Here is a 72,089-nt window from a genome sequence, read left to right on the forward strand (position 1 = left end):
CGCATCATGTTCTATGTACAGACGTAAATGGCTCACGCATTGATGCAAGACGTAGCTTCAAATATCTCTTTTATTGGGCTAGCTTTCGGCCAGAATTAGGGCCTTCATCAGGCCTATAATGCATTGAAACAAAGTGGAACAAAACCATACAAATAAAATCGTAATACCAACAAAGTAAATAATGGGTAATCAAGGGTACAGAACAGAATGATTACACTAAGATAACTAAATAACAAAAATAACAACAGAGGGGGTTGAGTACAGAACAAAAGGATTACAATAAGATAACAAAAAATAACAACAGAGGGGGTAATGCCGGTAAATACCTTGTCCTCCACACACTTAAGTTTCCCAATCATTTCTATTGTATTCCACCGTCTCGTTTAAGCCATTACCCCCTCTGTTGTTATTTTTTGTTATCTTATTGTAATCCACACATACATACATACATACACATATATATATATATATATACATGTATATATATATATATATATGTATATATATATATATATATATATATATATATATATATATATATATATATGTATATATATATCCTATGTGTTCATATTTTATTTGTGATAATGTAAGTAAAGATGTCTAATGTGTAATGAAAACATTGAGGTTTCACAATTTCATTCTGAAGTAATGAAGGTCATAGAGAATGTATTTAGGGGTCAGAGGTCTATGAAACTTTTTTCCAAAATATCAGTAGAAACTAAGTTAAAGTTGATGACCGAGTAACACTTCTTCACATACTGCGATGCATTGCCAATGAAAAAAAATGTAATCGGGTATACAATTTGAAATGATTTTTTTTATCTTAAATAGCAGCATTTGATCCATCATAATTTTTAAATCAAGGCTGTTGTGTCTTTTTTTCTCTCCAAAGATAGTCCACTTATTTCATTGTCTAACTCTCATGTCACAGCTAGCATCATCTGAGAGCATTTCCGAATAGCAGAGGGATGACGATGAATAGTGCCGGACCGTGACCCGGAGGAGACAAAGCATGGGGGTTACAGCACTGTTCACATACAATACAGTGCCCATGTCTCCTCCGGGTCACGGTCTGCTACTGACGATGAAGATGAAATGAAGGCCATCATTCGAGCTGCAGCTTTTGTCATAGTAATGACAAGTATCTCAACTTCAACAAAGATGTCTTCCCGTATTAATTACCTCTCATTGCGAGCTTCCAGTATCTCTTGAGATGCTAATGCTGCAGGACAAAACTTCATATCTGCTCTCTAGCTTCCGCACGTCACCCATGATGCTATTTCTACTCGGTATCAGTTTGTACAAGGATCATATATTCGGTCCGGAACAACTGATTGTTATCATGCACAAATTATGCATACAATAATGAAATTCAAAAGGAGATAACAGCTTACAAGTACACATCCATCAACCTAACAAAACTCCTACAGCACCACTTTCAGTTCTTGAGGATCAAGCTGTGCAACATATCAGTGTAATATAGATCCTGGTCTGATATCCCTTTATTAGGTTTTCATTGAATGGCCAGATCAAAGTTCTGAAAATGTCAGAAGATTTTCAAGAGTTTGATTACTCTTTGCTGAAGTTGAGACACTTAAATTCATTTACTATGGCAGAAGTTGCAGATCTAATGATTGCCTTATTTTGATTATTGATCATTGTCCTTGGCTATATGAAAATGTTCTTGGATGATGCCTATCCTTTCCATTTAAAGATTAAGTTATAGTATGATTTACATTTACATGTATAAAATGCATATACAAATGCTGCTACTTTAGACAACTTCACCATTTCAAATTATATCATCCATAATTTTTTTACACTTTGGCTATGAATTACTACAATATATATTAAAGTGCTATTTGATTTAAATTTCATCTCGAACTTATATGTTGACATCATCATTGGTCAAGAAGTCAACTATTAAATTTCTGTTCATTTTTCACGCAGGTCAGTCTTTTTTCCATCAGAATTACTATATACCTACATGCTACAACCAAGTTATCGACCCATTAACTTAAATTCCCCACCGTTATTGACATAGTTGAATGACCTCTCACCCCTAAATATATTTTCCATGGCCATTATTTATCCTTATTTCAGAGTGAAATTATTAAACATCCAAGTTTTCATTACCAAAAGCATTATTTCTTTCTCTTATTCACGAATAAAATGTGAATATAATGGATTAATTTCTTTTTGGGTGGAGTCATGAATGGATATATAAATATTTATTAACGTTTGACCTTTGAATTTGGATACCAAAGGTGAATGATAAATCTTTATTACTTTGCGCCTGTTTATCTTCTTGCAAAAATTATTCGTGCCAAAAAATATGTTTTGACACCAAAATCACCAACATGCAGCGTTTTATCTCAAATATACCATTATACGATATATATAGCCTATGTAAAAAGGTCATTGACATTTTACATTGAACTTTATGGATTAATGTGCATTCTGGGTACTCAATATCATTTATTTGATCTTCCTGCAAGAACCTCTGCATTTTGACACCAAGATCCCTAACCTGCGCCTTTTTATCTCAGAGATACCATGATACCGTATATGGTATATCATGTAAAAAGGGTCATTGACCTTTGAAAAAGGCTTTGACCTTGAATTTCATTGGTGAATGAGCATTGTATGTACTTTACTTGACTTTATTTGATCTTGTTGTAAGAATTTGTGATATTTGACACCAAGATCAACAACCTGCGCCTTTTCATCTCAGAGATACCATTATGCCATATATGGTATATAATGTAAAAAAGGTCATTGACCCCTCAAAGGCTTTGACCTTGAAATTTTTTGTTTAATGTAAAATCTGGGTAGTTAATTTAATTTTATATTCTGGTAAGAATTTGTGCATCTTGACACCAATATTACCAACCTGCACCTTTCCATCTCAGAGATACCATTGTACAGTATATTTGAAAAGGTCATTGCCCTTTGACCTTGGAAAAAAAAAAAACACTTTCCCCAACCTGTATTACTTTTTTGGTAAATGCTAAAACCCATTCCTACTCAAATCAGTTAAAAAACATTTCCAATAATTTTATTCCAGATGGTTACTAATTATGGGATACTATTTGAACAAGTTAGATGGCTCAAGGGCCGCAGGACCAGATAGCATACCAAACCGTGTTCTTAAACTTACAGCTGAAGAAAAAGCCCCAGTTCGGCAATTCATGTTTAAACAGTCATATGACCAAGGGATCCTCCCCGAGGATTGGCGTAAAGCGAACATTGCTGCTATTTACAAGAAGATCCTAAAAAATGAACCAGCTAATTATCGTCCTATATCCTTGACCAGTGTATGCTGCAAACTTATGGAACATCATCGCACGCACCCCGAACTGTCCTCTCTGCGCACTTTGATGCGAAAGTTAGTTTTGCAGAGAATGCATTAAAAAAAGTTTTTTTTCAACCAGCAATATGTGCACCTACAAGGAAAGCAAATTATTTACCGGTGCCTTTGTTCTATAGTTCAGGTTCCAAAGTTTCAGCCCGTATCTTTAAATTTTCTTGAAGTGAATTATTTACGCCACAGTGGGCATCGTAACAGAGATGACGGTTCGCGGTGAAATAGCGAGGCGCGATAGCGCACTGTATCTGCGCAGAGAGGACGGTTCGTTGTGCGTGCGACGATATAGTAGACAGCCATCTAATGACACACCTTACTACAAACTCAGTCCTCTCCGACTACCAGCATGCTTTCAGACGGGGTAGATCATGTGACACACAATTAGTTGCCACAATCCGTGATCTTGCTACCCATCACAACAACAAGGAGACATGTGACATCGCAATACTCGACTTCAGCAAAGTGTTCGATGTCGTCCCCCATAAGAAATTGTTGCAGAAACTTCACTCGTATGGCATCCGTAGCAAGACCCTTGAATGGATAAGATCCTTCCAGACCCAGAGATATCATAGAACAGTAGTGAATAGTAAAACATCAAACTGGCTACCAGTCCTAAGCGGTATTCCGCAGGGAACAGTCCTCGAACCCCACCTCTTCATTTTGTACATAAATGAAATCTCGGAAGCAGTTTACCGAGCAATATCCAACCCCTCCGATGAAGAATTGCAACAAAAAGACTTGGATAACTTGGTCACATGGGGAAAAACATGGTGGATGAAATTTAACGCGTCCAAATGCACTGTCATGAGGATATCCAGAAAGCGAGTACCCGGACATACCAATTACTTACTGCTTGGTCAACAACTCCAGGAAGTAAATAGCCATCGATACCCAGGAATACATGAAGAAAACAACCTAAAATGGGATAAGCAGTCACAACAGGCAACTGCCAATGGTACAAAGGTTTTAAACTTCATCAGAAGGAACTTCTATCACTGCTCTAAAACAGTGTAAGAACGTCTATACCACACACTTGCTGGACCCTACCTAGAATATGATTCGATAGCATGGCACCCAGGGACATTCAAGAACACCAAGTTATTGGAAATGGTTCAGAGACGAGCCTCCCGGTTCGTCACAGGGAACTACACGCGGGGATCCAGTGTTACAAACATAATGACAAAACTTGGCTGGATGTCTCTTGAAGAAAGGAGGCGAAATCATTGAATCATCAACTTATATAAGATTTTCTCTGGAGAAACTCAATTTGACTTAAATAAATATGCCACTAGAAAAATAACGAGATTAAGAAGATCCCTTGATGAACTGTATGACGTCACTTCAAAGTTCATCACAACTACCCAGCTGGCTAATTCCTTCTTCCCTGAAGCAGTCTCCCACTGGAATAATCTCACAGCGGATATGGTATCCTCCAAAAGCACTGACATACTTAAAGCAAAACTAAACATGCAAAACCTGCAACAAAGCAAAACAGAGCAATAATAGTCCCACTCTCGTCAGCCCTGAGTTACCCTTCCTGGTGGAGGACTTCAAGGAATGGAACTACAAGGTACAAGGTATTATTTTGTGGGATTTTATACCGTGAACTTGTTAGTATTGAATCTGTCCGATCCCTCTTTATCTATATGTTAATATATCATCTTCGATTTTATATTTTGTCTCTTTCTGACTGGCAATAACTGTGTTTGTTGGGTCTTATTTTGAAGACTACACAAATGAAAGGGTACGGTTGGCCATACTTTGCAGATACAGGTTTCTATATTATTGTGTGTTCACGTGGGGGATCGCAGTTGTGCTGTGATTGGTCACTTGATCGAGGACAATGCCCTTTTGGAATGGGTCGCTTTCAATTGCGTGTGTGTTATTCAGATCAAGCAACTTAAATAGCAAATTAGTATTTCATTTAAAAGAGCTTTTTTTTATTTCGGACTGTTCGATTTCATTGATATCTTCGTCATTTAAAAGGGTAAACATTTAATTTTCATTTATCTTCTAAATTTCTTGATATCTTTTCAATTCCTCAGAGTATTTGCTCTTTGAAATGTTCATGAAATCATAATTTCTAGGTTTTCATTAGGAAAAAAAGATATTGCATAGTTTTTCATTTTTTTTCAAACGCGAATAAGAAAGATAATAACACGATCATTGAATCTAATAACCATGCATCATTTCATGTGTAGACTGTACAACGTATATGTATACTCCCTGTATACCTTATAGGGAGAACGTGTAAGGTAGTAAATAAGAAACCAATAAAATGTGTGTGCGTCAAAAGTTTAGCTGGAAGAAGATTGGGTAATACTTTCTTAAGAAAGTTTGAGTCGGTAAACTTATGATTTCTTGTTATACTTCCTGTTAAAGTATTGATTATGCATTGACATATAATTGAATATGTGAAATATTTCTTATCACATAACAATAGCTTACAAGTATTTCCCTCTTTCGGACGGAGGATTTTTATTTTAGGAGGGAGAGGTGACTGTGCCATTCTACAGTAGGCCTTATATACGCCTTATACCCACGAAATAATGACCATTTCTGCATTTACATGTAGACCACAAGATCCCTGGAGGGATTTCTGGGTATGGCACATTGTTTCTTTGATTGATTAAGAACTGGCTATATCTTATCTGAGTTATCAAGTATCTTCTCACTGGCCACTGGTAGCAGTTCCCCGGAGAGGCTGATTGCCACTGTGTACTAAACTCCGAAAATAAGCCGCATTATTTTTACGAGCGCCCGTCCTGAAAAAGGCGGATAATCGCCATGACAACTGGACACGACCCCTCCGATGCGGTTGTGTTGGAAAAGGGTGACCTTGTGACCGCACCATGGCAATTATCCGCATTACTTAGAAATGCGTTCAAAAACTCAAAATCTTATCCCGATGCCGCTATTATGCGGATAATAGCAGCATCAGAGTAATGGGGATAACTTTTGTCCTCCTCCTATTTTACGACCAAATTATGCTGATATTAGCCGCATAATTCATAGTAATTGGGTTTATGAAAGGGGTATTAGATTTGGAGCGTGATAAATGATTTTTGGAATATTGTGAAGACCCTGTATCGGAACAGCAAGTTTTGTGTGTGATAGTCTTCATTTGCATGGAGACACACTTGTTGAATAAAGTTCCAATCAGGGTCTGTGCCTGCGGACTGGGCTTGCGCCTGCGCAGGAGAAACGTTACAAAATGGGAATTACACGTCGATACAGGGTTGATAGCGCTTGGTAAAAAAATTATCTTGGTTCCTGCTGACATACTTAACCGCCCCAAAATTAAAACCCTCTTCATAGGCCCTTTCGCGGTAGGTCACCAGCAATCGTTCGGTTGTGAGCATTGTCTTGCTCACTCTCCAAATGTTTGCGATATTAAAATCCTAAAAACAAATGTAATCGTTAAAATTTCACGTCAGTACATGATTGTCATTTACATTGACTATTGGTGTACAGCATAATAATGAATTCAATTGCAAGTGTGAGTAAGATTTCGAATTGCCAGTCATTTTGATGAGTGATACCATTCGACAAAAGTTATGAAAATATAGCGTACATTTCATAGAACATTTCAAAGTCCTTATTTACAATATTTCCACATTTTTTATTGTAAAAAAAGATGTTATTTAATTTTATTATCATCAATATTACTATAATTTTCCGGAACTGATGAGGTGGGTAGATTATTTTTTTTTCAATGTTTATAAGGAATTCACTCATTCAACATGGTTTATTTAGATGAAAACTTTCATCACATACCGAATCGAATTGACTAAAAGCTTTTATAATATAAAAGATCGAACTCATAAGAAATAAGCATAGTGTGGACTTTGACAACAAAAACATAATACAATAAAGCAACAAATATGGTAAACAACATAAGATAAAAAAAAATTATCAGAAGACCAATTGTGTTCAATATGACATTAACGTCAATTACAAGAACCAAAGAACTAAAACCATAGGTACTGAGTGAGAGAATCAATATGAGAAAAACATGAGACATGAATTATGCAAAAAATACCAGAACATGTATACCATTAAATATATGAATATAACAGATACGAAGGATTAAGAAAGAAGATTAAGAAACGAAACAGCAATTAAAATTGAAGGCGAAAGGGGAAAAAACAGCATATTAAACGAGATGAGGTAACTGAGCAAGAGCGAGAACAACTTAACTAGGAGTATACAACGTAAATGTACAACAAAACAAATGAAAGACAGGAAATAAAGGTAATGAGACTATTAGAGAAAAACCTGTTTAAGTTATAAATAATTCAAATCCAACATAGTAAGCTGTTAAGAAAAAAAAGAGGAAATTGTCTATATTTTACAAAATTGCATCGTAATAAAAAAATGCACAGTATTTGGATTGAAAAATAAAATGGTAAGAAACAAGAAAGAAGGGAAAATGGAGAAGAATACAGAAAAGAAAAGAGAAGGTGATATTGAGAAGGAACACTAATGAATAGTCAAAGAGGTACAAGGTGAAAAAGAAGAAGTAAGGGTAAAAGAAAATGAAGAGATAGAATATGGAGAATAAGATAAAGAAAAAAAGGAAAAAAGTCCGGGGGGGGGGGGTTGCACTCACAAATGTAATAACGCCCACAAATGTAATAACACTTTACCCACAAATGTAATAATTTCTCCCACAAATGTAATAATGAACTTTACCCACAAATGTAATAATTTTTGATCGCCCACAGATGTAATAATGTTGCATCTCTTGATGAAGTTATTTATGTTACGCCCGATGTTCCCTGCATGGTTGTTGGAGCTCCTGCTGCTGTTGATGTTGCCAATGTAATTGTTGCATTTCTGCTGTAATACATGTAGGTATTTTTGCTGTTGCTCTTGATGTTGTCGGTGCGGTTGCTGCATCTCTTATTGCAGTTGAGGTTTCGGCTGCTGATGCTGTTGTTGCTCCTGCTGCTGTTCATGTTTATTGAAGTAACTGAAATGGAATTATTTTATAGAGCATGTGATATTTTATTAATAAAGATATTAATTTCCATGATTATTGAAACCAAAGTCATTTATTCCTAATTTAATTATCGTTGTTAAAACTTACATTTTTAAAAACTTTTTTACAAATAATTTTTATGTCTGAAATAGTAACTTCAAGTTCTAAATGGTTAAAATATTGTCACCAAAGCCTTATTAAACCTAGATATTTAGATGCCTAAGAAGACTGGGAAGGGGGGGGGGGCGATTCACCCCCCCCCCCTTATGATCTCGGCCATCGATCGTGCAATTGCAATGAAATTGGCACGCGCCTTACCCATGGCAGAATTTACAAAACTATAATATCAAATTCTACGAAAAATCTCACTGCTCATTAATTATGAAAATGTATGCGTAAAATCATAAGTTTGCTCTAATTAATAAAATAACGCCCCTAAATGCTCTTTTTGTTCACATACTCTAGATAGGCATCTGATCAAATTTATTTTTCAAAAATGTACACATCACATTTATTTTTTAATGTATTCTACTGTTTTATAAATTTCTTATGTATTTCTTTGTTTTATGACTTTTTGCTTTTTATTGTGCTTTCAATGGAAATTTTCGGGGACTTTATTTTTACCAAAGACAAGATAAAATCAAATGGTTTTAAGCAGTAAAGGGAAAAATAATGATACATTTTATGAATTTTGGCTAAAAACACTATTTGCATTGGATTTGTACACAAATTCATGCTTTTGAGCAATTTCGGGTTTGCATGCACTTACGAAATGTTGCGTAATTTCGGAACCGCGTACCTTGGGGTCACAATTTTGGTCTCAAAAGTTGCGCAAGAGATTTGAAAGTAAAAATTCAGCAAGCGACACATTTTAAAAAACTTTGAGCAGCGGATTTATCACGAAAATGTCGAGCCCCCCCCCCCCTCTTCTTAGGGTTTAACAACCAAAACAAAAAAATGCATAAGAAAGAAATTAAAATGTACATGTATACACAATTGATTTTAATGACTTGAGATTTTCTCTTTGGTTTACCAATTAAAGGGAGTCAAAATCCAAATTATCGCTTTTTTTTTGTATTTCTTGATTCAGAGCCAACCTGCTGATTTCTGAAGTGAGTGCACAATCAACAGGCAAGATCCTGAGCCACCCCCCCCCCCCTACCAAGATCATTTGAATAAGTGAGGTTTAATGACTGCTTTTGTAGTCATTAAATTTATCTGATTTATACAGGCCTACAAGAGATATAAAAAATTGTGTTCTTTTTGGGGTAATTTTCCAGTGTTCCTAGCTGACAAAGCAGATGGTGATGGTGTGTGGGGGGTCTAATAGGAATGCAGAACAATGGAACATTTATTTACTTCTTTGGCAATAGAAAGCAAGTCACAGCATCTAGCATTGATTGATATTGGCTTTTTTACAACTGTCCACGAAATATCACCATTAATCATTTAAGCATCTAAGCACTTATAGACTTATAGATGTCACTGTTTTCAAATATTGACTGGTAGAAGACCAAATAAAGAAGAGAACAGTGCTGGTAATTTATTTTTTTGTTAATGTGACTACTTTTTTCGCCAAAGTGAGGCAGTCATAATTAAGAGTGTTTTAACTTACAAGTGACATCACATTTCCTGCCTTCTTGTCTGGCTTTCCAAAACCTTCAACCATTTATACTTGCGTAACTTTGTATCTCGCATCCGTCTGAAAAGCTTGGGTGAAGCCTCCACCTGAAGGAAAAAGAGTATTGAACTAATTAAAATATTTGCCACAATCTTGTATTTCTTCTCACATGTCTAAAAACAGGAAATAAACATCTTTTGATTACCAGAATTCATATAGAAGGGGGTAAATAAAGGGTTCAAGCTTTTATTATGTTAATCAAAAATAAAAATAGTAAATGACATATGCTCTGGCTGAGAAACTTAGAGAAATTATTCCTCGTAATGTAGCTTGTATTACATACACATGAGCAAGTAGTGAAAAATTGATTGAGGGGTGTGAGTAGGGGCTACGCAAACGGAAGGGGGGGGGGCTGGGGTCGCATGTGAACTGTGAAGTTTTCAAAGTGAGCGAGCTGACCATGCAAAAAATCATGATCAAATGGTAATTTTTATGTTTTTCAGCTCCCGCACTGTTTTCCAAAAGCATGTACAAAAATGACCATCTGGATGATTTTTTGCATGGTCATGGTCTTTCATGTCTATGTAATGTCTACATTACAAACTGACTTTAAAATCTGGTACAGTGCGATTTCATTAGCATTGATGTGGGTTTTAATAATCTAACATTCTGCAACCTAAACAATATCCTTCATTTTTTGTCATCATTATAGCATTTTACTAGTCTACATGTTACCTGTGGTTGCATTTCAATCTCAGTGTTTCTTCACCCATTGCCAAATCTTCTGCCACATGTTCATCAGATTGGCCCTGGCAAATTCCTAGCTGTAGTAGACCAGTCAGAGCCTAGCTCTGTAGTTCCAGTCTGAAATTAGAACATTAATATTACATTGATATAACAAAGAAATATGTAGATTGACACAGTGATCATTGAAAAATATTGCACTTTCAATGAATATTGTTGACATTTTATAAAGGGGAATGATTCAAATATACCAATCATTTTTCTTACTTGTTTTATTATCCTGAAATTTCTAGAATCGACCAACAATCGGTCAACAAGTAATTCTTGTTAATTCATGTAATTTCCACTTGATTATAAGCAAGACAGTCATTAACATATTAATCATACAAATAATAAAACATTTTTGTCACTAATATTTTTTTTTAATTAAAATAAAAGTTTTTTCTAACCCAATAGCACATGGATACCTTGCTGGTTTAATTTACTGGACTTAGTTCAATAGTACTTTATTATGAGATTCAAAGGCAAAAAAATACTCGGGCTTCATGAGATCCATTGCATATTCCCCTTTATTTTTGTTCTAATGAATGGACCTTTAAGTACCTTTACGTGCTATTTAAGGTTAGGTTTGACTACATCTAGACTCTAACTCTATGTGGTACGATAAAAATGAAAAATAAAATTGAAAAATTGAAGAGCCCCGACTGGGGGATTTCGCATTGTAAGTCCCATAATGGTGGCTGCACGATAGCTAGACAGCTGGCAACTGTCTGTTTCGAGGAGTTTTTTAACATTTTTTTTTAATTTCTCCTCGTACACAGACGGCTCGCTATTGTGCAGCCACCATTAGGGGACTTACAACGCAAAATCCCCCCCGTCGGGGCTCTTCAATTTTGTCTTTAATGAATAACAATTTTGAAAATTAACGCGACCAAAATGCGAATTTATATTCCATCTTGGCAATAATTGCCCCAAAATGGAGAAAACTGAAGTTAAAAGGAACAAAAACAGTGACTTACCTCGGCTGTCGCGCAAATTCACTTCCCCTTTTTATCCGATCTTAAGTACGTAAACATATGGCCATTGAGTCCCCTGTACAGATCGCGCTAGAACTTTGGTCTCTGTATTTGGTGAGTGAAGCCAACGGAGCTCAGCTGAACAACCAGCAAAACAGAGACCGAAGCTTTTGGTCTACTGCCACGGGTGCACCATTTAAAACTTATAATATCTAGATTTTGATTGGGTGTGAACGCACCTCTGCCACATAACCTCCCCCCTGAATCACTCATTCAATGAACAAGTTATAATATAACCTTGTTCTCCATCTTATATCTCTTATATCTTATATCTCCATGTGTGGCAAAAAAGGGTGGCAATGTTTTGCTTATTTTCTCTTTTTGTTTGGGGCAAATGCTTGATTTTTTTACACTGACAGTTTCCATTACACCTATTATTCATACAACTTGGCTCTTATATAAATTTGACACTTTGAATATTTTTTTTCTTAATTGAAAATAAAGATAAAAAATGAAAAATTTCTTGCCATATTACTTTCCACCAATAGAGGGCGTACAGAAAAATATGCCCAAAATTCAAGTTCTTGAGCGCTTTGGTGAATACAATTTTTTTTTCCAAAATTACTAATGTAAAATAAATTGCAACTGTAAGGAAATTAGTAATTTTGGTCACAAAAGTGATATTTTAATGATTTTTTAAAGTGTGTGCTTTGTACAACATTGGCATACCATAGTCCTACCTGAAGATTCCCCACAGGCAGGGTGGTAGCAGTGAACAAATGCCCTGAATCCTCGCCTGCTGTCGAGTGCCTCCACTTCATTTTACTTGTGTTCGCTAAGCCTATATGCTAAATAAGTTGAGAATATCCAATTTATCACTCACACTATCAATATGTGATTTAGCTACTTTCCAATTCCAATGACTGTAACACAGAATTGGGATGGCCACATTGGATTCGTGTACATTAATTGCACACGCTGGTAATCGAGGATATCCCCGACCACACCGAGCAACAAAATTAATACAAAACCAAAGGAAAAGAAAAATTATGATTTTTAATATAGAATGTCATAAAGGTAAAACAATATAAAGAATTCTCTTATCAAAATTACAGCCCTGTGTGGATCATAAAAACGTGTATGGACAGGGTTGCGATGGGTCGTTGTCTGGACCACTCATTCAATGAACAAGGTTATGATATAACCTTGTTCTCAGTTTTATCTCCATGTGTGGCAAAGTAAGGGTGGCAATGTTTGGCTTATTTTTCCTTTTCCTTTTGGGCAAATGCTTGATTTTTTTACACTGACAGTTTTCATTACACCTATTATTCATAAAACTTGGCTCTTATTTAAATTTGATTCTTTAAATAATTTTTTCTTAATTAAAAATAGAGATCAAAAAATGAAAATTTTCTTGCCATATTACTTTCCACCAATAAAGGGCGTACACAAAAATATTCCCAAGTTACTAATAAAAAATAAATTGCAACTGTATGGAAATTAGTAATTTTGGTCACAAAAACGATATATTATTGATTTTTTAAATGTGTGTGCTCTGTACAACATTGGCATACCATAGTCCTACCTGTAGATTCCCCACAGGCAGGGTGGTAGCAGTGAACAAGTGGTCTGGACCTCAGTCAGATACTTAATTCTGCAGACACAGAAACACGGGTATGGGACTAGACTGGATCATGTACTGTCAAGTTTGTCGATCGTATCGACAGGTGTCCTGCCAGAAGATTCTCTTTTCTTGTAATTCAATTGATAATTACGCACCACAAATAATTAATCACCTTACATATAATATGAACGACATTTTGAATGGTTTTACTTACGGTAAAATCCTCATTCACCTCTCCGGTGACCTTCACTTCTGCTAATTTCTTCGTTTCATTTCGAATCGTCGCGGCGAAAACATCAAACAAACTTTTCATTTTTATCATGACTTTGGGAGTTGGTGTGGCCTTATTAGTCAGCGAACCTCGTTCAAGACGATTTGTGAAATAAAAATCCTCTGACAATAGTCAAAGGAGCTCCGTGAGTTTCGTGAAATGCAATTTTTGATGATGAGCCGATCGTGACATCGCCCTGCCGTACTGTACTAGGCCGTACGCCTTCACAATTAGCCGCTGAGTGTACTGAACTCGAAGGTTCGGGAAAAGCCCCCCCCCCCCCCCCGGTTGTGCCATTTGGGGGCGTTGTCGACACTGACGCGCCCTAACGCCCAACGCACCCTTTCGGCCGAATCGGGGGGGGGGGGGGGCTTTGGACGAATCTTCGCGTTCGCGTTGACGCACCCTAACGCGACAGCACCCACCCTTTCGTCATAAGCCCTTTATGACACAGATCTACCCAACTAGAGATAAATTTCTAGCGCCAACAGTTTAAAGTACTTTCAATGGATTTAAGTTTCACCTTATGATTACGATCATATAATTGTTTTGTGTTCAATGAAAATGTATACCCAAAGTTTTAAAAGAAAATTTATTCCATTTCAAACCATTCTCAGAAAATGGAGCTAAATGTGAACCCTTTTTAGATCCGATCAATATTGCTTCTGATTTGGAAATATTGAGTTTACACCCAGAACTTTCAGAAAAATTATCAATTGTTTCAAATAATGATTTAAAGGATTTTTCAGAGCCATCAATAAAACAGGTAGAATCATCAGCTAGCAAAGAAATTTTCTGTTCAGTACATGTACTTTCAATTGGAATTCCAATGATGTTTTTATTTTGTCTAATAGCGAGAGCGTTATCATTATTGTTATTGTAATTATTATTATCATTATTCTTCTCCTTCTTATAATTATCAAGGGGATTGTCTGGGATGAAAGTATATATAGATAAAAATAGAGCATAATTCACTGAGCAAAATACGGAAAATTTTTATCAAAATCGGAAAGCAAAATAGCAAAGTTATTGAATTTTTAAGTTTAGCAATGTTTTGTGAAACAGTCGTAATGAATATTCATTAGGTGGGCTGATGATGTCACATCTCCATTTGTTCTTTTGTATTTTGTTACATGAAATTAGGTTTATTTAATCTTTTTTCCTCAAACTACTAGAAAAAAAATGAATTGACAACTGAGTTGATGCATTAAATATTTATTGCTGCAACTTATTTCATTATAAGGGAGACATATTATTCACAATTATTCACACAAGTATGAAATAATGAAATAATTAGGATTTTATGAAATAACATAAGAAAATGGAAAGTGGTTATGTGACGTTATATTACTGAATTTGAAATTTTAATAACTTGTTATGCGATTTTGATAAAATTTTCGGCATTTTGCTCAATGAACTCTACTCTACGTACAAAGATATGAATATTTTCCTTTATTCCCTTTAATGTTATTGCCATCAGAGTCATCCTCATTATGATTATCATTCAAAAATAAATGTTGTGATCATATCAATTGCATTTCTTCTGCAGCCGAACTCTCTCTTCATAAACTTAAGATCAGGTAAATAACGGGTCATATTCGTTGTCTTTTTATAACCCAAACCATTTTTTAAAGAAATGATTGACATTGTTATTTTTATCAGTATCATATTGAAACTTCTCACAAAGATATGAATCGTTCAGTATTCTCCTTGAATAAAATAGGAAGATGCAAAAAATATGATAATTAAAACTACCGATAATAACGATTTATTCCTCTAAAGACATATCTCTTTTTTTCAAAGTGGATATTTTTCCTTTACTAAATCCAACCATTGGTAATATAAATGTAAACAGAGTATGCACAGTAATATCAGATGTTTTGAGAAAAAGAAAGGGATAGGGCGGTACAGCTGCCAGTTACATTAACAAAACCGATCAGACCGACCTGTTAGTTGCTGCATTGACTTCACTGTCAAGGAGATTTTAAAACGACTTTAGAGAGTATAAATTAAAATGATGACGATAACGGGTTGAATATTACATTTTTTATATATTGCACATTATGTTATCTGAACAAATTATCGTTTCTTTTACCACAGATAGTGCTATGAGCTGGGGAGAACCTGGGTGGATGCCTGATTTTTCTATAGGGGGCCTAATTGTTTTTCTTTTACCTGGGTCACTCATAAATAAGTAAAATGTGAAAAAAATAGGGGAACCTTTGAAAGTATAGTCACATCAAAAGTCGATTTCTAAGAACCTCCTGTGCTGAATTGCTCTCATAGATAATAGGTCAGGATGGAGCGCGGATTACAGATTCCTCATGAAAGAGAGTCTGGGCTTCTATTGTTCATGACTTGGTGACATGAACAGAAGAATGTAGTCGCGGAGAATGTTAACAGGTGGCTAAATTGGTCAGAACAGTAATACAGAACAAATAACCTTATTTTCTTTTTTTTTTGAAAATTTGTATTATTTTTTGGCTTATAACTGATTTGCATTTCCTCTTCTTTGATTCACGAAAAATAAAGGGTTTTTTTCTTGGTTTTTTGTACTTTGCCAAGAACGCCCATATCATTTTTTGGATTTTATACCCAAAACTTGTTAGTAGTGAATCTGCCAGATCCCTCTATCTATATTTGGATATATCATCTTTAATTTTATAGTTTGTCTCCTTCTTGCAATAACTTTATTTATTACACTACGAATAAAAAGGGTCTATTTTTAAAGACTACACGAATGAAAAAATACGGTTGGCCACACTTAAAACATACAGGGTTCTGATATATTATTGTGTGTGTTCGCGTGGGGATCGCATCTGTTCTGTGATTGGTCACTTGATCGAATAAAATGCCCTTTTCTGGAATAGGATGCTTTCAATTGTGTGTGTTCTTCAGAGGAAGCAACTTAAATAGGAAAATAGTATTTCCTTCATAGGAGCATTATTTATTTTTTTATTCATTCAATTACATCAATATCTACGTCATTTAAAAGGACAACATTGAATTTTCATTTTATCTTCTTAATTTCTGGGTATCTCTACCATTCATCAAATTATTTGCTCGTTTAAATGTTCATGAAATTATACCTTCCAGGTTTTACCTATTGAAAAAAATGTAAAATATTAAATTTTACTATTTTTTACGCGAATAAGAAAGATAATGACACGATCATAAAGTCCATGAACGATGCATCATTCCATGTGTCGAAGGTTTCATTATACAATATACGGGTAAATAATTATGACCGTTTTAAAATCAGTCTCTGCTTACGTTTCTTTCAATTTAGGATTCCCTCGAATACCCCTGCCAGTCATGGGGTATTTGTATTGGCACAGTAAGAGTTAAGGAACGAATCATATAAAAATATTAAATGAAACAATAAGTAAGTTTTAATAAGTTGCATGGCTACATAAATGTATACAAGTATACAAATTGTATACAAGTCTATTTTCGAATTCTTTTCCTTCTTAACACTATTTCAAGTAAAACATGAAGTATACAGATGTGATAATTGTTGTTGGATTGGTACTAGGTAATGCATGAATTACAAAGAATGAGAGCTACTTGTGAACATACAAGACTAATTAGGCTCTACTTTTACCACAGACTAAGCAACACTTTGTTGTTAATGTAATTGGGAAATAATCCACTCATTTCGCGCAGTGTAGATGGCGCGAAGCAACAACAATTTTTGTTGTTTTAGCTGTAGGATAAATCAGAAAATGATTGGTGACGAGAGTGCACGTTAGGGCTACATGTTCGTTCTTCCAAGCTACGCTCGAAAAGGAGGCATGTGAGTTTTAATATAATATCGTTTTTCAGTTTAACAGCAAAAATTGTGACAACGTTGATATCATTGTCAAAATAGATATTTAAAATCAAATCTGAAATCGATCTCAGATCAATTTAAGATCAGTTTTATTATAAGTTTTAAAAGGCCATTCATATTTTCACTGATGCTGACGAGAAGTTAATTTGGTTGTCAGAGCATTATTTGTCCTGCGTCTAAATAGCTGTCTCCAATCGACGGACTGCTTTGATTTCAGAAAGGTAGGAAACATCAACGCATACGTTTTGACTGATCGATCAAAGTACATCACCAATTCTCAAAAATTTAGATAGGGAAATTGTTAGGTCTCCAGTTACCTAAAACACGATAAGGCCCTTATCTATAAGATAAGACAAATTTTATGAGAAATGGACAATAATTAAGAGCAAAATTTTAAAACGCCGATCAAAAGGATCGTTCTCACAGCTCAATACGTATTAGACAGCGTCTGTTTAGAGGAGTTTTTAAACAATTTTATTTCTCCTCGTACACAGACGGGTCGCGATCATGGAGCCACCAATAGGGGGTTAACAATGCAAAATCCCCCAAACAGGGCTCATCGATTTCTGTCTTTATTTCATAAAGATATATAAAAAGAACTGTATCAACATAAAGATTTTTATTCCGTTTTGTCCTAAAATGTACAAAAAACGGGGGGGGGGGGGGGCTGGGGGGATAAACTTAAAGGGAAAAAACAGTGACTAAATGTGTGGCTGTGGTGCATGTGGGGCGCATGCAACTTTACTAACCTGTTTGATTGGAACTTAATACATAAACATATGGGCATTGAAGCCCTGTACAGATCGAGTTAGAACTTCGGTCTCTGTATTTGGGGAGTGGTGCCAACGGAGTCAAGCGGAACTCCGCTGAATAAAATACTTTCGGACGAGCTGCCGACTGACTGTGCAGGCATGTCCGCATATGGGGATGGCGATATAATATTGATGTGGCAGATATGGCAAGTTCCGACTCGGAGTCCTCATATAAGGCATAGTAGAATTCCGGATGTATTCTAAGATAGTTGAGCCACATGGCTGATTTGCTTGTTTATTATGTTAAAACAGTAGTCGGGTATATTTTATTCAAGGCACTTGCCGGCTTAAACCGAAACTCGAATTTCAATTTTCATTTTATTTTTCCAGGGTGTTTGTCCCATTGACGACACCGTTAAAAATCACATCGAATGAAGAAGAAAAAAATCCTAGCGATTTCGAACACGACCCCAGTGATCATAATAAGCCCATGGTATTGGGCGTTGTGCTCAAATACCGCACGCGAGTATCAGTTTCATAATCCCAAATATCCTCAAAGAAAAAAAAGAAAACAGAGCAGGACACATAATATTTTTTTATTTTGCTATTAAACAATCAATCATTAGTAGAACAAAATTACAATAACAGTCTGTAGCTACTACAATCATGCAATTTAATTGATTGATGACAATTTTCAAGAACGTTTGCAATTGTTATTGAAATACAAATGTGATCCAAATCATGTAAGTATACCTCCCTTTTTGTGGACATTACTAGAGTACACAATTCTAAAGATAAAGGGACATTCATTTCCTAAAGAGTAAATTTGCAATTAAACACGAATAAAACTTACACTCTGAGAGTTAGATAAGGCAATAAATGAGGAGAGAAGGAAAGTGTAATAAAAAATAAAATATGAATGTATAAATATTCAACCCCCCATCTTCCTCGACAAGAGACATCAGGATCGTACATTATAACCACCCATTCTTATGGTAAAGAGCATGAAGATCGTGAATATAAAATGACACCAAAAAAACTAAGATGATCACAAAAAAGGGGAGGAGAGAAATGTGAGATAAGAATAAAATGGTTATCCCACTTTTTTTTTATTTTCCTCCTTTTTCTTTATCTTTTCTACTTAATTTGATTTCATTTTCCCCTTTCCATTTTTGCCTATTTTTTCGTCTTTCCATTTGTCTTTCTCTCCCCTTTTCCTTTGTTCCCCTCTCCTTCCCCCTTACATTTCCCCTTTTGATTTGATGAAGTTTCCCGCTGACATCAATCGGGATGGGGGGTCATTCTGAACTCTGACCCCCCCCCCTTGCCTGTCACGCCACTGGGTAGATTCAGTCCATATCGAAACCACAACAAGGTGAAGTCTAAGTAATGGTAAGAATTCGATCAAGGAAGGACTTCAAGATCGAACTTCAAAGCCAATAAAAGTCTACAGCCATTCCCGAAGCACGAAGTGGCTGAAATTCTGGTTGTAGATCGATTAGACATTTCAGAATAGATGTGGAATAAAAAATAGCGAAACTTAAAGTAAAATTAGTTTTCTAACATCGCCAAATGGCCGGCACTAATCCAGGTCGCCAAAGAGCACTTACCTGCCCTCGCGGAAATTAAAAGCGGGTCAAAATTTTCTGGTCACAAAATGGCTGCACGACGCAATTTCCCATCAAGGCTTGATATCTTATACACTGTTACGATACTGCAACAAATAACAAGTAAAATTCAAATTTAATTTCCTCTTTTTTATTACAGGAAATAATTAAGTTTACGCAAACAAATCATAAATAATAATAGTCTTACGTCTCTTGAAATCAGTTCTGGTGTTATTCCAAATTTAAGGTCCAAATGATAAAATCCCAGTTGACTGGCGAAAATTCACAATGATGGCGATGATGAAACAGATGTTGAAGCACGATGAATAACAAGAGTCACTGTAACGAGTTGAAATGTCCGTTAAGACAATGTTGACGATGATTAACCGTCAATTTCAGCAATCCATGGGTTGAAGAGTGTTCATTGAACATGCTGATGATGTTGATGATCTCGATGAGAACTGAAAATTCCTCTCTCAAAAATAACTGCAAACAGTTCATTGATGGTGTGCAGATAATTCCACAGAAGATATTTAATCCAGGTATCTGTTCTGACATAAGGTCTGGCGTGAAACTCTTAGCTCCGATCTGATCTGATGAAGTGATCTGGTATGAGGCGATGATTTCCTTGAAGAAACTGCAGCTTTTACATGCACATTTCAACTACTCTAGAACATTCTAGTATTCACTATTCTAGAGGCTTCTATAAAGAGTATTCACTATTATGGAAGGTTCTAGTATTCTCTCTGAAAAACATTCTCCTTTCAGGAGCAGTCAAATTCCAGAAGACTCTTGAATGACCTCATTGAAATTAACATGTGTCACCAAAATAGCTTAGCCTATTCATTTCCACTACTAATACAATTCTATTGTAAAGTAATCTCTATTCAAAAATTACAATAATCCTTGGCCTTTAGATAGGCAGAGGCCTGCTTAACAAAAGCTTATGTTGTGGAATGTTCTTGATCACTCCCAAATATCCTTAAAGGGGAAATTACTAAATAAATGAATGTAATTCCTTTTACAATTCTTCTTATATATATATATATATATATATATAAAACACCTCCCCCACCGGGGAAAAAAAAGCTTTACCGTAGTAAAGGTTTCTTTAAGATTACTTTTTTTCCTTTAACTTTTTTAAGTCATCTTGATAAATCATTTACAGTTATCGTGTACAAAGATATAGTACCTAACGAACATGTTTAAATAAATGAACATCAAACACATTTTCTTCAAATGACACACTTGGTCAAAAGCATGAATAATTTCACATTTTATACTCTTGAAAGAGCATCAGCAATTACGTTATTCTGTCCCTTTATGTGTACAATTTTTAATTGGAATGGTTGGAGCATTAGGCTCCATCTGTACAGTCTTTGGTTCTTTGTTTTGAATTTCTCCATAAACACAAGAGGATTGTGGTCTGTATAGACTGTGATCTCTCCATTGGTTAGATACACCTCAAACTGCTAAAGGGCTTGTACTAGACTCAGGTCCTATTTTTCAATAGTTGAATACTTCTTTGAAACCGATTGAGTTTCTTAGAGAAGTAGCACACTGGTTTTTCGATGCCTTCTTCATGTTTTTGGAGCAATACTGCTCCTACTCCAACATCACATGCATCAATAGCTACCTTGAATGGCTTTGTGAAGTTTGGAGCTGCCAAAACAGACTCATTCACCAAAATGGCCTTTAATTTCTCAAACGATTTTTGACATTCGTCAGACCAAACATACTTCACTTTTGCCTTCAGCAGGTTTGTCAGAGGGCTAACCACTGTACTATAGTTTGGAACAAATTTTCTTGTAGAAGCCACTCATACCTAAGAATCTGAGCAATTCTTTTTTTTTAGTTGTGGGAATTGGAAGTCCAAGATAGCTTGTATCTTGGCTTGTCTTGGTAGCACTTGCCCTTGACCAACCACATGCATGACCAAGATATGTGACCTTTGCCTTGGCAAATTCACTCTTCATCAGATTCACTACTGGGTTGGCTTTGTCCAGCCTGTCAAACCGTGCGCTCAGATGATCCAGATGATCATTCCAAGCATCACTGTACACTAGGATGTCGTCTATGTATACGACAAAATTGCAAAGTCCGGCAATCAGTTGATTTGTTAACCTTTGGAAGGTTGCAGGTGCATTTTTCATTCCAAAAGGCATGACTTTGTATTGAAACAAGCCTTCAGGTGTATCAAAGGCTGATATATCTTTGGCTCAGTCAATCAGTGGCACTTGACAATATCCTTTAAGCAAGTCTATCTTTGTGATATAGGCAGAATTTCCAACTCTATCAATACAATCTTCTAACCTAAGAATTGGATACGAGTCAGTCTTAGTTACTGCATTTACCTTCCGGTAATCAATGCAAAATCTCTGAGAGCCGTCTGGCTTTGGAACCATTACAATAGGAGAACTCCAGCTACTCTGACTCGGTTCGATAATGTCATTATCTAACATAAACGGTATTCCCTTATTCACCATCTCCAACTTGCTTGGATTGAGCCTATAAGGATTCTGTTTGATAGGTCTTACATCACCTACGTCTACATAATGTACAGTTAACTCTTCATGCGTTACGTTGGCATTATTGCACATCCGTAGGCGTGTTTCGTTCGCATTTTTGCACAACCACACATTTCCCATAGACGTCCCCTGTCCCATTGTTTTTCGAACACTGTGCCTAACTACAATGTATAGCCTGACGCTTTTGTATACCGTACATGTGTACCGATCGATCGCGCGTGCGACATTACTTTAGCGTTCGACGGATTATCCGGGGGATTATCGCAGTTTACAAATTACAGAATCGTTGAGTTTTCCCTAAAAATCAATACATCCTGATCACAGCCAGGAAGTTCATTGAAAAAAGAGAGGATAAAATCAATAAACCCTCCTCACAAACAATACCATGGCCAGGTTTATTGTTAGGAGTCTGTGACTCATGGCACGAATGTGAATGAGACCCTAACATTATTCAACACACAGGGGGTTTACAGGTGAACGCATGAAGAGTTAAAGGTGTACGACCTGGTTTGTCTTTACACACATTCTCATATTCTCTTAACAGGCCAGATATCATTTATCTGATCTTCAGGCAGGTGTTTTAATGCCTCATCCATGTATCCTAACATCTCTGAGTTAGACAACTTTACACCACATGGTTCGTTCTTAGATACATCTGTATAAGACAATTCATTATCTGTCTTTTCATAGCATTCTTCTTCATGTACATCTACATGCTTTTCTTCTTCTTTGACCTGTGTTATACATGTACCTATTGGCTGACTAGCCTCTCGCTCAAAGTATTCTTTCAACATGTTTACATGACAAACTCTTTGAGACTTTCTTCGATCAGGGGTACTGATCACATAGTTGACATCATTCAATTTCTTTTTGACTATGTAGTGACCACTAAACCTAGCTTTCAAGGGCTCACCTGGCAAAGGCAACATCACTAATACTTTGTCTCCAGGCTTGAAACTTCGCTCTTTTGTATTTTTGTCAGCGTGAGCTTTCATTTTTCCCTGCGAATCTTTCAAGTGTTCCTTAGCCACATCACAAGCTTTTGAGAGCCTTTCTCTAAACGTTGACACATAGTCTAGAAGGTTTACATCATCATCCTGAACCATAAACCTCTCTTTGATAAGCTTTAGGGGACCCCTAACCTCATGACCATAGACCAATTCAAATGGACTGAAACCTGTGGACTAATTAGGGGAATTCCTAGTTGCAAACAATAGGAATGAGATCCCTTTATCCCAGTCATCGGGATAGTCTTCACAACAAGCCCTAATCACTGTCCTCAGGGTCTGACGATAGCGTTCTAACGCTCCTTGGGACTGTGGGTGATAAGCAGATGATTTGATCTGCTTTATTCCCAAGTCCTTCATAACTTGCTGAAATATTCCTGACATGAAATTTGACCCTTGGTCAGACTTGGTCAATTTCCTTAGCCAGACCATACCGAGTGAAAAACTGGACTAACGCCTGTACCACTGTCTTGGCAGTGATACTCCTCAAGGGTGTCGCCTCTGGAAAACGTGTAGACAAGTCCATAATCGTCAGGAGAAATATGTGACCCGACCACGTTCTGGGTAATGGTCCAACACAATCAACAAGAACCCTGGTAAAAGGTTCATGAAATGCAGGAATGGGTATCAATGGAGCACGCTTGATAGAAGGCTGTTCCTTGCCAATAATCTGACATGTATGACATGTCTTACAGAAATGCACAACATCTTTGTGCAACTTAGGCCAATAGTAATGCCTCATAATTCTAGCTTCTGTCTTCCGAATACCAACATGACCTGCCATAGGTAACTCATAAGCCATTTTCAGAATATCTGTGCGGTAACAAGGAGGAACTACGACCTGGTGAATTATACACCAATCTTCATCAGCTGGTTTCCGGGGAGGTCTCCACTTCCTCATCAAAATATCATCTTTCACATAAAAGCACTCAGGAACTTTATCAGCCTCAGAACATGCTTTCTGTGACCAGTTTTTCAATTCTGGGTCTGCCTGTTGTGCCTGTACAAGGGAGGATTTACTAAACAAACTATCATTGTTAGCAACAGAGCCTTGAACACTATACCCATTCGAATCCTTGGAAAGGTTTCAGCTAACCAGACATCAGTACTCTCCTCTACATCAGCAGATTGCGCATCATCCTTTTCAGCTCTACGAGTCTGAGACCTAGTAACAACACAATCCGGGAAAATCCCTGGAAAATCTTCCTGCAACAATTCAGTTTCAGACACCTCAACGGGCTTCTCCGAAACCACTGGAGATGCAACAACTCTATCTCCAGGCAAGTCGTTACCTAACAAAAAATCAACACCTTCCATGGGTAATTCTGGAACGACACCAACAGTCACAGGACCACTAACTAGGTCACACTTTAATTCGACCTTATGCAAAGGAACCGACATGAAATTTGGGCCAATACATTGAATTAACACTTTTGCATTCTCTGAACTCTCCGGAGAAAGAGCCAAATCCACTGGCACCATCAGGGACTGTGCAGCCCCTGTATCCCTAAGGATCACCACTGACCTACCAGCAGCACCAGTCGAACAAGGGGATACTTCACCATCATAGTAAAAACTTCTAAAGGTTTCATCAACCTGCTTGACTTTATCAGCAAATACCAGAGAAACACTCTCAACATCTCGATTGGGCTCTGATGGGACAGACTCCATCGAGGGAACACTTGTTTGTTTGACAAAACCCATGTCTTTCTTAGTTTTGGTTGGCATACCAACCAACTTCCAACATGATTCTTTCAAAAGTCCCGATTTTTGACAATGAGAACAGATTTTGGAACTACGACTCTCAGATCTTTTGGTTGATTCTATGCCCTCACTAGCCTGATTCTTGTTACAGCCACAAAAAAGTGAGTCACCTTGACTCACTTAGGCGAGTCACCAGTTTGTCCGTATAGCGAAGCACTTTTACGAATATGTGAGTCACCATGACTCATTAAAGATGAGTCTGATCATAGAAGACTCATTTTTAATGCATCATAGTGACTCATCTTTGCCTTGCAGACTCATTTGTAATGAGTCATGGTGACTCACATAATCTAAAGACTGACTTCAAATGAGTCACCCGACTCATTTAAAGTGAGTCATTAAGACGCAGACTCATTTTTAATGAGTCGTGGTGACTCATATAATCTCAAGACTCACTTTAAATGAGTCACATTGACTCGTTTGAAGTGAGTCAGTAAGACTCAGACTCGTTTGGAATGAGTCACGGTGACTCATGTGATCCTTCTAGTGTGTCGTTATACGGACAAACCAGTGACTCATCAATGATGAGTCAGGGTGACTCACCTTTTGCCTATGTGAGTCACATGCCTCAGACTGTTTTACTTGAATGAGTCATTACTTCTGTTCCTAGATCAAGCCTCTTGACTCACTTCATGTATGAAGAAGTGAGTCAGGCGACTCAACTGAAAATGAGTCAAATACATATGTGATAATTAAACCAAAAGAGAAGGGTGTAAAATGATGCCAAATAAAATAAATGTCTGTTGTCATTATAGGGGCTTTTCCAAAAATGATTAATAACATTTTCCAAGTAAACATAGATCATCAGCAAAATTGAATGGATCAGGAAGTCTCTTTGCATGCTTTAGAAGTGCCGATTATGATGGACCTACAACCAACAGATCAATAGCCTAATGCTAACTTAACAGACACATCACAATCAGTTAAAGCAAAAGAACTAGAATGTATAAATGCATTGTACATGCCATCTGATTTATTTCCTCTCAACAATAAATCTCCGGAGTCACCACCAATATTACCAAAACAAAAGTGACCATTATGCATCAGTGATGTAACCACATCAGACAGAAATGTGTTTCATGGGATAAATGTTTAAGAGTTTACTTGAAAAATAATTATGGTTGCTGTGCATTTCTTCTATAATAAAATCTATTCTCAAGCATAGAATCTAGTCACCAAACATGTAAATAAGTGCAGTGCTACCTCTCATCAAATAAAAAATAAAACTATCAAGAGAGAGTGATAGATTTTATAACTGATTGGCAACATGGTTTAACCGACTAAACAAAGATAAAGCTGTCACAAAACATCTATGAAATTGGAGAGTGTGATAATGATAGTCCATTATTTCTCACAGTAATTATCCTTAATAACTTTTCTTTTTACCCTGATATAACAATGTTTCGACCTCGTTATAATGAGATTCCACTGTAATTCAAATATCGTACTTCACAAAAATCTCTTCCCAAATCGTACATTTTTTACAGTAACATTTCTTCACTGAAATTGAAACAATTCATAATTCATTGAAATTCATAATTCACTGAAATTCATAATTCACTGGAATTGAAACAATTCAATGAAATCATAATTTTTTTATAGTATCATTTCTTCACTGAAATTGAAACAATTCATAATTCACTGAAATTCATAATTTACTGAATTTGAAACAATTCACTATAAGTGAAACCTTCAAACATGAATTCCTAAGACTCTGCTTACAACACAATACCATTGTTTTGGTACTTCAAAACCAATAACAGCTTTCCAGAAACCTTCTAAAATTCAGAAATTTTTCAAACTTAAGCATACGTACAAACACAATTTAAATTTAAGAATCCCCATGCATGACACGGGAATCCCCCAAATGTCAATTTTTGCTGTAGGAAAACCCACAAAAATATTTTACTACTAATAGTACAAAAGACAATTTCAAAATGTGCAATTTGGATTCTCAATTAATTTTTTTCAAAGCACTTCGCAGAATCCCCCATTCTTAATACCATTTCTCTCACTGTGAAGCCCTGGTATTTTCTGCAAAATCTGCCTCCTATAGCAGCTGTATCTTCAAGCAGATACTGACCTTTTCTATTTAAATATTTTTGTGCAATTTTTTTTTAAAGGCAATGATAATTGTGGTGATTGGGCTATTAAGCAATACCTTTGACATGCTTGGAAGTGTGCAGATTGGCTTAAAATTAATGACAGTGCTTTGTCAAATTTATAAAATTAGTTTCAAATCAGTTGCATGTGCTTACCATCTCAATAAATGTAAACATTGAGAATTGTTTCCATCATGTACTGATGTTGGAAGCCATAATCTTGAAAAGTGCCTTTGTATAATTCTTGGAATTAAATACTAAGTTGCTTGAAACTTACAAACTAACTAAAATTCTATAGAGAACCTTTAAAATGTAATTCTTCAAATTTGTGGTGTTAAACTTATTTACATGTACAGTAACAAAATGTGTACAAAAATCAAACAGTAGAATATTAATAGCTAAGTCTTCAATTCCCCCCCCCCAAAAAAAAAATTGTTGACCATCTGATCTGTAAAAATTTTGGGTCCAAATATCTTTCTTTTTTGTGTGTGCAAAATCCTATTTTATCTGTGACAAAAATTTCATTAAGCATTTATACGTAATTCTTGGGATATGAAAAGATTTCCAATTCAAGGGCCACTGAAATTTGTACTGAAGCAAAGCGAAATAATGCACATACTTGATGTCTAAATTCACGGTCAAATCTGTCGTATCTATTTCAATCTATTTTGCACATAAAAGACAGATACAACACCTAAGGTGATTGCACGTAGAGAAAGTGTGATCAGATGTGTTGCAGTAGCATCACCCAAGTAATTAATTTCTCTTAAACTGAAGAACTACTGGCATCAGCATTTCGGACAGCATTTAAGTCATACAAGCTTCTTACGACCTTGGATGAGGGTTGAGATGTGGAATCTATGTTCATCAGAATCTTCTGAATGAATGTGAGGGTGTTACCCATCTTGGGGGTGTATGATCAGTTGAATACATAATGGGCCGACATAAGCAGAGAGACTGCTGACATGAGGTAGGTGGTTTTCTCGCAGATGACTTCATTCTCTGCTGTAATATAGGATGATTGCAGAATTTCCGTGAATTTTTCATGATCACTGCTCAGAGTCAGACCTGCACTGTCGGGCTTACTTTTGTAGATGATTTTGGCGATTGTTCAGTTTTTTATCCTAAAAAAGGGAAACATAAGTGAGAAATGCTGATTAGTTTATTTCTGGTAATGTACACAAGGCAAATTGGTTGATCCTAGTGAAAATGATAACTTCAAGGTTATGCTAATACATATACTGCTAACTGTACTGTAGTCCAAGATGTATGATATTAAATGAAACACTATAGTATTTATTTTGATACTTTACAAATTGTAGCCTAAAGAACCGCAAGACTTACAAATTTGTAACTGTAATAAAGAATTTCTTAGCCATGGTTGAGTAAGTGTTCACTATGAATTATCATCCAAGCTCTATCAAATTACATGGATGGAAATGAATAATAAATTGGACTCAGAGTTGAGAAATGTACTACTTTCTTGGAAACACCAAAACATCAAGTTGAACAGTTTGTATAGCCATCAAATCATTTATATACAAGTGGAACGCCTCTGGCAGTCTCGCCTGCATTACTCAGTTCAATATAGCAGCAGTGCTGACTTTGATGGTCAAAGTTCATTAAAGGACAAGTCCACCCCAACAAAAATACTGACATGGCAACACAACTGGCTCATGACATACTCCATTGAAAGTGCTTTTGTTGTTTTTTGGAAGTCCCCCAGTTATGGCCGCCACAAGTTACAGTGAGGTGAAGTCGAATTCACCTATACTTTTCTTAAGCCACTTTAAAAATTTCTAAGTGCCTTTTAAATCTGAAGTACTATTATTGCAACTTTTAATTAGAATAATATTAGCAATTAATTAATTTTTTTTTTTGGGGGGGGGTGAAAATTAAGATATAGGACCTACTCTTCACTTTAAGCCCCTATGAATTAAACCCTGGTGAGATATTGGTTTATAGGCTTCAGGAGGATGTTCTGAATTTATGTATCAACTCTGGAGATAATTTGAGATTCAATCAATTTTCACGAAAATTATACTGATGTGTAATCTTCTTTACATTGATGCTAAACAAAAGTTAGCAATCAAAATACTTAATCAAATGGGCAAAATCTAATCCCTTATTCTCATAAGTAGAATTCTATGGTAGGCAATGTTCTTTTCTTAATCTTTCGAAGGTTAGGATCTTACTGTGATATCTATTTCTTCTGACTTTTTTAAGAGTTTTGTGGTGCCAGGTCTCATATGGCCTGTTAGTTGAGCTATCTAAATGGACATGCCTGCGACAGCTTCACTCAATCACTCAAAATTCTGCTGATATTTGTATAAACCTTAAATGAATTTTAAGCATCAAACTTACCTGGCTATGCTGACAAAGCAATGCCTTCTCTCCAAAAATAGTAGGAATCAACAGAAGTGCTCCACATGATTTGATCACTGCAAAGAAAAAAAATGAAGACTGAACTCAAGCAATGTAAATCGAACTCCAGAATATCAGTATTTTTGTGGTTGTCCATTCAGAAATATCAAACATATACAGTATCCAATATACATTTTGACCAACTGGCCTGGGTCATCCTTCTTTAACCATTTGAATTGCACATCAGGTATAAATAGAAGAGTACACTTTGGAGCCATGTAATTACTGTCTTTCTCTCTCTTGAAATTAAAATGGGGTATATGGATTTGGGGCTGGTAAAACTCGGGGGGAGGGGGGGGGGGGCAAGTACAGTAACTCTTTAACCATTTTCAAAGTTTTCCTCCCAAGAATGAAATTATTGCAAACCCACTCCTTATCAAACATCTCAATAACATACTTTTCCTGGTGTCTTCATTTTCTGCTGCTGCAGCCAAGATTAGGTTTTTGAGCTCCAAACCTTGCTTGGGAGTCTTACATATCTCTAGTAATGGATCAGCATATTCAAATGTCCTGCTTCCAACTTCTGCTTAATTGGGTCCTCTGACAGTCTCTCAATCTCTTTCAACATCAAATGAAAAGAATAAACAGGGAATTTAAACAGGGCAGTCTTATGTTTCTCTGCGTGAACAAAAAGGAAAACGAATAGGTGTGTAAAAAAATGGCTCAATCAAGAATAATTTTGAAGACCATGTGCAAATCTCTACACTCTTGATAAAATGACCCAACTGACTCCAGTCTTTCTTTGTCTCCACGAGTTGGAATCACTTTCATTCTATATATACAATGCTCAATGTATTGAATTCATATGGAAATTTATTGGTGAACAAGTACATACAGTTCTTGAAATGGGCCTATCACTTAACCCATTCACAAAGATAAGTTTTTGCATGAGATGCTCAGTGAAATTGTCCCTTACTTGTCAGCAAGAACAAAAATTCTAGTAAGAACGAAGAGTAAATATTTTGCTCTTGTAAATTTTAGCACTTTGCATTGAGTGTGAATGGTAGGACCTTTAGATTCTTCTCGATCAACAGACATGATATGATTGAGATCAGATAAAGATTAAAATTTCAAACTTTCTAAATAGTATGTTTTCACACAATTTCTTGATTATTTCAAAGATGGATACTAATAAACTAGGTTAAAATACAGAATGTGATTGCATGATCTTAGAAATGTGAACATACTCATTTCTATAAAACTTATAGCTCCAATTCTAGTTAACCCTAACTAGGCAGGTTTTTTTTGGCTGTTCTGTGGCCGGGGGGGGGGGGTTGATTCAACCCCCCGGCTTGTTTAGGGTTAAGCATGGACTTGCTTATTGCAAGAATAGACCCTTGTTACACGTAAATCTAATGATAGATTCTTGTTCATAAATGAAGTTTCTTGATCTGTATTAACGCTGATTTGAACTTACCTCATCTTCATGGAAAAGGTAAGGGTACATATCCTTCAAGTAGGATTCAGTCCAGTTGCTGTTGATGATACCCTTGCGCCTATGGGCTAAAGTTAGTAGGTTGTCTATCATCAAGCTGTCCTGTCTTGTTTTTCTGGATTCATTCTGAAGCATCTTGATGTGAGCATTGATCGTTTCTTCATCCTCACCTTCTGGGGATGCAGGAAGGTACTTTCTTTATGCCATACGTGTGTTTGCCTGCAGCTTTGTCTGGTTTGGGTGTAGTCCCCTTTTTTTGCTTCCATTTGTCCTAATGGATTATCACGTTCATGACACTTCCTGCAATTCCTGAATCTGTTGCGTAGTGACTTCTTCCAGTAGCCCTGTAAAAAAAAATAATAAAATTATAAAAAACAAATAAAATGTGCAAAAAAGAAAAAAATGAATTGGAAATATTCTTAATGTTATTTTGATGGGATAAATGTGACACATGCTTCAGATAGTGACTGCATTTCCAAGTTAATAAAGACAAAAACCACATCCATTCAAGATGGGGGCTCACATCTCAACATTATCTAATAAAAATATTCATCTTAATTATTGTTGGGAAAGGGGCACTTATCAAATTAAAAACACCTCAGTAGACCAGGAATAGGTCCTACAGTACACCTCTACATTTTTCTGTGAGAAGGAAATGCATGTACATGTAGTCTAGACTCACCCAAGGGTTCATTACATGCCTGCATGTGGGGGAATCTAGGACTATATGGTATGCCAATGCTGTACACAGCACACAATTTAAAAAATCATTAAAATATCACTTTTGTGACCATGATACTAATTTCTGTTGCAATTTATTTTTCATTAGTAGCTTGGGGGTAATTTTTAAGTTCACCAGAGCACTTGAAAACTTAAATTTTGGGCATATTTTTGTGTACGCCCTCTATTAGTGGAAAAATAAAGGCAAGACAATTGTAGTTTTTCAATCTCTATTTTCAATTAAGAAAAATTAATTTAAAGAATCAAATTTAATTAAGAGACAAGTTACATGTATATGATAAATAGCTGTAATGGAACCTAACATTGTCAAAAAATTAAAAATTTGTCCCAAAGAAAAGGAGAAAATAGGCCAAACATTGCCAACCTTATTTCACCACACAGGGGGCAGTAACACTAACAGAGAACAAGGTTATATCATAACCTTGTTCATAGAATGAGTGGTCTAGATTTGATCTACCTGACAAAAAACATAGGGATATGTGAGAGTCATTTTGAACTCAGATTATATCGATAGGCAAGTGACAAATAATAGTAAGTGCCAGACCTATCATCCAATAACAGCAAGAATTGAAAAATACAGGAACTTGTTCTTCTCAGTACCGGTACCATCATCAATCATATGGAACCACCTGATTGACATCGAATAAACTCGCCATCGACAAACTCATTCAAGAATGCCATTGAAGAGACCTTCCAATCATCCCTTCGCCCTCCCTCAAGCTCACCCGATCTCAGGCTCATCCGATGCGTTCATGCCCAGGAGGGCCCTGCATCGTACACATCCAGATCCAGATTATAGGCCTGTTAGATGTGGTAATCTGTTTCGTAGGATGGGGGCCGGGTCAGGTGTCCGGACATTTTATATTTTTGAAGCCTTCTTTTTTGTCTTTTGATTAGCCTACCCTAAAAATATGAATTCAATAGTTGTAATCATCTTCTATTTTGTTCTCTATAATATTTCCTACATTTTGTACTAAAAATTGATGAAACTTCGCTTGTAAATTTCTTTGACTTGCTAAAGTCCGGACACACAACCTGTCCGAACACACAATACATACCGGTACCGTATCTACACTTAATTAAACAGACGCGCAGCGGAGCTACACTACAGCCCTGTTACAACCGATAATTGGGACCTTTCGCAATCATCACGGACGCTAGTATTAGGGTCCCCTAACACAAATCATACACTTGATTTTTAAGATTGATTGTGCATTACAGTCAATAGAATCAAACGTAGAAAACTGCTCTACGATCAATGCTAAGCTTTGTGTAACAGGGGGGTTAAAGGCCCTACAAATCTGTTTTTCGTGTGCAAAATCCCTTTCCGCGACACCCGTACCACATACATGCATGTATATTACGACTGATGGCTGGAGATATTCAAAATGCAGGACCTAAAATAGATTTATGACATGGAGAAGAAAGTGGTTTTTCAAACAAATCGAGAACATATTGAGTGAGAAAAAACTTACTGAATGAAGGCTTAAATATAGATCATTACAGTCCATCGAATCGATATTACATTTAATGTGGATTATTGGTGGATCACTGGCAATTGATTTCATGGATAAGATCAACCTCTCCAGCCGAACATTTCGCATGCGTTGATATGTACACATCATATGCGATACCTTTGAACTCGTTTCCTTTTGTTTCTTTGTTTCTTTTGTTTACTCCTTATACACAAACGATATGCCTCTCGCACACGATGTGAGGGGCATTATGTTTTACATTCCCCAGAAATGGGATTAGATTCAAATTCCGGGGGGAACACTTCCATTGATGTGTGGATACCAGGCACGACCATGGGGTTTCGAAAAGTACCCTAAACATGCTAAACAAGGGAAGCAATTCTTTTCCAGATTATGAAAATGCATCTCTTAACAAGTATTTGGCTTGTGAAACCCTACAAGTATTGAATATATATCCCTTATTTCAAAATTTTAAACATCGTTTTGGCACCCTTATAACGTTACATAGGCCTATATACGTAACGTACCTGCCCACTCTGTCCCCTTTTACGGGTGGTCGCTACTGGTATCCACTAATCAATGGAAGTGGGCCCCCCGGGCGGCCTCTCGAGCTCTAGGAGGAGTCAAATGTGGCTTTGGAAAGTCGTCCTCAATCGGATAAATCGCTGTTACCATAGTAGCAACCAGAATTTTGCACACGAAACGCATATTGAATGTTTCCGTCGCAGATGCGAAACGAAAAAAAAAATCTCATGTCACACAATTTGCATTACAGGACGGAGTTTTACGACCATGACGACGGGCCCAAAAAGTCCCTTCCAAAGTCAACGACCGTTGTAAATAAGCGTCCGCGTCCTCAAACGAAAGGTCGGGAATGTCGCACCAACGCATAATGTCGCAGCAACGCATAATGTCGCAATCTGCGACATTATGCCAAGAGCGTCCGACGCATAATGTCGCAGTCAACGCATAATGTCGTAGTTTTTCTAACGCATAATGTCACATGTCGCAACGCATAATGTCGCAGCAAATCGTCAACGCATAATGTCACATGTCGCAACGCATAATGTCACAGCGGTATTTTCTTCAGGACTCGAGCTACAGATAAGATATAAAACATGCTTTGACTTAGTATTTTGAGACACGAAAAAGAGAAAGAAATTATTTTGAAATCAGGATTACTCTTTGTATGGATATTTGTCGCTTTATTACCATTTCGTCTACTGCCTTTTCCCCACTATCGCATGGTCTGATATCATTTCGTCTACCATTAGTTAGTCAACTATCAACATAGTCCAATAACCATTTCGTCTAATTACCATCTCGTCTAATAGCCAGTTGGTCTAATAGCCGTTGTGTTTATTATCATTTAGTCTAATTGTATTTTTTTCAGTTGGTCCAATATCCATTTTGTCCAATATCATTACGTCTATTACCTTTAGGTCTAATAGCCAATTGGTCTAATAACCACTTGGTGTGCTCTCATTTTCGTCCATGTTCCGTTTGGTCTAACTTCATTTGGTTCGCTATCACTTTGTCTAAACCCATTTCGGCTAACAATCATTTGGCATCGTTGCCATCACCATTAGGTCCTATCATCGGTTCTAGGACAATTACCCCCCAGAAAATCAAATTCCGGACAACCAACTCTTGTCATTTAGCCTCCGAGGACAATTGCCCCCCCCCCGGAAAATTACCCCAGACAATCACCCCTGGACAATTATTTCACAGACAATTACCCCCCCAGCAAATGCCCCTGAGGACAATGATTCCCCAGACGGTTACCGCCAAACAATTACCCCCCGAAAATCCCCCCCCCCCCGGCCCCACCTTCTCTCTGGCATCGGGGGGAAGGGGCACTCGACCAAAAAAGTGGTCGGGGTGTGCCGCGGGCGAGACAAAAAACGGGGTCCTTGGAACGGATCGCTAGCGTGTCAGTGCTGATGCATCCCTGTGGAACGGACATGCGTCCATGATGTAGCTAGCCCGGCGGCACGTCCGCCGGGTGCGCTCGCGCAGAGGTGATGGTCGGACAGCGCTCTGCAGCCGCATTTCACCAAAATTGCAGCTCATGCATTGTAACAGATCAATGCGACCGGAACGGCGTAACAAAAAATATGACAAGCTTTGGAGCGGATTTTTTCTTCTTTTTTCTCGATAAGAAGAAAAAGTTTTGCCTTGGAGCGGCTTTATTTGTTCTTTTTCTCAATAAGACAAAGATGCTATGCCTTGGTACTGAAATTTGAGTGTAAAAATGGGGGTCCCCTCCGCGGCACATTATTATATACTGAGTGCCCCCCCCCGGGCGTGAACCATTATAATGGTCTGGGTCGGTGGCACAGGTTTTCAATATATTTTCTACTTTATCTTATGTTAATAACTTTCTCTCTTATATCGCTCTCTCTCCTTTTTTCTCTCTCCCTCTCTCTCTCTCATTTTCTTCTTTTTCATATTTTTTCTTCCTTTTCCGCCTTTTTTTTGTTTAGCAATGCCTTCTGCATCATAAAAAATGGGGGTGGGGGCTTGCCCTATATAGCTACGCATATGGTCATCAGAAAATGTGTAATCTGGCCCACATATTAAGTTTTCATAGAACAATTGAACATTCATGAAAAGACACGATTAGACATAATAATCACAAATGCCTAATTTCTCTGATTCCAACTGATCTGATTTTTTCTTGATTCATTTGGGGTTTAATTTCAGGAAAAAATCAGGAAAATAGATAAACATTAAAAAGACACCTTCACAGGTAGAAATATTGAAAGTCGGTAACGCAAACCATCAACACTACTATTAACAAGAAGAACCTATAAACGTGTTTTAAACGAGAAGAACCAAAAACGTGTTATTTTAAAACAATTCATCTAACAAGAAGCTAAGAATTATGAAACAATTGGTGCACATTCCAGATTAAGATGTGGCTTTAGTTTTAATACAGTAAGCAAAAAAAATATGCAAAGATAATATACACTCTGTGCACTCCCTTGTCTAGGGGGTTATTGTCCCCGGGCAGGGTAAATGTTCCCGTTGGTAATTGTCCTCTGGGGTAATTATCCGGGGGTAATTGTCCGGGGGGGGGTTAATTTTCCTAAGGGGTAATTGTCATCGGGGGGTAGTTGTTCAGGGGGTTATTGTCTGGGGGTAATTGTCCAGGGGGTAATTGTCGGGGGGAATTGCCCTAGGGGGTAGTTGTCCGGGGGGGGGGGTAATTGTCCTCAGGGGGTAATCGTCTTCGGGGTAGTTTTACAGGGGGTAGTTGTCCGGGAGTAATTGTCTAGGGGAATAATTTCCAGGGGGTAATTGTCCGGGGTGTAATTGTCCTCAGGGGGTAATTGTCCTCGGCGGTAATTGTCCTCAGGGGGTAATTTTCCAGGGGGTAATTGCCCTCGGGTGGGTAAACTTGTCAGGGATTAGTTGTCCGGAAGGGTGATTGTCCGTGGGGTAATTGTCCTAGAACCAATGATTGGACCTATTGGTGATTGGACCCGTGGCAACGATACTAAATGAGTGTTAGCCGAAATGGATTTAGACAAAGTGATAGCGAACCAACTGAAGTTAGACCAAATGGAACATGGACGAAAATGAGAGTACACCAAGTGGTTATTAGACCAATTGGCTAATAGACCAAAAGGTAATAGACGTAATGATATTGGACAAAATGGATATTGGACCAACTGAAAAAAATACAATTAGACTAAATGATAATAAACACAACGGCTATTAGACCAACTGGCTATTAGACGAGATGGTAATTAGACGAAATGGTTATTGGACTATGTTGATAGTTGACTAACTAATGGTAGACGAAATGATATCAGACCATGCGATAGTGGGGAAAAGGCAGTAGACGAAATGGTAATAAAGCGACAAATATCCATACAAAGAGTAATTCTGATTTCAAAATAATTTCTTTCTTTTTTCGTGTCTCAAAATACTAAGTCAAAGCATGTTTTATATCTTATCTGTAGCTCGAGTCCTGAAGAAAATACCGCTGTGACATTATGCGTTGCGACATGTGACATTATGCGTTGACGATTTGCTGCGACATTATGCGTTGCGACATGTGACATTATGCGTTAGAAAAACTACGACATTATGCGTTGACTGCGACATTATGCGTCGGACGCTCTTGGCATAATGTCGCAGATTGGAGGATCCGATTATGCGTTGCTGCGACATTATGCGTTGGTTTGACATTCCCGACCTTTCGTTTGAGGACGCGGACGCTTATTTACAACGGTAGTTGACTTTGGAAGGGACTTTTTGGGCCCGTCGTCATGGTCGTAAAACTCCGTCCTGCAATGCAAATTGTGTGACATGAGATTCTTTTTTTCGTTTCGCATCTGCGACGGAAACATTCAATATGCGTTTCGTGTGCAAAATTCTGGTTGCTACTATGGTAACAGCGATTTATCCGATTGAGGACGACTTTCCAAAGCCACATTTGACTCCTCCTAGAGCTCGAGAGGCCGCCCGGGGGGCCCACTTCCATTGATTAGTGGATACCAGTAGCGACCACCCGTAAAGGGGGACAGAGTGGGCAGGTACGTTACGTATATAGGCCTATGTAACATTATAAGGGTGTCAAAACGATGTTTAAAATGCTGAAATAAGGGATATATATTCAATACTTGTAGGGTTTCACAAGCCAAATACTTGTTAAGAGATGCATTTTCATAATCTGGAAAAGAATTGCTTCCCTTGTTTAGCATGTTTAGGGTACTTTTCGAAACCCCATGGTCGTGCCTGGTATCCACTCATCAATGGAAGTGGTCCCCCCGAAATTTGAATCTAATCCCCATTTCTGGGGAATGTAAAACATAATGCCCCTCACATCGTGTGCGAGAGGCATATCGTTTGTGTATAAGGAGTAAACAAAAGAAACAAAAGGAAACGAGTTCAAAGGTATCGCATATGATGTGTACATATCAACGCATGCGAAATGTTCGGCTGGAGAGGTTGATCTTATCCATGAAATCAATTGCCAGTGATCCACCAATAATCCACATTAAATGTAATATCGATTCGATGGACTGTAATGATCTATATTTAAGCCTTCATTCAGTAAGTTTTTCCTCACTCAATATGTTCTCGATTTGTTTGAAAAACCACTTTCTTCTCCATGTCATAAATCTATTTTAGGTCCTGCATTTTGAATATCTCCAGCCATCAGTCGTAATATACATGCATGTATGCGGTACGGGTGTCGCGGAAAGGGATTTTGCACACGAAAAGCAGATTTGTAGGGCCTGTAACCCCCCTTTTACACAAAGCTTAGCATTGATCGTAGAGCAGTTTTCTACGTTTGATTCTATTGACTGTAATGCACAATCAATCTTAAAAATCAAGTGTATGATTAAGCGTTAACTTTTGTGTTAGGGGACCCTAATACTAGCGCCCGTGATGATTGCAAAAGGTCCCAAATATCGCTTGTAACAAGCCCTACAAGTACAGCCATATAGCACACACACATACACGCATCCGTCTGGTGCACGTAATCCTCTCAAAGTTCCACAAATCATCACCTAAATTGAGAATCAATTATTCATGTCCACCAAATATCCTCTCATTCTCTTCAGCAAATTAATTTCTCAGCGGCCTACAGGTGAAATGAACAAAATTATTCTCAAAACTGCAGGATTAAAACGATTTTACTCACAGTATTCTCTTGATCCAATTCAGCAATGGCGACGTCAAACGGGAATGGTTCGCGCGATGGTTGACGTCATAGCGTGCAAGTAGCGCATGCGCGCACGGCTTTATTCTTGACTCATTTTTTTTGTAAATGAGTCAATCGCCGATCTTGACTCATTTTTTACAACTATGTGAGTCAGTCGGAGCATTCTGCAAGTGAGTCATTTCGTTATTGACTCACTTGTTAATTAGAGATGAGTCAACTAAGACTCATTTATTTTGTTAGTGAGTCAAGTTTCGCCTGACTCACAAATATTATACATAAATGAGTCACATGACTCACTTTTATATGTGGGTGTAGCGTCTTTGTCCTTGCTTGCATATTTTCCCTCACTAGATTTATTGTGGGATTCATATGACCCTTTACCTTTCTTTTTCCAATAATTCTTGAAAGTAGGCCTATCTCCACTACCCTTATGTGTGACCTCAAATTCATCAGCTACTATGGCTGCTTTACTGACTTCAGTAACTCTATGGTCATCTAGGTGGGATTTAATGCTAAAAGGAAGACTCTTTTTGAATTCTTCTAGGAGAAGGTGAACAAAATCTTTGTCAACTTTCAGTGATCTATACCACTTATCGAACATCATCTCTTGTTCCCTAGCAAATTCAACATAAGTTTGGCCTGATTGTCTTTGCATGTTCCTAAATTTATATCTGTACGCTTCTGGTACCAACTCATATGCATTGAGAATTGTTTCTTTCACTGTAGCATAGTCACATGATTGCATTTCAGAGAGCGAAGAATAGACTTTTGCAGCCTTTCCAACAAAAACGCTTTGGAGAAGAAGAGTCCAGTATTCCTCAGGCCAATTCAGTCTCTTGGCCACTTTTTCAAATGACACAAAATATGTATCAACTCCCTCTTCATCAAACTTTGGCACAAGGCGAATGTTTTTCGCCACATCAAAGCCTTTGGGAGATTTATCTTGAGTAGAGTTAGTATTTGCATGAGCTAACTCCATTTCTTTCAACTTTAACTGGTACTCCAATCTCATTTTATCCATTTCAATGTTTTCTCTTATTCTTTCCTTTTCAAGGTTTTGTTTGATTTTTTTCCTTCTCAACATTCTCTTTCATTTTCATTTCCATTTCAAACTTTGCAAGTTGAATCTGAGCATCATCTGAAACAATGACAGAAGTTTCAGACTCCTCTGTAACCTTCATGTGACTAGCTAGCAAGTCAATTATCTCTGCCTTCTTTAAACCTGGGGCTAGAGATACACCCAAACGATCACTAACTGTTATCAAATCATCTTTATTTAGTGACTTCAAATGATCATATGACAATTCTGACATTGCAAGAAATTCTTTAACATCAAATGTAGCCATACTGAATATACAGAAAATACAAGCAAGTAATAACACAGTACAGTATATTTTATAACTTTCCAGAAAATTCCAAAATGTTTCTAATTCAAATTGGCTTTAGTTTCAAATTGACTTTCAAATGATCATATGACAATTCTGTCATTGCAAGAAATTCTTCAACATCAAATATAGCCATAGTGAACATACAGAAAATACAAGCAAGTAATAACACGGTACAGTATATTTTAGAACTTTCCAAAAATTTCCAAAATGTTTCCAATTCAAATTGGCTTTAGTTTCAAATTGACTTTCGTCTCAAATTGGCTTTTGTTTCCAAATTGGGGTTCGATTTCAAATTGGCTTGTACAAATTTGGTTTTCGTTTCCCGGACAAGCCCCCAAAATTATGTGTCACGATACTGCAACAAATAACAAGTAAAATTTAAGTTTCATCTCCTCTTTTTTATAGCAGAAAATAATTAAGTTTACGCAAGCAAATCATAAATAATAATAGTCTTACGTCTCTTGAAATCAGTTCTGGTGTTATTCCAAATTAATGGTCCAAATGATAAAATCACAGTTGGCTGGCGAAAATTCACAATGATGGCGATGATGAAACTGATGTTGAAGCACGATGAATAACACGAGTCACTGTAACGAGTTGAAATGTCCGTGAAGACAATGTTGACGATGATTAACACTCAGGGGCGTCGATCCATTTTTCAGATTGGGGGGGGGCAAAATCATTAATGTTCCAAAGGCGCAGCTCGATCGTACAAAGCACCCTCCCACACACACACAGGGATATATATATATATAAATATATCCCTGTGTGTGTGTGGGAGGGTGCTTTGTACGATCGAGCTGCGCCTTTGGAACATTAATGATTTTGCCCCCCCCCCTATATATATAGGCCTATATATACACAGAGACACATGTCTCACCAACAAATTAATGCGAGTGCGAAGCGCGAGCTGATTTTTTTTTGTATACTGACATGAAAAGCGTGCCTGTTTAGGTCTGTTTGTAGTAACTCATGAGGAGGATACATATATCACTACACAGATGGTACGAGTGCCGAGAGTGTCAAGCTGACATTTCTTTATATTCTGACCTGAAAGCTTGATATTCTAAGCATTATTGGTACCAATGATTAAGATTACCTAACAGAAGAATAGATGCGAGCGCAAAGCGCGAGCTGAAAATTTTGATATTTTGATCTGGAAAAAAATGAGTGTAATGGACGTTCTTGATAAAGAACAAGATCCAACCAAAGATTATAGCAAATCGAAGCAGGATTTTTGTAGGCTTAGAACTGAAAACGGGACATTTATATTCACCTATTTAATCATGAAAAGCATGGGTTTTTGCTACAGAAATGAAGCGAGCGCGAAGCGCGAGCTGATTATTTTTAAATTCCAATCTGAAAAGCGGACATTTTGAGCACGATTTTAAATAAATAACGAGATGTGTATATCAGTCTAGCTTGCTGAAGATTACAATCTTGTTCTTTTTTGCATAACCGGAATTATTGGGGGGGGGGCAAAATGATATGTTTGCCCCCCCCAAAAAAAAAAAAAAAAAAATATATATATATATTCATTGGTGGGGCGATCGCCCCCCCCCCCCCCAGGATCGACGCCTCTGTTAACAGTCAATTTCAGCAATCCATGGGTTGAAGAGTGGTCATTGAACACGTTGATGATGTTGATGATCTCGATGAGAACTGAAAATTCCTCTCTCAAAATAACTGCAAACAGTTCATTAATGGTGTGCAAATAATTCCACAGAAGATAATTATTCCAGGTGTCTGCTCTGACATAAAGTCTGGCGTGAAACTGTTAGCTCCGATCTGATCTGATGAAGTGATCTGGTATGATGTGATGATTTCCATGAAGAAACTGCAGCTTTTATAGGCACATTTCAACTACTCTAGATCATTCTAGTATTCACTATTCTAGAGGCTTCTATAAAGCATTCACTATTATGAAAGGTTCTAGTATTGTCTTTGAAAAACATTCTCCTTTCAGGAGCAGTCAAATTCCAGAAGACTCGTGAATGACCTCATTGAAATTAACATGTGTCAACAAAATAGCTAAGCCTATTCATTTTCACTACCAATACAATTCTATTGTCAAGTAATCTCTATTCAGAAATAATATTCCTTGGCCTTTCAATATGCAGAGGCCTGCTTAACAAAAGCTTATGTTGTGGAATGTTCTTGATCATTCCCAAATATCTTTAAAGGGGGAAATAAAAAAAAAATGAATGTAATTGCTTTTACAATTCTTCTTATATATAACAACACCCGAAACAATGAACGGTGTTTATACGTCTGTGTGTAGATAGCCAGGTAGTACGACTAGGCCAGGTTCAGCTTTGACCGCGCTCTAGCACAAACTTCATTAGACAACAGAAACTCACATTGATGAAAATACTATTGATATTGTCTACTCTAAGGATTATTTAGAATAAATAGATCAGTCTCATAATATTTCAAAAATATTTTCTTGCAAAAAGGTGTGAGAGATCTAAATCGACCAGCCTACTCTTTACTTTGGAAATCGCGTACCGAATCTATGTCAGATATGAATGTACAGGAACCTACACATGCAATACTTAAATACATGAAGCACAAAGAAGGCCTTGTTACAACTGATAATGTCGCACCAACGCATAATGTCGCAGCAACGCATAATGTCGCAATCTGCGACATTATGCCAAGAGCGTCCGACGCATGATGTCGCAGTCAACGCATAATGTCGTAGTTTTTCTAACGCATAATGTCACATGTCGCAACGCATAATGTCGCAGCAAATCGTCAACGCATAATGTCACATGTCGCAACGCATAATGTCACAGCGGTATTTTCTTCAGGACTCGAGCTACAGATAAGATATAAAACATACTTTTACTTAGTATTTTGAGACACGAAAAAGCGAATGAAATTATTTTGAAATCAGGATTACTCTTTGTATGGATATTTGTCGCTTTATTGCCATTTCGTCTACTGCCTTTTCCCCACTATCGCATGGTCTGATATCATTTCGTCTACCATTAGTTAGTCAACTATCAAAATAGTCCAATAACCATTTCGTCTAATTACCATCTCGTCTAATAGCCAGTTGGTCTAATAGCCGTTGTGTTTATTATCATTTAGTCTAATTGTATTTTTTTCAGTTGGTCCAATATCCATTTTGTCCAATATCATTACGTCTATTACCTTTTGGTCTATTAGCCAATTGGTCTAATAACCACTTGGTGTACTCTCATTTTCGTCCATGTTCCATTTGGTCTAACTTCAGTTGGTTCGCTATCACTTTGTCTAAATCCATTTCGGCTAATACTCATTTGGTATCGTTGCCACGGATCCAATCACCAATAGGTCCAATCATTGGTTCTAGGACAATTACCCCACGAACAATCACCCTTCCGGACAACTAATCCCTGACAATTTTACCCACCCGAGGACAATTACCCCCTGGACAATTACCCCCTGAGGACAATTACCCCCCGAGGACAATTACCCCCCTAGACAATTACTCCCGGACAACTACCCCCTGTAAAACTACCCCGAGGAGGATTACCCCCTGAGGACAATTACCCCCCGGACAACAACCCCCTAGTGCAATTTCCTTCGGACAATTACCCCCTGGACAATTACCCCCGGACAATTACCCCCTGAACAACTACCCCCCGATGACAATTACCCCCGGATAACTACCCCCGGACAATTACCCCTTAGGAAAATTACCCCCCGCCCCCGAGGACAATTACCCCCGGATAATTACCCCATGCAGAGGACAATTACCAACGGGAACAATTACCCTGCCCCGGGGACAATAACCCCCGAGACAAAGGGAGTGCACAGAGTTAGGGCCTAAATAGTAAAATTACAAGGCGTTCTTGTGTATATTATCTTTGCATATTTTTTTTGCTTACTGTGTTAACTCTTACTGTGCCAGGTCCAATACCCCTCTAGTGCCAGGGATATTCGAGGAATCCTAAATTGACCGAAACGTAAGCAAAGTCTGATTTTAAAACGGTCATAACTCTTTACCCGTACGTTGTATAACGAAACCTTCTACACATGAAATGATGCATGGTTCATGGACTTTATGATCATGTTATGACCTTTCAAATTTGCGTTTGGAAAAATTGAGAAAAGATGAAATATTTTACACCCTTTTTTTCAATAAGTAAAACCTAGAAAATTATGATTTCATGAACATTTCAAAGAGTAAATAACCCAAGGAATTGTAGAGATACCAAGAAATTAAGAAAATGATATGAAAGTTCAATGTTTACCCTTTCAAATGACGTATCTATTGATGTAACTGAACAAACAAAAATGTGAAAAATAATGCTCTTTTGAATGAAATACTATTTTGCTATTCAAGTTATTTCCTCTGAAATACGAGAGGGTTTATACACACACAATTGAAACCATCCTTTTCCAAAAAAGGGCATTGTCGTCGATCAAGTGACCAATCACAGCACAGCTGCGATCCCCACGCAAACACACACAATAATATATTAGAGCCATGTATCTTCACAGTGCAGCCAACCGTACCCTTACATTCGTGTAGTCTTCAAAACAAGACCCTTGTTTATTTAGAATGCGCGGTATTCCGCAACAAAATTATTGGTGCAGAGTAAATTTTATGTCATTTCTATTCTTGCCAATATTGTCGTAATGCAAAACATGCTTTATAAAAATCGTAACCTGGATACGATTTGTGGTGTTCGATGCACTCAACTATATACTGTTTTGGATAATGTAGGCGATTTCTATCCAGTGTCGGCAACAAACATTTGCGACCCTCAACTATCGTTCTATAGCATGAATCAGTGTAAAGTTTGGTCATATTTTGTCAGGGTCTATTCGTCGTACATACGGGCTTTCATACTGTAACAAAAGCATTGCCAGTCACAAGGAGACAAAATATAGAAAACTAAAGATGATATATTGAAATATAGATAAAGAGGGATCGGACAGATTCAATACTAATACCCCTTTCATAAACCTATGCGGATAATTCAATAAAAATTGCGTTCATAAACTCCGGAAATAATCCGCATTATTTTTACGAGTGCCCGTCCTGAAAAAGGAGGATAATCGTCATGGAAACCGCACACACCCCCTCCGATGCGGTTGCGTTTGAAAAGGGTGACCTTCTGACCGTACCATGGCAATTATCCGCATTATTTGGAAATGCGTTCACAAACTCAAAATCTTGTCCTGATGCTGCTATTATGCGGATAATAGCAGCATCAAAATAATGCGGATAACTCTGGTCCTCTTCCAATTTTACGACCAAATTATGCTGCTATTAGCCGCATAATTGGGTTTATGAAAGGGGTATAAGCCTATTTGTTCTGTATTTGTTCTGTATTTGAAGCCCTATGGGATCACTATTTGATATAAAATCGTAGCTGAACAGTGAAAGAACGATAAACATAACATGTAGAATTCACTCTGTGGACATTTCATGATGGGGGTGAAATATTCATTATATCTGTTTCGGCATTAAAAAGAATAATGTTCGACCAAAGTAGCCACCTGTCTGATAGCGACTACACGTTATTGTTCATGCCACCAAGTCATGAACAATAGATGCCCAGACTCCCTTTTATGAGGAATGTCTAATCCGCGCTCCCTCCTGACCTATTATCGAGGAAAGTAATTTAGCACAGGATGTTCATAGAAATTGGGCCACGCGCGCGTCTTTTGATTTGACAATTGAATACTTTCAAAGGTTCCGATACGAACAATAGCTTTTCTCTCCGTTGAGATCAAGATTAAAATTCCTCTGTCGCTTTCCCCAACACCTTCCATTGACTTATTGCCATTAAAATGCATAATTTCTATTCAAATATTTGTTTCGACTTTAAGACATTTAGCATCAACAATATGCTTCAAATTTCCTGTAATCTAAATGATGATGATAGGGATGATGGTAAAGATGTCATGGATAATGTCGAGAATGATAACAAGAAATCAAGGGGGAAACAGCACACCTCCACCACCACGACCACCACAAACACTGGCATCGTTACTTCCACTTATCAAAAGCACAAAGAAAAATAGTTTAAAATAATTAAATCAACTTGTAGCTGAAGCCTATTTTGCATATTTAGAAATAAAGGATAAAGATGAAATTTAAGATTGAAGAAATGTATAGGCTATAATCCTTGACAAATCAAACATACAGAAAATTGAAAGATAAAAGAGGGAAAAGAAATAACGAAGCGATGGGATGTGAAGGTAGAAATTACTAACAATTTGTAGAAATTAGATCTTTATCATTTGTTGAACCTTTGTTTATTCAAATAAAATGTTTGTAATGGATCATCTATCGGAAAAGTAAGATATTGCTTTCGACAATATCAGAGATTATATTTACTACACCTCTTATTTGTGATATCGATAATTACCCCGTCATTGAAACTATCAATGTAGTAAAAATTAATTTTACTTCCCCTTTCCTGAAAAAAAAATGAAATGGACATCATTTTTCATTTGCTGTTCAAATTATATATAAGTGACACCACTAAACTTCTTTATAACGCGCATTGTCAATATTTTATTCATGCGGTAGGACTTATGCACAATCAACATACTCGATATGTTAGCACATTTAACATTTTCAATTATCAAATTTGCTTGATATATATATATTTTTTTTCATTTCGTAGTAATCCAGTTTATGCTACCAGATTTGCCATATGAGCTCAGCGTGTAGGGATATGTACCCATTATCTTTTTGCTTGCAAAAAAAAGAGAAACAAAAGAAAGCGTATTATCGGAAGAAATGATACATTGATTGATATAAATTATTTCTTGCTAATAAAACAAATGAGGAAGAATAAAAAACGCATTACGGAAAATACATGACATTCACAGAATTTTGTAAATAAAAGATCATGAAAAGTGCGTTTACTCGCTTGATTCGCTCACTCACATTTATCTTTTGTTTTTTTATCTTCCTTACACCCATCATATTTTTAATTTCGCCCTTGCCACATTGACAACATATATTTTGTTGATGATCAAAATAATATTTAGGTTTCTTTCCGTTACCGATGCAAATTTGATGTTTATTTTTTCCACCAAACTTGGTTCGTTATTTGGTGTTGTTATCACATTTGCTTGATTCATTTTTTTCATTTAGTAGTATATGATATCAGATTTGACATATGAGCTCAGCGTGTAGGGGTATTTACCCATCATCTTTTTGCTGGCAAAAAGGGAGAATCAAAAGAAAGCGGATCATCGGAAGAAATGATACATTGATTAATATGAATTATTTCTCGCTAATAAACAAATGAGGAAGAATGAAAAAAAACGCATTGCGGAAAATGCATGAAATTCACAGAATCTTGTAAATAAAAGATCACACACATCATACTTTTTATTTCGCCCTTGCCGCATTGACAACATATATTTTGTTGATGATCAAAATAATATTTAGGTTTCTTTCCGTAACCGATGCAAATTTGATGTTTATTTTTTCCACCAAACTTGGTTCGTAATTCGGTGTTGTTATCACATTTGCTTGATTCATTTTTTTCATTTAGTAGTATATGATATCAGATTTGACATATGAGCTCAGCGTGTAGGGGTATTTACCCATCATCTTTTTGCTGGCAAAAAGGGAGAATCAAAAGAAAACGGATCATCGGAAGAAATGATACATTGATTAATATGAAGTATTTCTCGCTAATAAACAAATTAGGAAGAATGAAAACAAAAAACGCATTGCGAAAAATGCATGACATTCACAGAATTTTGTAAATAAAAGATCACACACATCATACTTTTTATTTCGCCCTTGTCGCATTGATAACATATATTTTGCTGATGATCAAAATAATATTAAGGTTTCTTTCCGTAACTGCTGCAAATTTGATGTTTTTTTTCCACCGAACTTTGTACGTAATTTGGTGTTGTTGGATTTAGAAAAACCGGCTTATAACCCTGTATGCGACGAAAAGGAGCAAAGGAGGAACATGAATAATCTTTTTTTGTCGTAGAAGCTTTCAGATTTCATCATGAGAATGTATGCAATTATATTATGTAACTCCCATGTTGATACAAACTGTCAAGTGTGCATGCTTCATTTTTTGTAGGCACTATAGCGCCTCTCCATCACACTCTTTCCCCTTCTGCAGATCTGAACCTGACAGTTAAAAACAAAACGTATACTTTCTTTCTTGAGTATTATACTTCTTCCAGCAATAAAACAAATGTCATCATTGAAATAAATATGCACTGGCATAATTGACAAACGTATTTTTTTAGGTGACATCAGATCATGTCGACCAGTTGCATAAATCCGGTTCGACCAAGGTGTAGATATTTTGTAGGTGTACACAAAATTCATATCGCAAAGGTTATATTATATTATATAATAATAATAACAATAATAAATGAATAAATAAACAATGAGTATGGTGATTGCAGTGCGACGAGAGTGGGAAATGACAGCCTTCTTTACTCATATATTCATAACGAGAACAATTTTGTGAGAATGCAAAAAAACAAAGTATAAAACCTCCCCCCCCAAAAAAAAAAAATCTCCCCCAAACCGTGCACATTTGCAGGCACAAAAAAGCCTTGACACGAGAATACTACCATACCGGCCTGCAAAAGACCAAAGCGATAGCTCATGAATATTCATGTAACAATAGCGAATGGGCGAGTAGTGCTGGGTGAGGAACATCGTACCGCTCTGTCATTGGTCAATTCCGAGCTGAATGCCTTCGCACACTCGCCTTTGCTCTGCCCATAGAAGTACGTGTATTGCTACACACAACCGTTATATCACACGTTTCTATAGGGAAAATCCGGATTCAGATCGCGGCAATATCCAAAATCACCTCTTCAAAATAATGATGCAAAAATACAATTTTGCTCAAAAAATGTCTATGTAAACCACTATTTTTCATATGATAAAATGAATTGTGAATTCCTTGGCAGTATAACAACATAAAATACACAGAATATGGTGGTGATTTTCTGGCTGTAAAATTGGTTTAAAAAAAAAGTTACTTGGGCACAAATAGCTGCCACCGGCAAGAGTGGCCTATGGTCACAAATAGCTGCCAATGGCGCTTAAAGAATTAAAACTAAAGCCACATCTTAATCTGGAATGTGCACCAATTGTTTCATAATTCTTAGCTTCTTGATAGATGAATTGTTTTGAAATAACAGGTTTATAGGTTCTTCTTGTCAATAGTAGTGTTGATGGTTTGCGTTACCGACTTTCAATATTTCTACCTGTGAAGGTGTCTTTAATGTTTTATCTATTTTCCTGAAATTAAACCCCAAATAAATCAAGAAAAAATCAGATCAGTTGGAATCAGAGAAATTAGGCATTTGTGATTATTATGTCTAATCGTGTCTTCTCATGAATGTTCAATTGCTCTATGAAAACTTAGTATGTGGGCCAGTTTACACATTTCTGATGTACATATGCGTAGCTATAAAGCGCAAGCCCCCACCCCCATTTTTCATGATGCAGAAGGCATTGCTAAACAAAAAGAAAGAAGGCGGAAAAGGAAGAAAAAATGAAAAAATGAAAAAGAAGAAAATGAGAGAGAGGGAGAGAGAAAAGGGAGAAAGAGCGATATAAGAGAGAAAGTTATTAACATAAGATAAAGTAGAAAATATATTGAAAACCTGTGCCACCGACCCAGACCATTATAATGGTTCACGCCCGGGGGGGGGGCACTCAGTATATGATAATAAGCAGCGGAGTGGACCCCCATTTTTACACTCAAATTTCCGTTCCAAGGCATAGCATCTTTGTCTTATTGAGAAAAAGAACAAATAAAGCCGCTCCAAGGCAAAACATTTCCTTCTTATCGAGAAAAAAGAAGACAGAAATCCGCTCCAAAGCTTGTCATATTTTTCGTTACGCCATTCCGGTCACATTGATCTGCTACAATGAGCTGCAGAGCGCTGTCCGATCATCACCTCTGCGCGAGTGCACCCGGCGGACGTGCCGCCGGGCGAGCTACATCATGCACGCATGTCAGTTCCACAGGGATGCATCAGCACTGACAAGCTAGCGATCCATTCCAAGGACCCCGTTTTTTGTCTCGCCCGCGGCACACCCCTACCACTTTTTTGGTCGAGTGCCCCCTTCTCCCCTGGGGTCACGCTTGATTCGATGCCAGAGAGAAGGTGGGGGGATTTTCCGGGGGTAATTGTTTGGCGGTAACTGTCTGGGGAATCATTGTCCTCGGGGGCATTTGCTGGGGGGGGGTAATTGTCTGTGAAATAATTGTCGAGGGGATGATTGTCCAGGGGTAATTGTCCTCGGGGGTAATTATCCGGGGGGGGGATTGTCCTCGGAGGCTAAATGTTAAGAGGTTGTTGTCCGGAAGGTGATTTTCTGGGGGGGGGGGGTAATTGTCCTAGAACCGGTGATAGGACCTAATGGTGATTGGACCCATGGCAACGATACCAAATGATTGTTAGCCGAAATGGGTTTAGACAAAGTGATAGCAAACCAACTGAAGTTAGACCAAATGGAACATGGACGAAAATGAGAGTACACCAAGTGGTTATTAGACCAATTGGTCATTAGACCAAAAGGTAATAGACGTAATGATATTGGACAAAATGGATATTGGACCAACTGAAAAAAAATACAATTAGACTAAATGATAATAAACACAACGGCTATTATACCAACTGGCTATTAGACGAGATGGTAATTAGACAAAATGGTTATTGGACTATGTTATAGTTGACTAACTAATGGTAGACGAAAATGATATCAGACCATGCGAAAGTGGGGAAAAGGCAGTAGACGAAATGGCAATAAAGCGACAAATATCCATACAAAGAGTAATCCTGATTTCAAAATAATTTCATTCTCTTTTTCGTGTCTCAAAATACTAAGTAAAAGCATGTTTTATATCTTATCTGTAGCTCAAGTCCTGAAGAAAATACCGCTGTGACATTATGCGTTGCGACATGTGACATTATGCGTTAACGATTTGCTGCGACATTATGCGTTGACTGCGACATTATGCGTCGGACGCTCTTGGCATAATGTCGCAGATTGCGACATTATGCGTTGCTGCGACATTATGCGTTGGTGCGACATTATCGGTTGTAACAGGCCTTCTTCGTGCACATGAATAAAATCCCCATAAAGTTGTATTTGTTACTTCTTGCCCACATATATTACCAATTTCCTGATCAGGATGCTACATAACTATCATTGCAATGAATTTATAAAGAATGAAGTAAAACTTACCTCTTTGGAAAAATGCCAGAATATTTTCAGGAGGCTCCCATCAGCTACGCTAGCTTAGCTGCAGCTCCCATGTTTCTCGCGAAGCGACGCTATCGATGTTGTGACGTAGACTATCAATCGGACCAATCACATTGTTCATTTCAACCTACGCTTTTTAGATTGGTTAATCCAGCAAGATTACGATCTTTCAAATCAGCATTTTTTATCCTGAAAAATATCTATTAACCATTTTTTTTCTACCATTAATACGGGTAAACTAACGTTTTTCTATTAGAGCAATTTTAAAAGTTTTGGATTTAACATTTCATTTTAAGGCGTGTGATTGATTTTGTTTTTTGGTTAAATTAAATTAACAATACACCTTTTCACTCTTTTGTTTTTAATCCAGCCGTACCATGTCATACCTAAGCTTCAAGTAGGCCTCTACTGCGTGTATGCTCTTGATTGGATAAAAGCTTTCTCACGTGATGGTTTGCTCATCATACGCCTGGAAGATTGGGAAGCAGATTCCCTTTCTGTTTATAGACGGATAATTCAGTTTCTTGAATTGAGTAAGTAAAACCTATACAAACCAAAAGTAAGTCCGTCTATGTATAAGCATCCATAGTTTCCGGACTATTGCGAAATTAATCATTATTTCACATGAGCGTGTAGATGATTTTACACGGACTGCGGCTTACATCATGCTTCAGTGAGCACCACCAGAAGGAAAAGAAATGTCACGCTTTGATTGTCACACGACAAATATTAGGACTTTACTTCCACTGTTTTTAAAGTAATTCCACATTCTCATCATGAAAAATAGCCGGGAGGCTTGTTAATTGTATTTTCTAATATATGGCACAACTTTTTTTCACTAAATTTCACGGTTGAATATAAACATTAAAAAAATATATAATTTGATATTTCACATATTCCTATCGGTAAAAAAATGATCAAATCTGATGACAGTTATTTTAGAAAGAGTATCTTTAACAATATATTTTATTGGTTCCTTTCCTCTTTCGTTCTTTCTTTCTTCGTTCACTACGCCTTGGGCACTCTGGCGAGTGGATTAGGCGCATTACCAATCGCATATATTATTATTATTATTATTCAATTCGCGGTTCAATGAACAATTAACGAAAACAAAAGTACGATTTCCAAATATCATAAGTACACTATAATTCATAAATGTATTCGCATGGACAAATTAGTGGAGAATCCAAAATTTTAAAATAAGAAGGGGCCGAGAAATTAGAGGAGGGGAGCCACTTACATTTTCCAATTCAAACATGTTTTGATAAGTAATAGTGCACACTACAACAAACATTTTAGATGGTACGTCACAAAAATTATGCTCACTCAACCATCGACATCCATTGGCAAATTTTGAAGAGTTGTGTAGTATACATGATCATGTGATTAATAAAATAATTAGAATTGAGGAGAGTGAGTTATAGATTGCACGAAATATTCTTCAATCATTGTTACATGCTCCTGACTTCATATTTGCTCTACGGGAGTCAGAGTGAAACAAGCTTATGTATGTTTTTTTTTTTCATTTTGACCCTAAATGATGGCTAAATTCAAAATCCAAACGACTCGAATTTAATTCTCACGGGTTTGATTCCAGGAAACATCTCTGAATCGTATGATAGTCAAGTATGTCAATTGACAAAATTAAATTCAACTGGTTGTCTTTTTTATGGTTTATTTCATTCTAGTTTATATGTATGTATATAAACCCCTCCAAAACGTTTGGAAAATCTGAGTTTGGCCATTAATTTCTCCCAACTTCCATTTAAGCACAATGTATATTTGACAACATTGGGTTAGGGTTATAATTCAAAATATAATTTAATTTTCTTTAAAATTATACCGTGCTTGTTATGATCATGCTATCGAAATACAGCAAGGTTCAAAGTGTTGGATGAGGACTGGATTGAAAAGCTTAAAAACAAGCAAAAACTGAAAAGATTGGAAATCTCAGTTTGGCCAATAATTTATCCAATTCCTAATTTTACACAATGCATATTTGATATTATTCAACAGATCATTCAATTCTGTTTAAAATGAAACCATACTTGTCATGATCATGCCGTTACGCAAGAGCAGGATTAAAAAAAGTTGGATGAAGTCTTAATTGAAAAGATGCCAAACGAGCAGAAATAGTCACGAAGGTCAAAACAGAACACAATTCTCTTGTCGCTGTCAATAGAGATGAAAATCCATTTAAATCAAGCCCTTGCTTATTCATTTTTTATGTTTTATTGTGGTTTGTGTGGTGATGGTCCGGTAAGACAACACGGTTTGAAATACCCATGCATGTTTGTTTGTAATGTGTTTGCCTCTGCTTGTGCAGAGGTGTGTTTGATTCCATATTAATGTTGATGTTAAGGTGCATGAAAACAAAAGAAATCCCTGAAAAATTCACTCATCACCACAGAAAAAAGAACAGTGACTTTCAACATTGTGCCATTTTCTAACGTTTGAATTTTGACCTGGCCCCACATACCAAATTACTGCACCTCCATGTGAACCATAATCGTATCATGTAGGGTATAATTCTAAGAGAGTTTAATATTCTCTCCATTGATATCAACTTCAAATTGATATTTCTGAAAACGAGGAGGGATCATAGATCAAAGTAAAAACTAAAGACACTGAGAAACCCACTCATCATCATGGAAAATGAACAGTGACTTTAAATATTGTGTAATTTTGCAACTTTTTTTAATTTTGACCTTGCTGCACATTACAAGGCACAGCGTTCGGGCGAAATGTTCCTGTTGTCCACAGTTATGACAAACTCCCTCAGACTTTCGTCTCTTCTGAAGCTATGGTACAGCGTTGCATCCATGTGATGCACCGGTTACATGTTTGGTCAGCAAATCCAACTTAGCTGTAAGTTCAGCTAGCATCTTTTTCATCTTTCTGATGACTTCAGCTGTGTTGGGGCTTGTAGTGCTCTGTGACTATTCATTGCTTGTCAGTGCCCGACTGTGATGGCGTGACTGTTTGAATTCGCTCCGTTCTGACTCCATCTTGAAAAAATACCTCTGTGTTAAGAGAAACCTGTATGGCCTCATCAAGGTACATGGTTGAGCTCGAATCAGACCTAGAATCGGCGGGTTCACCAAAGCATCCGTGAAATGACTTTGAGCTAGTTTGTTTTGACAATCTAGGCCAAACTTTTGATAGGCCATCCATTTTTTTTTATAACAGGTCTCAGTTGCTTTGCCCAAGTTCTTGGAGTTCCCTTGTGGCTTCCCACGTCGTGTCCTTAGCTCTGCTAGAAATACACCAGCTTTCCCTTCCCTGAAGGACCGAAACGTTGTTTAAGTCTGTTGACAAACTCCTGATATGGCAGTTCCATCTCACCATGCTTCGCCAAGAGTTTCAGTGCCGGTCCCATCAAACGAGCTGCCAGGAAATGTGATGCCTGTCAGTCCGTCCAGTTGTTAACGACAGCACATGACTCGAAATGCTCCAAGTAATTAAGGATTGGACTCTTCCGGCCTAAGCGAACTGGTAATATGCAAGGTTTTGTATTACTGTCATCTGTTGGTCCTTTGAAAAATGGTCGATTATTTAATCTACCATTGTGGTCGCCCATTCGGGCAAGGAATTAATAGTGTGCTGAGGCAGTCTCATCCCGAATTGGAAACTGCTGGTACATCTGACAACTAGATAACCCAGAAAAGGGAAGCGGGGGAGGGGCGCATTGACTCGTGGGCTCTGCCGAATTCCCTTTACTGTGTGGTCAGACGTCGTAGGCATGTGTGGATAACAGATAGGAGTTTTTGAGTCATCCGCAATCTCTGGTGCAGTGCTCCTCTGATCAGCCTTTTTGTTTGAAGAGATGGTTCTGCTTTTCGCATTCCTTAATCCATAGCCGATATCGTAACGCCAGTCGAAGGCAGGCTAGCAATTCCTGTTTCACCAGAATTTTGGAAGAGCGGAGTGCTCTGCTGTGGGTGACGACATAGCAGTGGAGACCCTGATGTCCGTTGCAAATCAGTGAGTTGTTAGTTGATTTCTGTAATATGGTCTTCCACGTGTTGAATCAGCTCCGCAGGTGATAAATGATTAGCAGAATTCCGTGTACTGCTTCCATGTTCAACAGCTTACAGTGCCGGCTGCTGGAAACGTCACGGCGCGCCCTAGGGTGAACGTGGAAGCCCTTAGCGGACATTTGAGGGGAGCGGACGAAGGCATATGCCTGCAGTTGATACCGTAGGGTGTATGTGGTCTAGGGTGTTTTCCCTAGGGTATTCACCTGTGCATTCTTAGTCGAAGCAAGAGGTCTTAATTGACACATTCGTTCAAAGCTATATGTGATTTATTCCCACATCAAGCATAGGTTTTCAAGACCGTTTTTCTCAACATTCATTGTGGATAAAATGTCTCATAAAGATTTAACAACTTTGGGGTGATAACTGGAATTTCATTTTTTTCACCAAATAACTTATTGTGCTCGGATACACACTGACCTCGGCGTACAGGGCCCTTTTCCTATTTATATTTTCCCTTGGCCGTCCGTTCTTTCATTCATTGACATCGTTGATGGTGATCGTAAATGCGGTTCTGAAATTTGTTGATATTTTTTTCGCGTGGATCCGTGAGATGCAGATAAGGGATAGTGATAGAAAAAAGCGAAGAAGAAGGGATGGAGGGAAAAGGAGAAGGAAATAGATAGAGAAGTATAAAACGTGAAGGAAGGGGAAAAGAAGAGAAGGATATAATAGAGGGGCGAAAAAACCAAAAGAGGAGACAGATGGCAAGGGGGGGGGGCACAGAAAATTTAAAAGAAGAAGGGATGAAGAAGAAGGTCGAAATTAAGAAGGGATGATAAGGAAGGGGGATCTTGATAAAGAGATGAAGAAAGGAGAGAGAGAAATAGAAAGGAAGAAAAGGCGAAGGTGAGAGAGAATAGAGGGAGGGTGGAGAGCAAAACAAAGAAAGAAGGAGAACGATAAGGAAAAGGGAGGGGAAATGTTTTTAATGTAGGAAATACATTGGATGGGAAAGGAAAGGTTTTAAAGTGAGAAAATGGGAAGATGACGACAAAAAAGGATGGGAAAAGAGAAAAAAAAGAGATGAATTAGGGAGAGGAAATTAAAAAGGGGAGGGGACAGGAAAGAAAAATAAGATGGAGGGGAGAAAAGTAACAAAAGGGAGCTAAAGTGATTGAAGGGGAGGACAAAAAAACAGGAAAAGCAGAAGGGATATTACTATTTTCATCAAATTGCTGGAACCCCTTTTGAAGTTTCTTCATTTATTTCCCCTTTTGCCCCTCTATTTATCTATCTATCTTTCTTTCTATCTATCTATCTATCTATATATCTATCTAAACTCCACAAAAAAGTTTGAAAATCTGACTTTGATCGATAATCCCTCCTCGATCTTAGTAAATATCATTTTGTAATTGATATTAATGAATAGATCATTCAATTTTCTTTAAAACGATACCCTACATGATATGATTACGGTTCACAAGCAGGTGCAGTGCCTTGAAATGTAGGGCAAGGTCAAAATTCAAAAGTTGCAAAATGACACAATATTGAAAGTCGCTGTTCTTTTATTCCGTGATGATGAGTGAGTTTTTCAGGGTTTTCTTTTATTTCATGCACCTTAACATCAACATGAACATTTCTTTCACTTTGATCGACAATTTCTCCTTGGTATCAGTATATATCGATGTGTAATTAATATTAATGAATAGATCATTTATTTCCCTTTAAAATGATACCCTACAAGATATGATTATTCTTCACATGGCGGTGCAGTGTGAACTGTGGGGCAAGGTCAAAATTCAAAGTTTGTAAAATGACACAATATTGAAAGCCACTTTTTTATTTCTTTGGTGATGAATGAGTTTCCTAGCAGTTTATTTTGTTTTCATGCGCCTTGACAACAACTTTAACATTGAATCGAACACACCTCTGCACAAGCCACAAGCAGACACATAACAAACAAACATGCATGGGTATTTCAAACCTATACTCAAACAATGCATAAACCACCGAAAAAGATGCAGGGGCTTGATTTGAATGGATTTTCATCTCTATTGACACAGACAAAAGAATCATGTTCTGTATTGCCCCTTTATGACTATTTCTGCTCGTTTTGCAGCTTTTCAATTCAGACCTCATCCAACACTTTTGAATCATGCTATTTTCTTAATGGCATGATAATAACACTAATGGTATCACTTTAAAGAGAATTAAATGATCTAATGAATAATATCAAAGATGCATTGTGTAAAATTTGGAGTTGGAAAAAAATAATGCCCAAACTCAGAATTACAAACCCTTTTTTTTTTTTGCTCATTTTGAAGCTTTTCAATTCATACTTCATAATCCCTAACGTGTAGAAACACAATCCATAGCTATAGGGATATATTATCAAATGACCATTTGGTATACATCCATATTGCCCCCCCCCCCGTTAAGACTTATTTAGTAATTGATGCATTTATCTATTTATCTATAAGTATTTTTAGTATAGAGGCCCCATCAGTAATTGATATACTGTTGTCCTTGGAGACCCTACAACAAAAAAAACAAACATATAACAAACATGAGTATAAAATGTGTACAGTGTAATTGGAGACAAACAAAATGTAAAGAAAAGAACAACACAAGGGGCCAGTTTATAAAGAAAGACTATTATAACGCCAAAACAAATGAGTAAATGAGGATTCGGATTGAGCATTTCTTTAAAAAAATAGGTAGATTATTCCAAATGAATGCACCAGCAAAAGAAGAAAAATTGTTTGCCCATTTCTCTTCGAACTCTAAGCAAAATCAATCCTGTGCTTTGTGCACTACCAGTACGAATACCATGTACAGTTTCAGATTTTTTAAAGATACTCAACAAAGACATGTAGGCTGGGTTTTGATTAAGAAATTAAAAAAATGTCATTTTATATTTTGAATATTTCCATCTATCTTCGATGGGAATTTCAGTTTGTTTAAATTAATTTGGGTAGGAGTTCTTAAATTGGATCCCAAAATTACCCTGGCCATTTTTGTGTGTTGTTCAACTCTTTAAATGCCATTGTCAGCTATGCGTGCCCTTAGCCCACTTGTGCCATTGGCGCTTATACGTGCCCAATAACTTTTTTTGGTTTACCAATTTTACACCCAGAAAATCAACACCATATTCTGTGTTTTTATGTTTTTAGACTGGCAATCAATTCACAATTCAATTTATCATTTAAAAAAATAGATATTTTCATAGACTTTTTTGAGTAAAATTGTATTTTTGCATCATTATTTTGAAGAGTTGATTTCGGATATTGACACGATCTGAATCAAGATTTCCCCTATAGACACGTGTGATATAACGGTTGTGTGTAGCAATACACGTACTTCTATGGGCAGAAAAAAGTCGAATGTGTGAAGGGATTAAGCTCGGAATTGACCAATGACAAAGCGGTAAGATGTACTTCACCCAACACTACTCGCCCATTCGCTATTGTTACATGAATATTCATGAGCTATCGATCGGGTCTTTTGCAGGCCGGTATGGTGGTGTTCTTGTCATAAAGGAGAATCCAACCCAAATAAAAACTTGTTTTTATAAGGAAAAGAAAAATCAGACAAGTTGATAGCTGAAAGTTTGAACAATATTGGACAAACAACAAGAAAGTTAAGAATTTTTAAAAGTTGTAAATATTGGTAATCACTATACCCATGGAGACTTCAAATTGGCCACATATGGGATGTCATAGTGATGTAAGGCAAGGACTACTCTTCCATGTACTCCAATGCATATTAATGCTAAATTATCATTTTTCCCAAAAGCTTTATTTCAAATTATATTTTTCTGTCATGAGGACATAAAACAATATACTACCTGGGTTATATTGAGATTACAGCCCCAGGGTAATGGGTACTTGGGAGAAAACCACAAATCCCTGATAATAAAGTACATGGCCTATGGGAAAGTTGTCCTTGCTTCTTGTCATAATTTACTTACCCAGTTGCCAATTTGAAATCTACATAGTATTAGTGATCTCAATTTTAAAACAGCAATAACTTTCTTATTTCTTGTCCGATTTCTTTCAAACTTTCACCATTCTGTTTAATATATTTTTCTCCCTCGCAACACATTTTATGGCCAAGGTTAACTTTCCCTTTTTTTTCTGCCTGAAAATGTGCACGATTTGGGGGGATTTTATTTTTTTTTTTTTTTTGGGGGGGAAGGTCTTATACTTTGTTTTTAGCATTCTTACAAAATTATTCTAGTTATAAATATATGAGTAAAGAAAGCTCTCATTCCCAACTGTCGTCTGAGCACTGCAATACTCACATTCATTATTTATTTATTTATTTATTCATATATTATTGTTATTATTATTATCATTATTAGTATTACTATTATCATAATCATTATTATCACAATTGTTATTGTTATTGTAATTATAATTATCATTTTTTTCTCCTTCATCTTCTTCATATTATTATCAAAGGGATTGTCTGGGCTGAAAGTATTTATAGTTTTATAAATAGAGCATAATTTGCTGAGCAAAATACTGAAATAAAATAGGAATAAGCAAAAAATGTGATAATTAAAACTGCCGATAAGAATGCTTTATTCCTCTAAAAATGTATCTCTTTTTTGAAAGTGGATGCTTTTCCTTTACTAAATCCAACCATTGGTAATAGAAAATGTAAACGGAGTATGTAAAGCAATATCAGATGTTTTGAGGAAAAAATAAAGGGATAGGGCGGGAAAGCTGCCAGTTACATTAACAAAACTGATCGGACCGACCTGTTAGTTGCTGCATTGCCTTCACTATCAAGGAGATTTTAAAACGACTTTAGAGAGTAGAAATTAAAATGATGACGATAAAGGGTTGCATATTACACTTCATAAACCTTCATAAATCAATATTTTGTTTCGTTTTCTCCTAAATCAATGTTTCAATTGACTTTTTTTTTAAACTTTGTTTAAATGTCACCATATTATCATACATCAAGTGTTGGGTCTGGTCATATAATAATCTTTTAGCCGAGAAAAACTCTGGGATTTTGACGATCGCTCACACAAAAGCCAGGGACATGGCATTACTCCTTTTTTTTGGGGGGGGGGACCAGACTTTTATAGAATTCCAATACCCCCTTTTTTCAGAGCTATTTTGACACATTTGTCTATTTGTTTCATTCTGTTCGAACCATTCTTGAGATCGTTGCCACAAAGGTTATTATTTTAAATTCCTTCATAATTCGTTGAAATGGGGAATACAAAATGCAATTACTGGTTATTTCAACTAATTTCAATTAACCTGACTTGTTATTTCGTTTATTTACAGGAAAACTTAATGGAGAGGAAGAGCACACAATTATTAAAGCACCTAGTCGCAACGTAAATAGAGGAAAGAAGCACGTTTGGCCTAAGACGAAAAGGATATTGGACGACTTCTACCGGCCGTACAATAAGAAACTATCAATTTTACTGAATGATGACAAATTCTTGTATCCGACAATTTAGTTTAAAAATACGTGATTTTGTCGTTTATTTTGTAAGCGGAATATTTCATAACTCATATATCAGATAAAAATCACCAACTGATTAAGAGTCAGAATTTAAAATATATTAGGGAGGAAAAAAAATTAAATAGTATTAAAACAACCTCACCCTAGAAAACAATATATATAATAACTTTATTTTTTATTCGTTCATAGTATGGATGAACAGGGGGAAAGGGGAATATCAGTCACATTAACAATGGAGTTGGATAAAAAAAAAAAAAACATATTACATGAAAAGTGGGTAAAAAGCAATTTATCTGTATATCATGGATATAATCAAAGTATTTTTTCAACAGGGGTCCATTTTGTATAGTGCATTCCTTCAATATGCCTCTATTTTGAAATATTAAAGGGGAATCCAATAAAAAAAACTTGGTTTTATAAGTAAAAGAAAAATCAGACAAGTTATTAGTGTAAAGTTTGAAAAATATTGGACATACAATAAGAAAGAAGGGAAATAGTTTTTCAATGTTGTATATATTGATAATCACTAATCCCATGGAGTCTTCAAACAGGCTGCGTATGGGATGTCACAGTAATGTAAGGCAAGGACTACTCGTCAATGTATTCCAATAAATATTGTTGCTAAAATGTCATTTTTCCCGAAAAATTGGATTTTTCTTTCATGAGGGTATAAAACTGGGGAATGGGTACTTAAGATAAAACCACAAATCCCTGATAATAAAGTACATTCCATTGGATAGTTGTCCTTACCCTTTGTTATAATTCACTTACCCAGTTGCCAATATGAAATCTACATAGTAGTTGTGATCTCAACTTTAAAGGAGCTGTAGCTTTAATATTGCTTTTCCGATTTCGTTCAAACTTTCACTATTTTCTTCTTTTTTCCTTCTCCTTTCCAACACAAAATTTTATGGCCGAGGTTTTCGCCTTTAGTGTAAATTACTTTAGTATTAAAAATGAAAAGTTTTAGCCCCCTTATACTTGGTTGTGTGTTACGTAAACATATCGTTTGAACATTACAAATAGTTTATTAGTATTTTGTGTGGGCCTTTCCAGTTTATAGTGAATCCAAGTATCATAATTTTCTTACTAACATTTAAATTAAATTTAACATCAAAATTCTTTCTAATCTTACAAATAAATTCCCGTCAAAGATTAGAATAACTTTACAGTCATAAAACAAATGAACAGATGCCTCTAAATTTGAATAACAGAATGTGCTGTGCTAGATTGTAAGGAGACTACTTTCATCTTCAACAATTTATGATTAGTATGCAGTATATTATGAGTTAGTTTCAATTGAAAAACTCCCATTGTTGCATCTATTGTGCGCTTAAACGGTTTAAATTTGAGACCAGCCATAATCTTGAATATCAAAGGTTGTAGTAAATAATTGTTCACTTACTGGTCTGGCTGTAAACCCAGACGAAAGTTTCTTGCACATTGCTTCGGATTTCACATTAATAATGCTGAAGTCACTTTTTTGTCACTGATATTAATTATTTTACACCAGAACATTTGTAATATGAAAGGATGCAATTCACATTTCCATTCTTTCTTTACTGACTCGATTACTGCCATGTATTTTATCAAATAATAATTTTAACACCTTTCCATTCCAATAATCGAAATAAAAAACTCCTGCACTTTTTAATAACTGATGATTATTTGATAGCCTGCTCTATGAAGGGCACTGCAGTACATTCACTTATTATTAATTAGTATGTATTTGGTATTCAATACACATTGCCTGTTTATGCTAACCGGACTTGTATCATTAGTGACCAAATACAAATAAATATATGAAAATATAACGCCATAATTATGCCTTGACAGTCTTAAGTCTGATATTAATCGAATCGTTCACCAATGCATCTACCCTTTACAAATGCCGTCTGTTGACAGTCACAGAGGTTTCCTTTTACTTAAGAAATTCTTTTGGCTAAACATTTGGAGAGAATGTTTGCATCAACATTTTCAAAGATAATGGTCTCCAATTATTAAAAAGCGTGGGCTTTGGGATAAATTTTATCACCCCTTTCGTTTTTAAAATAACCTAGATTACTCTTTATATCAGGGTTGGGCGGTAAATACCGGTAGCGGTAATTACCGGTGGTAAATACCGGTAAATACCGTCCGGTAAATAAGATGGGCGTCCGGTAAATATGTAAAAAACGGGAAATATGATTTATATTTTTTTTTCAATAATTTTAGTTGTTTTTAACCTCAACAAGTGAAAATAAGTGTTCTGAAATAATTAGAATCACAAAACTCATAGTAGAAACACACAAACAGATAAAATCCATACTGCATACATGTACATACATGTACCCAAACACACATAAGTCCACACATACGTACACAAACTCAAATTATGTTCCAAAAAATTGAATAATCATATTAAAACATATTTCTCCCGGGGTTTAACTTTTTCCTTTAACCCTAAATCTCCCAGGGTATTATGATTCTTGTCATTCCAGGGGGGGGGATAAGATCTCAGCCGCGAATTGTGCCATCACAAAAATTTGCATGATGGTAGAGAATGACGTAATCTACGCAGTTGCATTGGTAAATTTCACTGAATTCATATACATGTATTCTTATTTTAATTTATTCATGAAATCATACTTTTTGCTCTGATTCACTAAACTAGTCTAGAATGCAATTTTTTGCTGAAAATATTCTTTATAGCATTCCTAACAATTGTGAATGAAGAAAATTCTGGTACCAAGACCGATTTCTTATGTATTTTATTGTTTTTTTAATTTCTCTTGTATTTCTTTGTTTTTTATTGTTTTTTCAATGGAAATCGTTCCAGACTTAATTCTGATCATAAACAAGCAAAGTTAATTAAGTTTAATCAGTAAAAAAGAAATAATGATACATTTATGAATTTTGGCTAAATACACAATTTGCATTGGATTTGTACATGAAATCACGTTTATGAGCAATTTTGGGTCTGACATGCACTTACATAATTTTGCGTAATGTCCTCACCGTGTACCCGGGCGTCACAAATTTGGTATCAAAATATGTGTGAGACTTGAAAGTAAAAAGTCAATGAGCAGCGAGGTCAAAAAATTTTGCGCAGCAGATATACAACGAAAATTGTCCAAGGGGGGGTATTATGCCCCCCCCCCCGAAGGAATTAGGGTTAAGAAATATGAAATGAATTCAATAACAACATAATTGGCATACTTTTAGCTACTGCATGTTAATGGGAAATGTAAAATAAATAACTTGTACAGTTTGTCATATTCATATTGATTGAAAGCTATTGTAAACAAATCAATCTTGGAGCATGCTCCATTGTTTCCCTTTACAATAGGTCGCATTTCATAAGTTGGGTATGCAAAAAGGGTGGCGTATGAACAATTTTCCACACGGTGCCATTGATAAATTGTTGCTACATCACAGCATCTTGACCAAATTTATTGAGTAATATCTCATTTTGAAGCTAGAACTATAGGCTAAATATATTACTATGAATTAGATCAATACAATATCAGGAAGAAAATCTATAGGACATTAAGTTTGAAGTAACAGGGGTGGCGGAGCCGGTCGATGCGGTAAATGATAAAATATTAATTAAACCTAATTAACAACTTATTATATTATGTAATATGACTGTTATCCTCATATTTCTGAGTGTTTTAAAGCAGGGAACAACTAAATGTCATAAAAATTTGACAATTTTGAAAATATGCAGCAATGGAATACATGTGTATGTCAGCTCTGATCTGCAACCTAATCAATTAGTAAACTGGAGAGATTTGGTTAATTATCTAATTTGTAATCTTAATTTTTAGTACAAATGTTGTGTATCATTGCAACAAACATTTCTACCCATGATTTTGTCATTTTGCCAAGCATATAAATACAGTGACAGGTATTATGGGGGCAAAAATGTGAAATTAAATACTGGTAATTAATTAGTATAATTAATATTCATACAATAATAAATAATTATTCGATTTTGGGTACAGATTTAATTATTGAAGTTTCAAGATTATAACTGCAAAATACTAGGGTGATCCAATGTTGCATTAACTTTTGACACCATTTTATGTGCAGCAGGTCCAATTTGAGAAAAACACATTTCAAAATTCACATTTACATTGACGTCTTTGTAATAATTAGCTGTTAATTAGTCATTTTAAGGAAAAATAAAAATATTCGAGACTTAAAACTTTTTCGTTATTTAGAGAATGGTAATAGCTATAACATATCAAAAAATAAAATTTTTGACCATTTTTACCCTGTTCGCGAAATTGGACCACCTTATGACATGCGACCAATAGCTTCTTCTCTTTTTAATCAGTCACAGTGAGATCAACAAAATTTCAAAAGAACGTCTGGTGCACATTGAGACAAGGATATCCTCGATATACATGTACATGTATGACCAAGGAGATGGTATGATGAAGAAAGATATAGCAGAGATACAATGTAGTGACATCAATGAGGATGACAGAGAAATTAAAGAATCTAAATTAGATCTTTTTAGTATTTAATTTTTTCCAGCATTTCATGATAACATATATAGATAACACCCAAACACAAACATAAACACACACACAAACAAACACACACACTCACACAAATGGTATACACCCGAGCAACCATACTGGCCACCTTTCTTTTTATATTCAAAATTTGACAATCCCTATAGAAAACTGAGTGGAAAATTATATTTCCCAGTATTTCCCGGTGAAAAGTGGTAAATACCGGAAAAAAGCGGTAAATACCGGTAAATACCGCTTATTTCCCGGCGTCCGGGAAATAAGCCTCCGAAGCGGGAAATATGCCACCCCTGCTTTATATGCTGCAATGAAGAACTCGATCATATATTTTGAGACCTGGGCTCGTATTCCATAAACGGGGTAGATATGCTTTAAGTCAAATATCTAAGTATTTTGTCTTATTTTTTCTCTCAGACAAAATTCCTAGCCAAAACGAGTATTCCATAAGGAATTGGCTAAGAATTTCATCTTAGAATTTGGCTATGAAGTTTTGCGCGACTAAGACAGATATAGGGAAAATGGCTTGGTAAATCTTCTTAAAACTGCATGTCATAAATACAATATGGCTTACAATTTTGGCCTAACTTTAGGACACCTGTGAGTTGTCTTAATTGTTTTAGTTTCAATCTCCGCCCACGCCGTTTCTTTATCATGAAACATGATCCTTGAATTAAGCTTGGATCTCAAGATATCTTCCCTCTCTTTTATTTCTGCGGGCAACGTGATTTTTTTCTCTTTCAGTGAAATTGGCTTTTTTTTCTCAGCCCCCATCTTGATATTCGTTATGATGTGATTTTTGTTTTAATCCATAAAACGCAGTAGCCCGTATTCTGATGGCGTAGTTTAACTTAACCCTAGTGTAAGTGAAACCGGGAAACCCCGGTGTATAGTGGTCCACGGCATTCACCCCAGTCAGTTACATCGGGAGAGACCTGCGGGTCATAGTGATTCAGTTCACTTTTCGCCTCCCAGGCACAGGTGACGCCAAACAAATATTGATAATAATAATAATAATGATAAGAGTAATAATAATAATAATAATATTAATAATAATAATAATAATAATAATAAACTGCTCTTTTTAAACGTAGTTTGAGTTTCATCCTCCGACAGTAAGGTTTAGGTAAACCCTGGTCTAGGTGTGGTAATTAATCCTCAAAAACTTAAACTCGCGCAGGGGGTAGTTTAAGCCTGGTTTAAATCCAAGAAATCATGGCCAACAAATATTTAGAATTTATACCTATATTGCATTTCGAGCTACTTCCTCACTTTTCTACCGATTTTCATGAAATTTGGAACACGTGTTGGCTTTAAGGTTGGGAGGTATAAGAATTATTATTATAATTTTTTTTTGCTTTTTCAGAAATAGTGTTGCCATGGTAACGGCATATTAAATAACGAAAATTAGGAGGAAAAATTGTGGTTTTAACAAGTTTATAATTTTTCCCCATTTCTCATGATGTCTGCCACATACATAAGTCATGAGGTAAAGATGTGCAAAACATACTTTTGCATGTGTCGGGTATTGTTTTGCCATGGTAACAACATATCAGTCAATAAATGTGTAAACAGCATGATGTGGATTTAACTACTTCTTCATTTTATGACATTGGCCTCTATGCTCATGAAATTTAGAACACCTATATAATGTTGGTTTTGAGCTATAATAATCTGCAAGAAACATTTTCTCATTTATCAAAATATGTGTTTGGTTACCCACAGAAAAGGCTCATCGTATTGAATGAGTTAAGAAAACAATTGTTTGCCCGGTTCCTGACAGTGGCAAAAGAGTTTTTGGTAGTTGGTTAACTAAGTTTACTTGGGAAGAAATGTATAGAGAAGATGATCCATCTTTGAAATGTCAAATGTTATTGGATACTACGATAACTGAGATATTCACGTTCCGACAAATTAGATTCGAATGCATTGTAGAGATAAGCCTGGATCAATACGGAAGTCAAGATGTTATACATCAAAAACAGCAAGCTTTCAGTAACAACTCCCAAAGTCTGTGACGTTATTTAAGAAACAAAGTGATAGGCTTAATCAGACAAAGGAAAGTTGCATATTATAATACCAGGATTAGAAATGTGAAGACTAGTAATGCAGCAGTATGGTACAAACAGATTCGGATTCTGACCAATACTCACAAAAAACATAGCCCAAGCCGTATTCCGAATATTGACCAAAATGATCCTAATCATGATGAAAATACTGCTGATTATATTAATCAGCATTTCTTGAACGTGGCAAGCGACTACAAAGTTTAAATAGTAATGAATTACCTGCTTATTTATTATCTTAGAAATCCTGCCCTATTGTACAGCCTTACGAAGTATATAAACAATTGAAGACTTTGAACCTACAAAAATCTGGTATTAGTGATGACTTACCCGTCAGAAGAGGCTCGGTGTAAAAATGACAAAGGTAAAAATGGCAGAGGTAAAAATGGCAAAGGTGAAAATGGCAAAGGTAAACATGGCAGAGGTAAAAATGCCCAAGGTAAAAATTGGAAAGTTAAAAATGGCAGAGGTAAAAATGGCATGGGTAAAAATGGCAAAGGTAAAATGGCAGAGGTAAAAATGGCAGAGGTAAAAATGGCAGAGGTAAAAATGGCAGAGACAAAAATTGCAGAGGTAAAAATTGTAGAGGTAAAAATGGCAGAGACCTAAAAGTGGGACACTATTCATATTTTGTAAATCATAAATAGGATATAGTTAATTGGGTATAATTAATAATGCAATAGTGAAGCGCGAGCAGACAATTATTGATATTCTGATGTGAAACTGGATAATTTAAGTACATTTTAAATAAAGAATCTAGTACCTAGAATCTGTGCATTCTGAATACATTTGTTTAATAGAACTTTATGGAATACACGTATATATTAGGATTTTCGCAAATCAAACAATGTTACCAAGCAGCCTGAGCTTAAAATGGTGATATGTAGACCACAAAACGGACATTTTGGTTGAATTCTTTGATTGACCGATTTTCCTAGATGATCCGAACAGTTTCCTCTCATGGATGACAATGCGCATCCCCAATCGAGCGAACATTGTCCAAGATTTCTGGATGACCACAATGTTCAGCTCTTGGATCCATGGCCCGCTTGTTAACCAGACATGAACCCGATTGAACATTTGTGGGATCAGCTAGGAAAATTGATCAATCAAAGAATTCAACCAGGAGACACTCTTAGAGATGTCCGGCGTTATCTCCGGGAAGAATGGGACAACATCACCCCCGAGCAAATTCGCCGACTTGTGACAAGCATGTTACATCGATATGCTGCACTCATTCAGAGCCAGGGCGGACAAACGAGATATTGAATTTTTTTTGCTTATGCTAAGATACTGGAATTCGACATTTTTTTCATTGACTAACTTTCACTTAAATTTCCAGTGGAATAGTGATGCATCCAAGGTTGATAACTTTCTCTTTACTTTTAGAGTGGTATTTGACTTTAACTTTGCTTTCATCGTTAAATAGATATTGATGTCACATGAACTTTCACAACTAAAAAAATGGCTGATCGTTTTCTGGCAAGTTCCATTTACTGACATTGCTACTGTTTAATGCCTGTAACCAGCCATGCACTGACTGGTCCATTTCTTGCAATTTTCTTTTACTGACATTGCTTTTGTTTAAAGCATTTAACCACCCATACATGACTGGTCACATGAATATTTCATGCTTGTTTGTTTGTTTTATTTCCGTAATAAAAAAAATGCATATACAATATACATGAGAGATACATACAATAATAACGGAGGATCACCAAATTCAGCTGTATTTGCAAAATACTGCTGTTCTTCCTTGGGTTCCTACATGTCATACTGGAAGAGGAATATTGTCTGGTCATGTTGACATACAATAATCTGCCTTTACTCAAATATCTGTATGGAATATTTTAACTGTTATAAGTGTCCAAGAACTTTTTTTGCTGATTGTATCCTAGGCCACTGAAATTATTTGAGTTACAACTAATCAACAACCAAAAATGCTGAATATATTACAAATTGTGCTTGGAACACTGAACATTTAAAGTACCGAAGAACTTGTTAAAACATTCCCCCATGTTAGAATAAATTTCTTTTATATAATTTCTCATAGATCGTCTATCAACAACTTTGTAATTTTTGGGAAGTATCCCCATATTGTGTGCTGATATCTTATTCCTCAGTTTTTTAATTTATAAGTATTTAAAGGTTTTGTTTTTTTTTCATAGAAAAAAAGAATTAATATACAAGAAACAATAACAAAAAAGAAGTATAATAAAAATAATAAATCAAATTGTTACCCTACTTCAGTGTAGTAAAATAACGCAAAATCGTCATTACGGTGTAGCGTTAATTTCGGTGAAAGTTACGTAATCTTTGCACACCGAATTCGCATAGCGGCAACATGGTCGAGTGATTTTTGTAGCCTGTTATTAGTCGTTTCGCGCGTATTTGACACACGAGCTTGCACTGTGCAATGATGCACACAGCACCCGCGCTCTTGACCTAAGAGACGACCCAGCATGCCCAATGAACTTACGCACAAACTAATGCCTATACCTCGGCTATCTTTCCTTGTATGCACACGGTCATGCACACACCAAACCCCATCTCCCTGGTATACACATGATACATGTAATGATAAGCATGATAAGAGAGAATTGAGATGAAGGGAAATTGTTCCTGACCATCGACGTGATCATTGTAAATGTAGGCCTACAAACATGCATGCTAACTGACCACGGGACCATACAGCCAATACCAAATTATTCACCGTTTCCCCCTTTTCTGCACAGCCATAAGCCAAAGGAAAAATAAGGGATATTAATGATTCATGCGATATTGGACAAGTCATGTAAGTTCTATAATTCCATCATTTTCATTTGTTTTGTAATTGATGATCCTGATCCTTCACTGTGTCGGTGAACTGCATCAAGGACTCATTTTTAAATAGTTTTTACTGGTTTTTATTGTACATGTCAATCTTATGTTCCCCGTTGCTATCACCTCTGAATATTAATACTATAACGAACCTTCAAGTACGACGTTGTGTGCATATTGATCAGTAAAATACGTGTAGAATGAAAGTTCACATATCGGATACAAACGTTTACGTGAATGACGGCTGTCATAAACGCCTATCAGTCGTTTTATTCAGCTCGGCAAAACTGATGTACAGGTTCTTTTGGTAATTTATAACAAAATGCCAAGGTAAAAAGAATTCGGCGCGGATAGATCGAATGCTAATAAAGTTGAAAAGCAAAGTATCGTACTTTGCAGAAATCCTTTTGTTTTGGGACAAATCGCCAGGAAGGGAAAGAAGGGGGAAGAGCTCGTGGAATCGTTCGCTCTCGCTTGTTTCTCAAAGGTTTGCGTGCAAATCTCCGTGAACCGCTGGCAATGTGCAGCGCTCTCGCTGTTATCGATTCACTGTGGTGACCTCATTTTATTAGGTCTCACAGGCCTAATTCATTCCCCATAGACTCATGTGTTAAATTGGCACTTTAAAAAATTCATTAAAAATAAGGATGAAATTCGGGGGTCGAATGTTTACTACCAGTGGATAGGATTTATATCTGGCAATCCATATCTGACCAGAAAAGGGTCCCTCGACCGGCTCATTTTAAAAATAAATTGGCGTGTTTGAAGTCACCGTCGGGGGGAGCAGATTCATCAACTCAAACAGCAAAATAGCCCTAATCCTTCCGCCAGTCAAAATATAGTCCAAATTGGTGATATTTCTTCCCAATTAGGGAAAAGGAAGTTCAGTAATTACCAAAAATAGAATCAGGGTTAGATGGACAATCATATGCATACACTTTGTCAATCAGCCATATCAAAATAAAAAAAAGCAATGGGTTGGCTCGAATGAATATCTATGGCCTACCACTAGTAATTAGGCCCGTGAGACCATTACATGTTTGCGTAATGACAATTTCGCATGATTTTACTACACTGCATACAGTGAGTGGCAAAAATAGTCAATCATGACTTATTGCCAAATAAAAACATGGAATGGAATGGTTATCTCCTTTTGTTAGAATGTTTTTCTTTTATACCCCTTTCATATTGCGCTTTTCACCGGCGAAGTTCGCCAACGAGGGGAAAGTGTCCAGTATAAAAGGTACACAGGAGAACTTAACCGGTGAACTTCGCCGGTGAACTTCTTCACCTCTAGAGGTGGAGAAGTTTGCCGGTGAAACTTTTCACCGGTGAAGTTCGCCGGTGAAAAGGCCAGTATGAAAACAATCCGGTGAACTTCTCCTCGTTTAATGAAGTCAGTGGTCAATTTTTTTCTCTCCCAAAGTCACCTGTACCGAGATTCCGCGCGTGATAAGTTGCAAGCTCAGCTGAATGCTATGGCCAAGTAGATACCCTCGTACATATTTTTTTACTAACAATATTTATTCAAAAGCACTTTTTACATGTATAAAATGCCGTAAAAGATAAAAACAAGGTGATATTGTTTGTTTTTTCGTAATACTTCCAAAATATA

General features: G+C 36.6%; 2 long non-coding RNA genes across 4 annotated transcripts; both read right to left on the reverse strand.

Moving 5' to 3' along the window:
- Positions 1 to 8,245: 8,245 nt before the first annotated feature.
- Positions 8,246 to 10,792, reverse strand: LOC121405829. The gene is made up of 3 exons (XR_005968708.1): positions 10,711 to 10,792; positions 9,970 to 10,082; positions 8,246 to 8,345 (listed from the first exon to the last, which is right to left on the reverse strand). It is a non-coding gene; the product is annotated as an uncharacterized LOC121405829 (long non-coding RNA).
- Positions 10,793 to 29,585: 18,793 nt separating this feature from the next.
- On the reverse strand, positions 29,586 to 39,179 carry LOC121405835. 3 transcript variants are annotated; one of them, XR_005968711.1, is made up of 4 exons: positions 38,960 to 39,179; positions 31,064 to 31,425; positions 30,044 to 30,204; positions 29,586 to 29,663 (listed from the first exon to the last, which is right to left on the reverse strand). It is a non-coding gene; the product is annotated as an uncharacterized LOC121405835 (long non-coding RNA). The 3 variants fall into 3 exon arrangements; XR_005968709.1 differs by having other exon boundaries at positions 30,044 to 30,264; XR_005968710.1 differs by lacking the exon at positions 38,960 to 39,179 and adding an exon at positions 32,548 to 32,624 and having other exon boundaries at positions 30,044 to 30,264.
- Positions 39,180 to 72,089: the final 32,910 nt, after the last annotated feature.

This window comes from Lytechinus variegatus, chromosome 1, assembly GCF_018143015.1.
Source record: "Lytechinus variegatus isolate NC3 chromosome 1, Lvar_3.0, whole genome shotgun sequence".
In the NCBI taxonomy this organism is placed as follows: Eukaryota; Metazoa; Echinodermata; class Echinoidea; order Temnopleuroida; family Toxopneustidae; genus Lytechinus; species Lytechinus variegatus.